Consider the following 64,098-nt stretch of genomic DNA (forward strand, 5'->3'; position numbering starts at 1 on the left):
TGTGTCGTCAGGGTGCGTTGTTAGGGTGTGTCAGGGTGGGTCGTTAGGGTGCGTCAGGGTGCGTCGTTAGGGTGCGTCAGGGTGCGTCGTTAGGGTTCATCAGGGTGCGTTGTGTCGTCAGGGTGCGTTGTTAGGGTGCGTCAGGGTGCGTCGTTAGGGTGTGTCAGGGTGCGTCGTTAGGGTGCGTTAGGGTGCGATAGGGTGCGTCGTTAGGGTGCGTCGTTAGGGTGCGATAGGTTGCGTCGTTAGGGTGCGTCGTTAGGGTTCGTCAGGGTGCGTTGTGTCGTCAGGGTGCGTTGTTAGGGTGCGTCATTAGGGTGCGCCGTTAGGGTGCGTTGTGTCGTCAGGGTGCGTTGTTAGGGTTCGTCAGGGTGCGTCGTTAGGGTGTGTCAGGGTGCGTCGTTATGGTGCGTCAGGGTGCGTCGTTAGGGTGCGGCAGGGTGCGTTGTGTCGTCAGGGTGCGTTGTTAGGGTGCGTCAGGGTGCGTCGTTAGGGTGCGTCAGGGTGCGTCGTTAAGGTTCGTCAGGGTGCGTCGTTAGGGTTCGTCAGGGTGCGTCGTTAGGGTGCGTCAGGGTGCGTCGTTAGGGTGCGTCAGGGTGCGTCGTTAGGGTTCGTCAGGGTGCGTTGTGTCGTCAGGGTGCGTTGTTAAGGTGTGTCAGGGTGCGTCGTTAGGGTGCGATAGGGTGCGTCGTTAGGGTTCGTCAGGGTGCGTTGTGTCGTCAGGGTGCGTTGTTAGGGTGAGTCAGGTTGCGTCGTTAGGGTGCGTCAGGGTGCGTCGTTAAGGTTCGTCAGGGTGCGTCGTTAGGGTTCGTCAGGGTGCGTCGTTAGGTTGCGTCAGGGTGCGTCAGGGTGCGTCGTTAGAGTGCGTCAGGGTGCGTCCTGTCGTTAGGGTGCGTCGTTAGGGTTCGTCAGAGTGCGTCGTTAGGGTGCGTCAGGGTGCGTCGTTAGGGTGCGTCAGGGTGCGTCGTTAGGGTTCGTCAGGGTGCGTTGTGTCGTCAGGGTGCGTCGTTAGGGTGCGTCAGGGTGCGTCCTGTCGTTAGGGTGCGTTGTTAGGGTGCGTCAGGGTGCGTCGTTAGGGTGCGTCAGGGTGCGTCCTGTCGTTAGGGTGCGTCGTTAGGGTTCGTCAGGGTGCGTCGTTAGGGTGCGTCAGGGTGCGTCGTTAGGGTGCGTCAGGGTGCGTCGTTAGGGTTCGTCAGGGTGCGTTGTGTCGTCAGGGTGCGTTGTTAGGGTGTGTCAGGGTGCGTCGTTAGGGTGCGTCAGGGTGCGTCGTTAGGGTGCGTCAGGGTGCGTCGTTAGGGTGCGTCAGGGTGCGTCGTTAGGGTTCGTCAGGGTGCGTTGTGTCGTCAGGGTGCGTTGTTAGGGTTCGTCAGGGTGCGTCGTTAGGGTGCGTCAGGGTGCGTCAGGGTGCGTCAGCGTGCGTCCTGTCGTTAGGGTGCGTTGTTAGGGTGCGTCAGGGTGCGTCGTTAGGGTGCGTCAGGGTGCGTCCTGTCGTTAGGGTGCGTCGTTAGGGTTCGTCAGAGTGCGTCGTTAGGGTGCGTCAGGGTGCGTCGTTAGGGTGCGTCAGGGTGCGTCGTTAGGGTTCGTCAGGGTGCGTTGTGTCGTCAGGGTGCGTTGTTAGGGTGTGTCAGGGTGCGTCGTTAGGGTGCGTCAGGGTGCGTCCTGTCGTTAGGGTGCGTTGTTAGGGCGCGTCAGGGTGCGTCGTTAGGGTGCGTCAGGGTGCGTCCTGTCGTTAGGGTGCGTCGTTAGGGTTCGTCAGGGTGCGTCGTTAGGGTGCGTCAGGGTGCGTCGTTAGGGTTCGTCAGGGTGAGTTGTGTCGTCAGGGTGCGTTGTTAGGGTGTGTCAGGGTGCGTCGTTAGGGTGCGTCAGGGTGCGTCGTTAGGGTGCGTCAGGGTGCGTTGTGTCGTCAGGGTGCGTTGTTAGGGTGCGTCAGGGTGCGTCGTTAGGGTGTGTCAGGGTGCGTCGTTAGGGTGCGTTAGGGTGCGATAGGGTGCGTCGTTAGGGTGCGTCAGGGTGCGTCGTTAGGGTTCGTCAGGGTGCGTCGTTAGGGTGCGTCAGGGTGCGTCGTTAGGGTGCGTCAGGGTGCGTCGTTAGGGTTCGTCAGGGTGCGTTGTGTCGTCAGGGTGCGTTGTTAGGGTGCGTCAGGGTGCGTCGTTAGGGTTCGTCAGGGTGCGTCGTTAGGGTTCGTCAGGGTGCGTCGTTAGGGTGCGTCAGGGTGCGTCGTTAGGGTGCGTCAGGGTGCGTCGTTAGGGTGCGTCAGGGTGCGTTGTGTCGTTAGGGTGCGTTGTTAGGGTGCGTCAGGGTGCGTCGTTAGAGTGCGTCAGGGTGCGTCCTGTCGTTAGGGTGCGTCGTTAGGGTTCGTCCGAGTGCGTCGTTAGGGTGCGTCAGGGTGCGTCGTTAGGGTGCGTCAGGGTGCGTCGTTAGGTTTCGTCAGGGTGCGTTGTGTCGTCAGGGTGCGTTGTTAGGGTGTGTCAGGGTGCGTCGTTAGGGTGCGTCAGGGTGCGTCCTGTCGTTAGGGTAAGTTGTTAGGGTGCGTCAGGGTGCGTCGTTAGGGTGCGTCAGGGTGCGTCCTGTCGTTAGGGTGTGTCGTTAGGGTTCGTCAGGGTGCGTCGTTAGGGTGCGTCAGGGTGCGTCGTTAGGGTGCGTCAGGGTGCGTCGTTAGGGTTCGTCAGGGTGCGTTGTGTCGTCAGGGTGCGTTGTTAGGGTGTGTCAGGGTGGGTCGTTAGGGTGCGTCAGGGTGCGTCGTTAGGGTGCGTCAGGGTGCGTCGTTAGGGTTCATCAGGGTGCGTTGTGTCGTCAGGGTGCGTTGTTAGGGTGCGTCAGGGTGCGTCGTTAGGGTGTGTCAGGGTGCGTCGTTAGGGTGCGTTAGGGTGCGATAGGGTGCGTCGTTAGGGTGCGTCGTTAGGGTGCGATAGGCTGCGTCGTTAGGGTGCGTCGTTAGGGTTCGTCAGGGTGCGTTGTGTCGTCAGGGTGCGTTGTTAGGGTGCGTCATTAGGGTGCGCCGTTAGGGTGCGTTGTGTCGTCAGGGTGCGTTGTTAGGGTTCGTCAGGGTGCGTCGTTAGGGTGTGTCAGGGTGCGTCGTTATGGTGCGTCAGGGTGCGTCGTTAGGGTGCGGCAGGGTGCGTTGTGTCGTCAGGGTGCGTTGTTAGGGTGCGTCAGGGTGCGTCGTTAGGGTGCGTCAGGGTGCGTCGTTAAGGTTCGTCAGGGTGCGTCGTTAGGGTTCGTCAGGGTGCGTCGTTAGGGTGCGTCAGGGTGCGTCGTTAGGGTTCGTCAGGGTGCGTTGTGTCGTCAGGGTGCGTTGTTACGGTGTGTCAGGGTGCGTCGTTAGGGTGCGATAGGGTGCGTCGTTAGGGTTCGTCAGGGTGCGTTGTGTCGTCAGGGTGCGTTGTTAGGGTGAGTCAGGTTGCGTCGTTAGGGTGCGTCAGGGTGCGTCGTTAAGGTTCGTCAGGGTGCGTCGTTAGGGTTCGTCAGGGTGCGTCGTTAGGTTGCGTCAGGGTGCGTCATGGTGCGTCAGGGTGCGTCCTGTCGATAGGGTGCGTTGTTAGGGTGCGTCAGGGTGCGTCGTTAGGGTGCGTCAGGGTGCGTCCTGTCGTTAGGGTGCGTCGTTAGGGTTCGTCAGAGTGCGTCGTTAGGGTGCGTCAGGGTGCGTCGTTAGGGTGCGTCAGGGTGCGTCGTTAGGGTTCGTCAGGGTGCGTTGTGTCGTCAGGGTGCGTCGTTAGGGTGCGTCAGGGTGCGTCCTGTCGTTAGGGTGCGTTGTTAGGGTGCGTCAGGGTGCGTCGTTAGGGTGCGTCAGGGTGCGTCCTGTCGTTAGGGTGCGTCGTTAGGGTTCGTCAGGGTGCGTCGTTAGGGTGCGTCAGGGTGCGTCGTTAGGGTGCGTCAGGGTGCGTCGTTAGGGTTCGTCAGGGTGCGTTGTGTCGTCAGGGTGCGTTGTTAGGGTGTGTCAGGGTGCGTCGTTAGGGTGCGTCAGGGTGCGTCGTTAGGGTGCGTCAGGGTGCGTCGTTAGGGTGCGTCAGGGTGCGTCGTTAGGGTTCGTCAGGGTGCGTTGTGTCGTCAGGGTGCGTTGTTAGGGTTCGTCAGGGTGCGTCGTTAGGGTGCGTCAGGGTGCGTCAGGGTGCGTCAGCGTGCGTCCTGTCGTTAGGGTGCGTTGTTAGGGTGCGTCAGGGTGCGTCGTTAGGGTGCGTCAGGGTGCGTCCTGTCGTTAGGGTGCGTCGTTAGGGTTCGTCAGGGTGCGTCGTTAGGGTGCGTCAGGGTGCGTCGTTAGGGTGCGTCAGGGTGCGTCGTTAGGGTTCGTCAGGGTGCGTTGTGTCGTCAGGGTGCGTTGTTAGGGTGTGTCAGGGTGCGTCGTTAGGGTGCGTCAGGGTGCGTCGTTAGGGTGCGTCAGGGTGCGTCGTTAGGGTGCGTCAGGGTGCGTCGTTAGGGTTCGTCAGGGTGCGTTGTGTCGTCAGGGTGCGTTGTTAGGGTTCGTCAGGGTGCGTCGTTAGGGTGCGTCAGGGTGCGTTGTGTCGTCAGGGTGCGTTGTTAGGGTGCGTCAGGGTGCGTCGTTAGGGTGTGTCAGGGTGCGTCGTTAGGGTGCGTTAGGGTGCGATAGGGTGCGTCGTTAGGGTGCGTCAGGGTGCGTCGTTAGGGTTCGTCAGGGTGCGTCGTTAGGGTGCGTCAGGGTGCGTCGTTAGGGTGCGTCAGGGTGCGTCGTTAGGGTTCGTCAGGGTGCGTCGTTAGGGTTCGTCAGGGTGCGTCGTTAGGGTGCGTCAGGGTGCGTCGTTAGGGTGCGTCAGGGTGCGTCGTTAGGGTGCGTCAGGGTGCGTTGTGTCGTTAGGGTGCGTTGTTAGGGTGCGTCAGGGTGCGTCGTTAGAGTGCGTCAGGGTGCATCCTGTCGTTAGGGTGCGTCGTTAGGGTTCGTCCGAGTGCGTCGTTAGGGTGCGTCAGGGTGCGTCGTTAGGGTGCGTCAGGGTGCGTCGTTAGGTTTCGTCAGGGTGCGTTGTGTCGTCAGGGTGCGTTGTTAGGGTGTGTCAGGGTGCGTCGTTAGGGTGCGTCAGGGTGCGTCCTGTCGTTAGGGTAAGTTGTTAGGGTGCGTCAGGGTGCGTCGTTAGGGTGCGTCAGGGTGCGTCCTGTCGTTAGGGTGTGTCGTTAGGGTTCGTCAGGGTGCGTCGTTAGGGTGCGTCAGGGTGCGTCGTTAGGGTGCGTCAGGGTGCGTCAGTTGCGGGTGTCGTCAGGGTGCGTCGTTAGGGTTCGTCAGGGTGCGTCGTTAGGGTTCGTCAGGGTGCGTCGTTAGGGTGCGTCAGGGTGCGTCGTTAGGGTGCGTCAGGGTGCGTCGTTAGGGTGCGTCAGGGTGCGTCCTGTCGTTAGGGTGCGTTGTTAGGGTGCGTCAGGGTGCGTCGTTAGAGTGCGTCAGGGTGCGTCAGGGTTAGGGTTCGTCCGAGTGCGTCGTTAGGGTGCGTCAGGGTGCGTCGTTAGGGTGCGTCAGGGTGCGTCGTTAGGTTTCGTCAGGGTGCGTTGTGTCGTCAGGGTGCGTTGTTAGGGTGTGTCAGGGTGCGTCGTTAGGGTGCGTCAGGGTGCGTCCTGTCGTTAGGGTAAGTTGTTAGGGTGCGTCAGGGTGCGTCGTTAGGGTGCGTCAGGGTGCGTCCTGTCGTTAGGGTGTGTCGTTAGGGTTCGTCAGGGTGCGTCGTTAGGGTGCGTCAGGGTGCGTCGTTAGGGTGCGTCGTTAGGGTTCGTCAGAGTGCGTCGTTAGGGTGCGTCAGGGTGCGTCGTTAGGGTGCGTCAGGGTGCGTCGTTAGGGTTCGTCAGGGTGCGTTGTGTCGTCAGGGTGCGTCGTTAGGGTGCGTCAGGGTGCGTCCTGTCGTTAGGGTGCGTTGTTAGGGTGCGTCAGGGTGCGTCGTTAGGGTGCGTCAGGGTGCGTCCTGTCGTTAGGGTGCGTCGTTAGGGTTCGTCAGGGTGCGTCGTTAGGGTGCGTCAGGGTGCGTCGTTAGGGTGCGTCAGGGTGCGTCGTTAGGGTTCGTCAGGGTGCGTTGTGTCTTCAGGGTGCGTTGTTAGGGTGCGTCAGGGTGCGTCGTTAGGATGCGTCAGGGTGCGTCGTTAGGGTGCGTCAGGGTGCGTCGTTAGGGTTCGTCAGGGTGCGTTGTGTCGTCAGGGTGCGTTGTTAGGGTTCGTCAGGGTGCGTCGTTAGGGTGCGTCAGGGTGCGTCGTTAGGGTGCGTCAGGGTGCGTCGTTAGGGTGCGTCAGGGTGCGTTGTGTCGTTAGGGTGCGTTGTTAGGGTGCGTCAGGGTGCGTCAGGGTGCGTCAGGGTGCGTCAGCGTGCGTCCTGTCGTTAGGGTGCGTTGTTAGGGTGCGTCAGGGTGCGTCGTTAGGGTGCGTCAGGGTGCGTCCTGTCGTTAGGGTGCGTCGTTAGGGTTCGTCAGAGTGCGTCGTTAGGGTGCGTCAGGGTGCGTCGTTAGGGTGCGTCAGGGTGCGTCGTTAGGGTTCGTCAGGGTGCGTTGTGTCGTCAGGGTGCGTTGTTAGGGTGCGTCAGGGTGCGTCGTTAGGGTGCGTCAGGGTGCGTCGTTAGGGTGCGTCAGGGTGCGTCGTTAGGGTTCATCAGGGTGCGTTGTGTCGTCAGGGTGCGTTGTTAGGGTGCGTCAGGGTGCGTCGTTAGGGTGTGTCAGGGTGCGTCGTTAGGGGGCGTTAGGGTGCGATAGGGTGCGTCGTTAGGGTGCGTCGTTAGGGTGCGATAGGCTGCGTCGTTAGGGTGCGTCGTTAGGGTTCGTCAGGGTGCGTTGTGTCGTCAGGGTGCGTTGTTAGGGTGCGTCATTAGGGTGCGCCGTTAGGGTGCGTTGTGTCGTCAGGGTGCGTTGTTAGGGTTCGTCAGGGTGCGTCGTTAGGGTGTGTCAGGTTGCGTCGTTATGGTGCGTCAGGGTGCGTCGTTAGGGTGCGGCAGGGTGCGTTGTGTCGTCAGGGTGCGTTGTTAGGGTGCGTCAGGGTGCGTCGTTAGGGTGCGTCAGGGTGCGTCGTTAAGGTTCGTCAGGGTGCGTCGTTAGGGTTCGTCAGGCTACGTCGTTAGGGTGCGTCAGGGTGCGTCGTTAGGGTGCGTCAGGGTGCGTCGTTAGGGTGCGTCAGGGTGCGTCGTTAGGGTTCGTCAGGGTGCGTTGTGTCGTCAGGGTGCGTTGTTAAGGTGTGTCAGGGTGCGTCGTTAGGGTGCGATAGGGTGCGTCGTTAGGGTTCGTCAGGGTGCGTTGTGTCGTCAGGGTGCGTTGTTAGGGTGAGTCAGGTTGCGTCGTTAGGGTGCGTCAGGGTGCGTCGTTAAGGTTCGTCAGGGTGCGTCGTTAGGGTTCGTCAGGGTGCGTCGTTAGGTTGCGTCAGGGTGCGTCATGGTGCGTCAGGGTGCGTCCTGTCGATAGGGTGCGTTGTTAGGGTGCGTCAGGGTGCGTCGTTAGGGTGCGTCAGGGTGCGTCGTTAGGGTTCGTCAGGGTGTCAGAGTGCGTCGTTAGGGTGCGTCAGGGTGCGTCGTTAGGGTGCGTCAGGGTGCGTCGTTAGGGTTCGTCAGGGTGCGTTGTGTCGTCAGGGTGCGTCGTTAGGGTGCGTCAGGGTGCGTCCTGTCGTTAGGGTGCGTTGTTAGGGTGCGTCAGGGTGCGTCGTTAGGGTGCGTCAGGGTGCGTCCTGTCGTTAGGGTGCGTCGTTAGGGTTCGTCAGGGTGCGTCGTTAGGGTGCGTCAGGGTGCGTCGTTAGGGAGCGTCAGGGTGCGTCGTTAGGGTTCGTCAGGGTGCGTTGTGTCGTCAGGGTGCGTTGTTAGGGTGTGTCAGGGTGCGTCGTTAGGGTGCGTCAGGGTGCGTCGTTAGGGTGCGTCAGGGTGCGTCGTTAGGGTGCGTCAGGGTGCGTCGTTAGGGTTCGTCAGGGTGCGTTGTGTCGTCAGGGTGCGTTGTTAGGGTTCGTCAGGGTGCGTCGTTAGGGTGCGTCAGGGTGCGTCGTTAGGGTGCGTCAGGGTGCGTCGTTAGGGTGCGTCAGGGTGCGTTGTGTCGATAGGGTGCGTTGTTAGGGTGCGTCAGGGTGCGTCAGGGTGCGTCAGCGTGCGTCCTGTCGTTAGGGTGCGTTGTTAGGGTGCGTCAGGGTGCGTCGTTAGGGTGCGTCAGGGTGCGTCCTGTCGTTAGGGTGCGTCGTTAGGGTTCGTCAGAGTGCGTCGTTAGGGTGCGTCAGGGTGCGTCGTTAGGGTGCGTCAGGGTGCGTCGTTAGGTTTCGTCAGGGTGCGTTGTGTCGTCAGGGTGCGTTGTTAGGGTGTGTCAGGGTGCGTCGGGTAGTCAGGGTGCGTCCTGTCGTTAGGGTAAGTTGTTAGGGTGCGTCAGGGTGCGTCGTTAGGGTGCGTCAGGGTGCGTCCTGTCGTTAGGGTGTGTCGTTAGGGTTCGTCAGGGTGCGTCGTTAGGGTGCGTCAGGGTGCGTCGTTAGGGTGCGTCAGGGTGCGCCGTTAGGGTTCGTCAGGGTGCGTTGTGTCGTCAGGGTGCGTTGTTAGGGTGTGTCAGGGTGGGTCGTTAGGGTGCGTCAGGGTGCGTCGTTAGGGTGCGTCAGGGTGCGTCGTTAGGGTTCATCAGGGTGCGTTGTGTCGTCAGGGTGCGTTGTTAGGGTGCGTCAGGGTGCGTCGTTAGGGTGTGTCAGGGTGCGTCGTTAGGGTGCGTTAGGGTGCGATAGGGTGCGTCGTTAGGGTGCGTCGTTAGGGTGCGATAGGCTGCGTCGTTAGGGTGCGTCGTTAGAGTTCGTCAGGGTGCGTTGTGTCGTCAGGGTGCGTTGTTAGGGTGCGTCATTAGGGTGTGCCGTTAGGGTGCGTTGTGTCGTCAGGGTGCGTTGTTAGGGTTCGTCAGGGTGCGTCGTTAGGGTGTGTCAGGGTGCGTCGTTATGGTGCGTCAGGGTGCGTCGTTAGGGTGCGGCAGGGTGCGTTGTCAGGGTGCGTTGTTAGGGTGCGTCAGGGTGCGTCGTTAGGGTGCGTCAGGGTGCGTCGTTAGGGTTCGTCAGGGTGCGTCGTTAGGGTTCGTCAGGGTACGTCGTTAGGGTGCGTCAGGGTGCGTCGTTAGGGTGCGTCAGGGTGCGTCATTAGGGTGCGTCAGGGTGCGTCGTTAGGGTTCGTCAGGGTGCGTTGTGTCGTCAGGGTGCGTTGTTAAGGTGTGTCAGGGTGCGTCGTTAGGGTGCGATAGGGTGCGTCGTTAGGGTTCGTCAGGGTGCGTTGTGTCGTCAGGGTGCGTTGTTAGGGTGAGTCAGGTTGCGTCGTTAGGGTGCGTCAGGGTGCGTCGTTAAAGTTCGTCAGGGTGCGTCGTTAGGGTTCGTCAGGGTGCGTCGTTAGGTTGCGTCAGGGTGAGTCATGGTGCGTCAGGGTGCGTCCTGTCGATAGGGTGCGTTGTTAGGGTGCGTCAGGGTGCGTCGTTAGGGTGCGTCAGGGTGCGTCGTTAGGGTGCGGCAGGGTGCGTTGTGTCGTCAGGGTGCGTTGTTAGGGTGCGTCAGGGTGCGTCGTTAGGGTGCGTCAGGGTGCGTCGTTAGGGTTCGTCAGGGTGCGTCGTTAGGGTTCGTCAGGGTACGTCGTTAGGGTGCGTCAGGGTGCGTCGTTAGGGTGCGTCAGGGTGCGTCATTAGGGTGCGTCAGGGTGCGTCGTTAGGGTTCGTCAGGGTGCGTTGTGTCGTCAGGGTGCGTTGTTAAGGTGTGTCAGGGTGCGTCGTTAGGGTGCGATAGGGTGCGTCGTTAGGGTTCGTCAGGGTGCGTTGTGTCGTCAGGGTGCGTTGTTAGGGTGCGTCAGGGTGCGTCGTTAGGGTGCGTCAGGGTGCGTCGTTAAAGTTCGTCAGGGTGCGTCGTTAGGGTTCGTCAGGGTGCGTCGTTAGGTTGCGTCAGGGTGCGTCATGGTGCGTCAGGGTGCGTCCTGTCGAGGGTGCGTCAGGGTGCGTCGTTAGGGTGCGTCAGGGTGCGTCCTGTCGTTAGGGTGCGTCGTTAGGGTTCGTCAGAGTGCGTCGTTAGGGTGCGTCAGGGTGCGTCGTTAGGGTGCGTCAGGGTGCGTCGTTAGGGTTCGTCAGGGTGCGTTGTGTCGTCAGGGTGCGTCGTTAGGGTGCGTCAGGGTGCGTCCTGTCGTTAGGGTGCGTTGTTAGGGTGCGTCAGGGTGCGTCGTTAGGGTGCGTCAGGGTGCGTCCTGTCGTTAGGGTGCGTCGTTAGGGTTCGTCAGGGTGCGTCGTTAGGGTGCGTCAGGGTGCGTCGTTAGGGTGCGTCAGGGTGCGTCGTTAGGGTTCGTCAGGGTGCGTTGTGTCATCAGGGTGCGTTGTTAGGGTGTGTCAGGGTGCGTCGTTAGGGTGCGTCAGGGTGCGTCGTTAGGGTGCGTCAGGGTGCGTCGTTAGGGTGCGTCAGGGTGCGTCGTTAGGGTTCGTCAGGGTGCGTTGTGTCGTCAGGGTGCGTTGTTAGGGTTCGTCAGGGTGCGTCGTTAGGGTGCGTCAGGGTGCGTCGTTAGGGTGCGTCAGGGTGCGTCGTTAGGGTGCGTCAGGGTGCGTTGTGTCGTTAGGGTGCGTTGTTAGTGTGAGTCAGGGTGCGTCAGGGTGCGTCAGGGTGCGTCAGCGTGCGTCCTGTCGTTAGGGTGCGTTGTTAGGGTGCGTCAGGGTGCGTCGTTAGGGTGCGTCAGGGTGCGTCCTGTCGTTAGGGTGCGTCGTTAGGGTTCGTCAGAGTGCGTCGTTAGGGTGCGTCAGGGTGCGTCGTTAGGGTGCGTCAGGGTGCGTCGTTAGGGTTCGTCAGGGTGCGTTGTGTCGTCAGGGTGCGTTGTTAGGGTGTGTCAGGGTGCGTCGTTAGGGTGCGTCAGGGTGCGTCGTTAGGGTGCGTCAGGGTGCGTCCTGTCGTTAGGGTGCGTCGTTAGGGTTCGTCAGGGTGCGTCGTTAGGGTGCGTCAGGGTGCGTCGTTAGGGTGCGTCAGGGTGCGTCGTTAGGGTTCGTCAGGGTGCGTTGTGTCATCAGGGTGCGTTGTTAGGGTGTGTCAGGGTGCGTCGTTAGGGTGCATCAGGGTGCGTCGTTAGGGTGCGTCAGGGTGCGTCGTTAGGGTGCGTCAGGGTGCGTCGTTAGGGTTCGTCAGGGTGCGTTGTGTCGTCAGGGTGCGTTGTTAGGGTGCGTCAGGGTGCGTCGTTAGGGTGTGTCAGGGTGCGTCGTTAGGGTGCGTTAGGGTGCGATAGGGTGCGTCGTTAGGGTGCGTCGTTAGGGTGCGATAGGTTGCGTCGTTAGGGTGCGTCGTTAGGGTTCGTCAGGGTGCGTTGTGTCGTCAGGGTGCGTTGTTAGGGTGCGTCAGGGTGCGTCGTTAGGGTGTGTCAGGGTGCGTCGTTAGGGTGCGTTAGGGTGCGATAGGGTGCGTCGTTAGGGTGCGTCGTTAGGGTGCGATAGGTTGCGTCGTTAGGGTGCGTTGTTAGGGTGCGTCGTTAGGGTGCGTTGTGTCGTCAGGGTGCGTTGTTAGGGTTCGTCAGGGTGCGTCGTTAGGGTGTGTCAGGGTGCGTCGTTATGGTGCGTCAGGGTGCGTCGTTAGGGTGCGGCAGGGTGCGTTGTGTCGTCAGGGTGCGTTGTTAGGGTGCGTCAGGGTGCGTCGTTAGGGTGCGTCAGGGTGCGTCCTGTCGTTAGGGTGCGTCGTTAGGGTTCGTCAGAGTGTGTCGTTAGGGTGCGTTGTTAGGGTGCGTCAGGGTGCGTCAGGGTGCGTCCTGTCGTTAGGGTGCGTTGTTAGGGTGCGTCAGGGTGCGTCGTTAGGGTGCGTCAGGGTGCGTCCTGTCGTTAGGGTGCGTCGTTAGGGTTCGTCAGAGTGCGTCGTTAGGGTGCGTCAGGGTGCGTCAGGGTGCGTCGTTAGGGTGCGTCAGGGTGCGTTGTGTCGTCAGGGTGCGTTGTTAGGGTGTGTCAGGGTGCGTCGTTAGGGTGCGTCAGGGTGCGTCCTGTCGTTAGGGTGCGTTGTTAGGGTGCGATAGGGTGCGTCGTTAGGGTGCGTCGTTAGGGTGCGATAGGGTGCGTCGTTAGGGTTCGTCAGGGTGCCTCGTTAGGTTGCTTTAGGGTGCGTCGTTAGGGTGCGTCAGGGTGCGTCGTTAGGGTGCGTCAGGGTTCGTCGTTAGGGTTCGTCAGGGTGCGTCGTTAGGGTGCGTCAGGGTGCGTCGTTAGGGTGCGTCAGGGTGCGTCGTTATGGTTCGTCAGGGTGCGTTGTGTCGTCAGGGTGCGTTGTTAGGGTGCGTCAGGGTGCGTCGTTAGGGTTCGTCAGGGTGCGTCGTTAGGGTTCGTCAGGGTGCGTCGTTAGGGTGTGTCAGGGTGCGTCATTAGGGTGCGTCAGGGTGCGTCGTTAGGGTGCGTCAGGGTGCGTTGTGTCGTTAGGGTGCGTTGTTAGGGTGCGTCAGGGTGCGTCAGGGTGCGTCATGTCGTTAGGGTGCGTTGTTAGGGTGCGTCAGGGTGCGTCGTTAGGGTGCGTCAGGGTGCGTCCTGTCGTTAGGGTGCGTCGTTAGGGTTCGTCAGGGTGCGTCGTTAGGGTGCGTCAGGGTGCGTCGTTAGGGTGCGTCAGGGTGCGTTGTGTCGTCAGGGTGCGTTGTTAGGGTGCGATAGGTTGCGTCGTTAGGGTGCGTCGTTAGGGTTCGTCAGGGTGCGTTGTGTCGTCAGGGTGCGTTGTTAGGGTGCGTCGTTAGGGTGCGTTGTGTCGTCAGGGTGCGTTGTTAGGGTTCGTCAGGGTGCGTCGTTAGGGTGTGTCAGGGTGCGTCGTTATGGTGCGTCAGGGTGCGTCGTTAGGGTGCGGCAGGGTGCGTTGTGTCGTCAGGGTGCATTGTTAGGGTGCTTCAGGGTGCGTCGTTAGGGTGCGTCAGGGTGCGTCCTGTCGTTAGGGTGCGTCGTTAGGGTTCGTCAGAGTGCGTCGTTAGGGTGCGTTGTTAGGGTGCGTCAGGGTGCGTCAGGGTGCGTCCTGTCGTTAGGGTGCGTTGTTAGGGTGCGTCAGGGTGCGTCGTTAGGGTGCGTCAGGGTGCGTCCTGTCGTTAGGTTGCGTCGTTAGGGTTCGTCAGAGTGCGTCGTTAGGGTGCGTCAGGGTGCGTTGTTAGGGTGCGTCAGGGTGCGTCGTTAGGGTGCGTCAGGGTGCGTCCTGTCGTTAGGGTGCGTTGTTAGGGTGCGATAGGGTGCGTCGTTAGGGTGCGTCGTTAGGGTGCGTCAGGGTGCGTCGTTAGGGTTCGTCAGGGTGCGTCGTTAGGTTGCGTCAGGGTGCGTCGTTAGGGTGCGTCAGGGTGCGTCGTTAGGGTGCGTCAGGGTTCGTCGTTAGGGTTCGTCAGGGTGCGTCGTTAGGGTGCGTCAGGGTGCGTCGTTAGGGTGCGTCAGGGTGCGTCGTTATGGTTCGTCAGTGTGCGTTGTGTCGTCAGGGTGCGTTGTTAGGGTGCGTCAGGGTGCGTCGTTAGGGTTCGTCAGGGTGCGTCGTTAGAGTTCGTCAGGGTGCGTCGTTAGGGTGTGTCAGGGTGTGTCATTAGGGTGCGTCAGGGTGCGTCGTTAGGGTGCGTCAGGGTGCGTTGTGTCGTTAGGGTGCGTTGTTAGGGTGCGTCAGGGTGCGTCAGGGTGCGTCCTGTCGTTAGGGTGCGTTGTTAGGGTGCGTCAGGGTGCGTCGTTAGGGTGCGTCAGGGTGCGTCCTGTCGTTAGGGTGCGTCGTTAGGGTTCGTCAGGGTGCGTCGTTAGGGTGCGTCAGGGTGCGTCAGGGTGCGTCGTTAGGGTGCGTCAGGGTGCGTTGTGTCGTCAGGGTGCGTTGTTAGGGTGCGTCAGGGTGCGTCGTTAGGGTGCGTCAGGGTGCGTCCTGTCGTTAGGGTGCGTTGTTAGGGTGCGTCAGGGTGCGTCGTTAGGGTGCGTCAGGGTGCGTCGTTAGGGTGCGTCAGGGTGCGTCGTTAGGGTGCGTCAGGGTGCGTCGTTAGGGTTCGTCAGGGTGCGTCGTTAGGGTGCGTCAGGGAGCGTCGTTAGGGTTCGTCAGGGTGCGTCGTTAGGTTGCGTCAGGGTGCGTCGTCAGGGTGCGTCAGGGTGCGTCGTTAGGGTTCGTCAGGGTGCGTTGTGTCGTCAGGGTGCGTCGTTAGGTTGCGTCAGGGTGCGTCGTTAGGGTTCGTCAGGGTGCGTCGTTAGGGTGCGTCAGGGTGCGTCGTTAGGGTGCGTCAGGGTGCGTCGTTAGGGTTCGTCAGGGTGCGTTGTGTCGTCAGGGTGCGTTGTTAGGGTGCGTCAGGGGGCGTCGTTAGGGTTCGTCAGGGTGCGTCGTTAGGGTTCGTCAGGGTGCGTCGTTAGGGTGTGTCAGGGTGCGTCATTAGGGTGCGTCAGGGTGCGTCGTTAGGGTGCGTCAGGGTGCGTTGTGTCGTTAGGGTGCGTTGTTAGGGTGCGTCAGGGTGCGTCAGGGTGCGTCCTGTCGTTAGGGTGCGTTGTTAGGGTGCGTCAGGGTGCGTCGTTAGGGTGCGTCAGGGTGCGTCCTGTCGTTAGTGTGCGTTGTTAGGGTGCGTCAGGGTGCGTCGTTAGGGTGCGTCAGGGTGCGTCGTTAGGGTGCGTCAGGGTGCGTCGTTAGGGTGCGTCAGGGTGCGTCGTTAGGGTTCGTCAGGGTGCGTCGTTAGGGTTCGTCAGGGTGCGTTGTGTCGTCAGGGTGCGTTGTTAGGGTGCGTCAGGGTGCGTCGTTAGGGTTCGTCAGGGTGCGTCGTTAGGATTCGTCAGGGTGCGTCGTTAGGGTGTGTCAGGGTGCGTCATTAGGGTGCGTCAGGGTGCGTCGTTAGGGTGCGTCAGGGTGCGTTGTGTCGTTAGGGTGCGTTGTTAGGGTGTCGTCAGGGTGGGTCCTGTCGTTAGGGTGCGTCGTTAGGGTTCGTCAGAGTGCGTCGTTAGGGTGCGTCAGGGTGCGTCGTTAGGGTGCGTCAGGGTGCGTCGTTAGGGTTCGTCAGGGTGCGTTGTGTCGTCAGGGTGCGTCGTTAGGGTGCGTCAGGGTGCGTCCTGTCGTTAGGGTGCGTTGTTAGGGTGCGTCAGGGTGCGTCGTTAGGGTGCGTCAGGGTGCGTCCTGTCGTTAGGGTGCGTCGTTAGGGTTCGTCAGGGTGCGTCGTTAGGGTGCGTCAGGGTGCGTCGTTAGGGTGCGTCAGGGTGCGTCGTTAGGGTTCGTCAGGGTGCGTTGTGTCATCAGGGTGCGTTGTTAGGGTGTGTCAGGGTGCGTCGTTAGTGCGTCGTTAGGGTTCGTCAGGGTGCGTCGTTAGGGTTCGTCAGGGTGCGTCGTTAGGGTTCGTCAGGGTGCGTTGTGTCGTCAGGGTGCGTTGTTAGGGTTCGTCAGGGTGCGTCGTTAGGGTGCGTCAGGGTGCGTCGTTAGGGTGCGTCAGGGTGCGTCGTTAGGGTGCGTCAGGGTGCGTTGTGTCGTTAGGGTGCGTTGTTAGTGTGAGTCAGGGTGCGTCAGGGTGCGTCAGGGTGCGTCAGCGTGCGTCCTGTCGTTAGGGTGCGTTGTTAGGGTGCGTCAGGGTGCGTCGTTAGGGTGCGTCAGGGTGCGTCCTGTCGTTAGGGTGCGTCGTTAGGGTTCGTCAGAGTGCGTCGTTAGGGTGCGTCAGGGTGCGTCGTTAGGGTGCGTCAGGGTGCGTCGTTAGGGTTCGTCAGGGTGCGTTGTGTCGTCAGGGTGCGTTGTTAGGGTGTGTCAGGGTGCGTCGTTAGGGTGCGTCAGGGTGCGTCGTTAGGGTGCGTCAGGGTGCGTCCTGTCGTTAGGGTGCGTCGTTAGGGTTCGTCAGGGTGCGTCGTTAGGGTGCGTCAGGGTGCGTCGTTAGGGTGCGTCAGGGTGCGTCGTTAGGGTTCGTCAGGGTGCGTTGTGTCATCAGGGTGCGTTGTTAGGGTGTGTCAGGGTGCGTCGTTAGGGTGCATCAGGGTGCGTCGTTAGGGTGCGTCAGGGTGCGTCGTTAGGGTGCGTCAGGGTGCGTCGTTAGGGTTCGTCAGGGTGCGTTGTGTCGTCAGGGTGCGTTGTTAGGGTGCGTCAGGGTGCGTCGTTAGGGTGTGTCAGGGTGCGTCGTTAGGGTGCGTTAGGGTGCGATAGGGTGCGTCGTTAGGGTGCGTCGTTAGGGTGCGATAGGTTGCGTCGTTAGGGTGCGTCGTTAGGGTTCGTCAGGGTGCGTTGTGTCGTCAGGGTGCGTTGTTAGGGTGCGTCGTTAGGGTGCTTCGTTAGGGTGCGTTGTTAGGGTGCGTCAGGGTGCGTTGTGTCGTCAGGGTGCGTTGTTAGGGTGCGTCAGGGTGCGTCGTTAGGGTGTGTCAGGGTGCGTCGTTAGGGTGCGTTAGGGTGCGATAGGGTGCGTCGTTAGGGTGCGTCGTTAGGGTGCGATAGGTTGCGTCGTTAGGGTGCGTTGTTAGGGTGCGTCGTTAGGGTGCGTTGTGTCGTCAGGGTGCGTTGTTAGGGTTCGTCAGGGTGCGTCGTTAGGGTGTGTCAGGGTGCGTCGTTATGGTGCGTCAGGGTGCGTCGTTAGGGTGCGGCAGGGTGCGTTGTGTCGTCAGGGTGCGTTGTTAGGGTGCGTCAGGGTGCGTCGTTAGGGTGCGTCAGGGTGCGTCCTGTCGTTAGGGTGCGTCGTTAGGGTTCGTCAGAGTGTGTCGTTAGGGTGCGTTGTTAGGGTGCGTCAGGGTGCGTCAGGGTGCGTCCTGTCGTTAGGGTGCGTTGTTAGGGTGCGTCAGGGTGCGTCGTTAGGGTGCGTCAGGGTGCGTCCTGTCGTTAGGGTGCGTCGTTAGGGTTCGTCAGAGTGCGTCGTTAGGGTGCGTCAGGGTGCGTCAGGGTGCGTCGTTAGGGTGCGTCAGGGTGCGTTGTGTCGTCAGGGTGCGTTGTTAGGGTGTGTCAGGGTGCGTCGTTAGGGTGCGTCAGGGTGCGTCCTGTCGTTAGGGTGCGTTGTTAGGGTGCGATAGGGTGCGTCGTTAGGGTGCGTCGTTAGGGTGCGATAGGGTGCGTCGTTAGGGTTCGTCAGGGTGCCTCGTTAGGTTGCTTTAGGGTGCGTCGTTAGGGTGCGTCAGGGTGCGTCGTTAGGGTGCGTCAGGGTTCGTCGTTAGGGTTCGTCAGGGTGCGTCGTTAGGGTGCGTCAGGGTGCGTCGTTAGGGTGCGTCAGGGTGCGTCGTTATGGTTCGTCAGGGTGCGTTGTGTCGTCAGGGTGCGTTGTTAGGGTGCGTCAGGGTGCGTCGTTAGGGTTCGTCAGGGTGCGTCGTTAGGGTTCGTCAGGGTGCGTCGTTAGGGTGTGTCAGGGTGCGTCATTAGGGTGCGTCAGGGTGCGTCGTTAGGGTGCGTCAGGGTGCGTTGTGTCGTTAGGGTGCGTTGTTAGGGTGCGTCAGGGTGCGTCAGGGTGCGTCATGTCGTTAGGGTGCGTTGTTAGGGTGCGTCAGGGTGCGTCGTTAGGGTGCGTCAGGGTGCGTCCTGTCGTTAGGGTGCGTCGTTAGGGTTCGTCAGGGTGCGTCGTTAGGGTGCGTCAGGGTGCGTCGTTAGGGTGCGTCAGGGTGCGTTGTGTCGTCAGGGTGCGTTGTTAGGGTGCGATAGGTTGCGTCGTTAGGGTGCGTCGTTAGGGTTCGTCAGGGTGCGTTGTGTCGTCAGGGTGCGTTGTTAGGGTGCGTCGTTAGGGTGCGTTGTGTCGTCAGGGTGCGTTGTTAGGGTTCGTCAGGGTGCGTCGTTAGGGTGTGTCAGGGTGCGTCGTTATGGTGCGTCAGGGTGCGTCGTTAGGGTGCGGCAGGGTGCGTTGTGTCGTCAGGGTGCATTGTTAGGGTGCTTCAGGGTGCGTCGTTAGGGTGCGTCAGGGTGCGTCCTGTCGTTAGGGTGCGTCGTTAGGGTTCGTCAGAGTGCGTCGTTAGGGTGCGTTGTTAGGGTGCGTCAGGGTGCGTCAGGGTGCGTCCTGTCGTTAGGGTGCGTTGTTAGGGTGCGTCAGGGTGCGTCGTTAGGGTGCGTCAGGGTGCGTCCTGTCGTTAGGTTGCGTCGTTAGGGTTCGTCAGAGTGCGTCGTTAGGGTGCGTCAGGGTGCGTTGTGTCGTCAGGGTGCGTTGTTAGGGTGTGTCAGGGTGCGTCGTTAGGGTGCGTCAGGGTGCGTCCTGTCGTTAGGGTGCGTTGTTAGGGTGCGATAGGGTGCGTCGTTAGGGTGCGTCGTTAGGGTGCGATAGGGTGCGTCGTTAGGGTTCGTCAGGGTGCCTCGTTAGGTTGCGTCAGGGTGCGTCGTTAGGGTGCGTCAGGGTGCGTCGTTAGGGTGCGTCAGGGTTCGTCGTTAGGGTTCGTCAGGGTGCGTCGTTAGGGTGCGTCAGGGTGCGTCGTTAGGGTGCGTCAGGGTGCGTCGTTATGGTTCGTCAGGGTGCGTTGTGTCGTCAGGGTGCGTTGTTAGGGTGCGTCAGGGTGCGTCGTTAGGGTTCGTCAGGGTGCGTCGTTAGAGTTCGTCAGGGTGCGTCGTTAGGGTGTGTCAGGGTGTGTCATTAGGGTGCGTCAGGGTGCGTCGTTAGGGTGCGTCAGGGTGCGTTGTGTCGTTAGGGTGCGTTGTTAGGGTGCGTCAGGGTGCGTCAGGGTGCGTCCTGTCGTTAGGGTGCGTTGTTAGGGTGCGTCAGGGTGCGTCGTTAGGGTGCGTCAGGGTGCGTCCTGTCGTTAGGGTGCGTCGTTAGGGTTCGTCAGGGTGCGTCGTTAGGGTGCGTCAGGGTGCGTCAGGGTGCGTCGTTAGGGTGCGTCAGGGTGCGTTGTGTCGTCAGGGTGCGTTGTTAGGGTGCGTCAGGGTGCGTCGTTAGGGTGCGTCAGGGTGCGTCCTGTCGTTAGGGTGCGTTGTTAGGGTGCGTCAGGGTGCGTCGTTAGGGTGCGTCAGGGTGCGTCGTTAGGGTGCGTCAGGGTGCGTCGTTAGGGTGCGTCAGGGTGCGTCGTTAGGGTTCGTCAGGGTGCGTCGTTAGGGTGCGTCAGGGAGCGTCGTTAGGGTTCGTCAGGGTGCGTCGTTAGGTTGCGTCAGGGTGCGTCGTCAGGGTGCGTCAGGGTGCGTCGTTAGGGTTCGTCAGGGTGCGTTGTGTCGTCAGGGTGCGTCGTTAGGTTGCGTCAGGGTGCGTCGTTAGGGTTCGTCAGGGTGCGTCGTTAGGGTGCGTCAGGGTGCGTCGTTAGGGTGCGTCAGGGTGCGTCGTTAGGGTTCGTCAGGGTGCGTTGTGTCGTCAGGGTGCGTTGTTAGGGTGCGTCAGGGGGCGTCGTTAGGGTTCGTCAGGGTGCGTCGTTAGGGTTCGTCAGGGTGCGTCGTTAGGGTGTGTCAGGGTGCGTCATTAGGGTGCGTCAGGGTGCGTCGTTAGGGTGCGTCAGGGTGCGTTGTGTCGTTAGGGTGCGTTGTTAGGGTGCGTCAGGGTGCGTCAGGGTGCGTCCTGTTGTTAGGGTGCGTTGTTAGGGTGCGTCAGGGTGCGTCGTTAGGGTGCGTCAGGGTGCGTCCTGTCGTTAGTGTGCGTTGTTAGGGTGCGTCAGGGTGCGTCGTTAGGGTGCGTCAGGGTGCGTCGTTAGGGTGCGTCAGGGTGCGTCGTTAGGGTGCGTCAGGGTGCGTCGTTAGGGTTCGTCAGGGTGCGTCGTTAGGGTTCGTCAGGGTGCGTTGTGTCGTCAGGGTGCGTTGTTAGGGTGCGTCAGGGTGCGTCGTTAGGGTTCGTCAGGGTGCGTCGTTAGGATTCGTCAGGGTGCGTCGTTAGGGTGTGTCAGGGTGCGTCATTAGGGTGCGTCAGGGTGCGTCGTTAGGGTGCGTCAGGGTGCGTTGTGTCGTTAGGGTGCGTTGTTAGGGTGCGTCAGGGTGCGTCAGGGTGCGTCCTGTCGTTAGGGTGCGTTGTTAGGGTGCGTCAGGGTGCGTCGTTAGGGTGCGTCAGGGTGCGTCCTGTCGTTAGGGTGCGTCGTTAGGGTTCGTCAGGGTGCGTCGTTAGGGTGCGTCAGGGTGCGTCAGGGTGCGTCGTTAGGGTGCGTCAGGGTGCGTTGTGTCGTCAGGGTGCGTTGTTAGGGTGTGTCAGGGTGCGTCGTTAGGGTGCGTCAGGGTGCGTCCTGTCGTTAGGGTGCGTTGTTAGGGTGCGATAGGGTGCGTCGTTAGGGTGCGTCGTTAGGGTGCGATAGGGTGCGTCGTTAGAGTTCGTCAGGGTGCCTCGTTAGGTTGCGTCAGGGTGCGTCGTTAGGGTGTGTCAGGGTGCGTCGTTATGGTGCGTCGTTAGGGTGCGGCAGGGTGCGTTGTGTCGTCAGGGTGCATTGTTAGGGTGCTTCAGGGTGCGTCGTTAGGGTGCGTCAGGGTGCGTCCTGTCGTTAGGGTGCGTCGTTAGGGTTCGTCAGAGTGCGTCGTTAGGGTGCGTTGTTAGGGTGCGTCAGGGTGCGTCAGGGTGCGTCCTGTCGTTAGGGTGCGTTGTTAGGGTGCGTCAGGGTGCGTCGTTAGGGTGCGTCAGGGTGCGTCCTGTCGTTAGGTTGCGTCGTTAGGGTTCGTCAGAGTGCGTCGTTAGGGTGCGTCAGGGTGCGTTGTGTCGTCAGGGTGCGTTGTTAGGGTGTGTCAGGGTGCGTCGTTAGGGTGCGTCAGGGTGCGTCCTGTCGTTAGGGTGCGTTGTTAGGGTGCGATAGGGTGCGTCGTTAGGGTGCGTCGTTAGGGTGCGATAGGGTGCGTCGTTAAGGTTCGTCAGGGTGCCTCGTTAGGTTGCGTCAGGGTGCGTCGTTAGGGTGCGTCAGGGTGCGTCGTTAGGGTGCGTCAGGGTTCGTCGTTAGGGTTCGTCAGGGTGCGTCGTTAGGGTGCGTCAGGGTGCGTCGTTAGGGTGCGTCAGGGTGCGTCGTTATGGTTCGTCAGGGTGCGTTGTGTCGTCAGGGTGCGTTGTTAGGGTGCGTCAGGGTGCGTCGTTAGGGTTCGTCAGGGTGCGTCGTTAGAGTTCGTCAGGGTGCGTCGTTAGGGTGTGTCAGGGTGCGTCATTAGGGTGCGTCAGGGTGCGTCGTTAGGGTGCGTCAGGGTGCGTTGTGTCGTTAGGGTGCGTTGTTAGGGTGCGTCAGGGTGCGTCAGGGTGCGTCCTGTCGTTAGGGTGCGTTGTTAGGGTGCGTCAGGGTGCGTCGTTAGGGTGCGTCAGGGTGCGTCGTTAGGGTGCGTCGTTAGGGTTCGTCAGGGTGCGTCGTTAGGGTGAGTCAGGGTGCGTCAGGGTGCGTCGTTAGGGTGCGTCAGGGTGCGTTGTGTCGTTAGGGTGCGTTGTTAGGGTGCGTCAGGGTGCGTCGTTAGGGTGCGTCAGGGTGCGTCATGTCGTTAGGGTGCGTTGTTAGGGTGCGTCAGGGTGCGTCGTTAGGGTGCGTCAGGGTGCGTCGTTAGGGTGCGTCAGGGTGCGTCGTTAGGGTGCGTCAGGGTGCGTCGTTAGGGTTCGTCAGGGTGCGTCGTTAGGGTGCGTCAGGGAGCGTCGTTAGGGTTCGTCAGGTCAGGGTGCGTCGTTAGGTTGCGTCAGGGTGCGTCGTTAGGGTGCGTCAGGGTGCGTCGTTAGGGTCGTCAGGGTGCGTTGTTAGGGTGCGTCGTTAGGGTGTGTCAGGGTGCGTTAGGGTTCGTCAGGGTGCGTCGTTAGGGTGCGTCAGGGTGCGTCGTTAGGGTGCGTCAGGGTGCGTCGTTAGGGTTCGTCAGGGTGCGTTGTGTCGTCAGGGTGCGTTGTTAGGGTGCGTCAGGGGGCGTCGTTAGGGTTCGTCAGGGTGCGTCGTTAGGGTTCGTCAGGGTGCGTCGTTAGGGTGTGTCAGGGTGCGTCATTAGGGTGCGTCAGGGTGCGTCGTTAGGGTGCGTCAGGGTGCGTTGTGTCGTTAGGGTGCGTTGTTAGGGTGCGTCAGGGTGCGTCAGGGTGCGTCCTGTCGTTAGGGTGCGTTGTTAGGGTGCGTCAGGGTGCGTCGTTAGGGTGCGTCAGGGTGCGTCCTGTCGTTAGTGTGCGTTGTTAGGGTGCGTCAGGGTGCGTCGTTAGGGTGCGTCAGGGTGCGTCGTTAGGGTGCGTCAGGGTGCGTCGTTAGGGTGCGTCAGGGTGCGTCGTTAGGGTTCGTCAGGGTGCGTCGTTAGGGTGCGTCAGGGAGCGTCGTTAGGGTTCGTCAGGGTGCGTCGTTAGGGTGCGTCAGGGTGCGTCGTTAGGGTGCGTCAGGGTGCGTCGTTAGGGTTCATCAGGGTGCGTTGTGTCGTCAGGGTGCGTTGTTAGGGTGCGTCAGGGTGCGTCGTTAGGGTTCGTCAGGGTGCGTCGTTAGGGTTCGTCAGGGTGCGTCGTTAGGGTGCGTCAGGGTGCGTCGTTAGGGTGCGTCAGGGTGCGTCGTTAGGGTTCGTCAGGGTGCGTTGTGTCGTCAGGGTGCGTTGTTAGGGTGCGTCAGGGTGCGTCGTTAGGGTTCGTCAGGGTGCGTCGTTAGGATTCGTCAGGGTGCGTCGTTAGGGTGTGTCAGGGTGCGTCATTAGGGTGCGTCAGGGTGCGTCGTTAGGGTGCGTCAGGGTGCGTTGTGTCGTTAGGGTGCGTTGTTAGGGTGCGTCAGGGTGCGTCAGGGTGCGTCCTGTCGTTAGGGTGCGTTGTTAGGGTGCGTCAGGGTGCGTCGTTAGGGTGCGTCAGGGTGCGTCCTGTCGTTAGGGTGCGTCGTTAGGGTTCGTCAGGGTGCGTCGTTAGGGTGCGTCAGGGTGCGTCGTTAGGGTGCGTCAGGGTGCGTCCTGTCGTTAGGGTGCGTTGTTAGGGTGCGATAGGGTGCGTCGTTAGGGTGCGTCGTTAGGGTGCGATAGGGTGCGTCGTTAGGGTTCGTCAGGGTGCCTCGTTAGGTTGCGTCAGGGTGCGTCGTTAGGGTGCGTCAGGGTGCGTCGTTAGGGTGCGTCAGGGTTCGTCGTTAGGGTTCGTCAGGGTGCGTCGTTAGGGTGCGTCAGGGTGCGTCGTTAGGGTGCGTCAGGGTTCGTCGTTAGGGTTCGTCAGGGTGCGTTGTGTCGTCAGGGTGCGTTGTTAGGGTGTGTCAGGGTGCGTCGTTAGGGTTCGTCAGGGTGCGTCGTTAGGGTTCGTCAGGGTGCGTCGTTAGGGTGTGTCAGGGTGCGTCATTAGGGTGTGTCAGGGTGCGTCGTTAGGGTGCGTCAGGGTGCGTTGTGTCGTTAGGGTGCGTTGTTAGGGTGCGTCAGGGTGCGTCAGGGTGCGTCCTGTCGTTAGGGTGCGTTGTTAGGGTGCGTCAGGGTGAGTCGTTAGGGTGCGTCAGGGTGCGTCCTGTCATTAGGGTGCGTCGTTAGGGTTCGTCAGGGTGCGTCGTTAGGGTGCGTCAGGGTGCGTCAGGGTGCGTCGTTAGGGTGCGTCAGGGTGCGTTGTGTCGTCAGGGTGCGTTGTTAGGGTGCGTCAGGGTGCGTCGTTAGGGTGCGTCAGGGTGCGTCCTGTCGTTAGGGTGCGTTGTTAGGGTGCGTCAGGGTGCGTCGTTAGGGTGCGTCAGGGTGCGTCGTTAGGGTGCGTCAGGGTGCGTCGTTAGGGTGCGTCAGGGAGCGTCGTTAGGGTGCGTCAGGGTGCGTCCTGTCGTTAGGGTGCGTTGTTAGGGTGCGTCAGGGTGCGTCGTTAGGGTGCGTCAGGGTGCGTCGTTAGGGTGCGTCAGGGTGCGTCGTTAGGGTGCGTCGTTAGGGTGCGATAGGGTGCGTCGTTAGGGTTCGTCAGGGTGCCTCGTTAGTTTGCGTCAGGGTGCGTCGTTAGGGTGCGTCAGGGTGCGTCGTTAGGGTGCGTCAGGGTGCGTCGTTAGGGTGCGTCAGGGTGCGTCGTTAGGGTTCGTCAGGGTGCGTTGTGTCGTCAGGGTGCGTTGTTAGGGTGCGTCAGGGTGCGTCGTTAGGGTTCGTCAGGGTGCGTCGTTAGGGTTCGTCAGGGTGCGTCGTTAGGGTGTGTCAGGGTGCGTCATTAGGGTGCGTCAGGGTGCGTCGTTAGGGTGCGTCAGGGTGCGTTGTGTCGTTAGGGTGCGTCAGGGTGCGTCAGGGTGCGTCCTGTCGTTAGGGTGCGTTGTTAGGGTGCGTCAGGGTGAGTCGTTAGGGTGCGTCAGGGTGCGTCCTGTCGTTAGGGTGCGTCGTTAGGGTTCGTCAGGGTGCGTCGTTAGGGTGCGTCAGGGTGCGTCGTTAGGGTGCGTCAGGGTGCGTTGTGTCGTTAGGGTGCGTTGTTAGGGTGCGTCAGGGTGCGTCGTTAGGGTGCGTCAGGGTGCGTCCTGTCGTTAGGGTGCGTTGTTAGGGTGCGTCAGGGTGCGTCGTTAGGGTGCGTCAGGGTGCGTCGTTAGGGTGCGTCAGGGTGCGTCGTTAGGGTGCGTCAGGGTGCGTCGTTAGGGTTCGTCAGGGTGCGTCGTTAGGGTGCGTCAGGGTGCGTCGTTAGGGTTCGTCAGGGTGCGTCGTTAGGTTGCGTCAGGGTGCGTCGTTAGGGTGCGTCAGGGTGCGTCGTTAGGGTTCGTCAGGGTGCGTTGTGTCGTCAGGGTGCGTCGTTAGGTTGCGTCAGGGTGCGTCGTTAGGGTGCGTCAGGGTGCGTCGTTAGGGTGCGTCAGGGTGCGTCGTTAGGGTGCGTCAGGGTGCGTCGTTAGGGTTCGTCAGGGTGCGTTGTGTCGTCAGGGTGCGTTGTTAGGGTGCGTCAGGGGGCGTCGTTAGGGTTCGTCAGGGTGCGTCGTTAGGATTCGTCAGGGTGCGTCGTTAGGGTGTGTCAGGGTGCGTCATTAGTGTGCGTCAGGGTGCGTCGTTAGGGTGCGTCAGGGTGCGTTGTGTCGTTAGGGTGCGTTGTTAGGGTGCGTCAGGGTGCGTCAGGGTGCGTCCTGTCGTTAGGGTGCGTTGTTAGGGTGCGTCAGGGTGCGTCGTTAGGGTGCGTCAGGGTGCGTCCTGTCGTTAGTGTGCGTTGTTAGGGTGCGTCAGGGTGCGTCGTTAGGGTGCGTCAGGGTGCGTCGTTAGGGTGCGTCAGGGTGCGTCGTTAGGGTGCGTCAGGGTGCGTCGTTAGGGTTCGTCAGGGTGCGTCGTTAGGGTGCGTCAGGGAGCGTCGTTAGGGTTCGTCAGGGTGCGTCGTTAGGTTGCGTCAGGGTGCGTCGTTAGGGTGCGTCAGGGTGCGTCATTAGGGTTCGTCAGGGTGCGTTGTGTCGTCAGGGTGCATCGTTAGGGTGCGTCAGGGTGCGTCGTTAGGGTTCGTCAGGGTGCGTCGTTAGGGTTCGTCAGGGTGCGTCGTTAGGGTGCGTCAGGGTGCGTCGTTAGGGTGCGTCAGGGTGCGTCGTTAGGGTTCGTCAGGGTGCGTTGTGTCGTCAGGGTGCGTTGTTAGGGTGCGTCAGGGTGCGTCGTTAGGGTTCGTCAGGGTGCGTCGTTAGGATTCGTCAGGGTGCGTCGTTAGGGTGTGTCAGGGTGCGTCATTAGGGTGCGTCAGGGTGCGTCGTTAGGGTGCGTCAGGGTGCGTTGTGTCGTTAGGGTGCGTTGTTAGGGTGCGTCAGGGTGCGTCAGGGTGCGTCCTGTCGTTAGGGTGCGTTGTTAGGGTGCGTCAGGGTGCGTCGTTAGGGTGCGTCAGGGTGCGTCCTGTCGTTAGGGTGCGTCGTTAGGGTTCGTCAGGGTGCGTCGTTAGGGTGCGTCAGGGTGCGTCAGGGTGCGTCGTTAGGGTGCGTCAGGGTGCGTTGTGTCGTCAGGGTGCGTTGTTAGGGTGTGTCAGGGTGCGTCGTTAGGGTGCGTCAGGGTGCGTCCTGTCGTTAGGGTGCGTTGTTAGGGTGCGATAGGGTGCGTCGTTAGGGTGCGTCGTTAGGGTGCGATAGGGTGCGTCGTTAGGGTTCGTCAGGGTGCCTCGTTAGGTTGCGTCAGGGTGCGTCGTTAGGGTGTGTCAGGGTGCGTCGTTATGGTGCGTCGTTAGGGTGCGGCAGGGTGCGTTGTGTCGTCAGGGTGCATTGTTAGGGTGCTTCAGGGTGCGTCGTTAGGGTGCGTCAGGGTGCGTCCTGTCGTTAGGGTGCGTCGTTAGGGTTCGTCAGAGTGCGTCGTTAGGGTGCGTTGTTAGGGTGCGTCAGGGTGCGTCAGGGTGCGTCCTGTCGTTAGGGTGCGTTGTTAGGGTGCGTCAGGGTGCGTCGTTAGGGTGCGTCAGGGTGCGTCCTGTCGTTAGGTTGCGTCGTTAGGGTTCGTCAGAGTGCGTCGTTAGGGTGCGTCAGGGTGCGTTGTGTCGTCAGGGTGCGTTGTTAGGGTGTGTCAGGGTGCGTCGTTAGGGTGCGTCAGGGTGCGTCCTGTCGTTAGGGTGCGTTGTTAGGGTGCGATAGGGTGCGTCGTTAGGGTGCGTCGTTAGGGTGCGATAGGGTGCGTCGTTAAGGTTCGTCAGGGTGCCTCGTTAGGTTGCGTCAGGGTGCGTCGTTAGGGTGCGTCAGGGTGCGTCGTTAGGGTGCGTCAGGGTTCGTCGTTAGGGTTCGTCAGGGTGCGTCGTTAGGGTGCGTCAGGGTGCGTCGTTAGGGTGCGTCAGGGTGCGTCGTTATGGTTCGTCAGGGTGCGTTGTGTCGTCAGGGTGCGTTGTTAGGGTGCGTCAGGGTGCGTCGTTAGGGTTCGTCAGGGTGCGTCGTTAGAGTTCGTCAGGGTGCGTCGTTAGGGTGTGTCAGGGTGCGTCATTAGGGTGCGTCAGGGTGCGTCGTTAGGGTGCGTCAGGGTGCGTTGTGTCGTTAGGGTGCGTTGTTAGGGTGCGTCAGGGTGCGTCAGGGTGCGTCCTGTCGTTAGGGTGCGTTGTTAGGGTGCGTCAGGGTGCGTCGTTAGGGTGCGTCAGGGTGCGTCCTGTCGTTAGGGTGCGTCGTTAGGGTTCGTCAGGGTGCGTCGTTAGGGTGCGTCAGGGTGCGTCAGGGTGCGTCGTTAGGGTGCGTCAGGGTGCGTTGTGTCGTCAGGGTGCGTTGTTAGGGTGCGTCAGGGTGCGTCGTTAGGGTGCGTCAGGGTGCGTCCTGTCGTTAGGGTGCGTTGTTAGGGTGCGTCAGGGTGCGTCGTTAGGGTGCGTCAGGGTGCGTCGTTAGGGTGCGTCAGGGTGCGTCGTTAGGGTGCGTCAGGGTGCGTCGTTAGGGTTCGTCAGGGTGCGTCGTTAGGGTGCGTCAGGGAGCGTCGTTAGGGTTCGTCAGGGTGCGTCGTTAGGTTGCGTCAGGGTGCGTCGTTAGGGTGCGTCAGGGTGCGTCGTTAGGGTTCGTCAGGGTGCGTTGTGTCGTCAGGGTGCGTCGTTAGGTTGCGTCAGGGTGCGTCGTTAGGGTTCGTCAGGGTGCGTCGTTAGGGTGCGTCAGGGTGCGTCGTTAGGGTGCGTCAGGGTGCGTCGTTAGGGTTCGTCAGGGTGCGTTGTGTCGTCAGGGTGCGTTGTTAGGGTGCGTCAGGGGGCGTCGTTAGGGTTCGTCAGGGTGCGTCGTTAGGATTCGTCAGGGTGCGTCGTTAGGGTGTGTCAGGGTGCGTCATTAGGGTGCGTCAGGGTGCGTCGTTAGGGTGCGTCAGGGTGCGTTGTGTCGTTAGGGTGCGTTGTTAGGGTGCGTCAGGGTGCGTTGTGTCGTCAGGGTGCGTTGTTAGGGTGCGTCAGGGTGCGTCGTTAGGGTGCGTCAGGGTGCGTCCTGTCGTTAGGGTGCGTTGTTAGGGTGCGTCAGGGTGCGTCGTTAGGGTGCGTCAGGGTGCGTCGTTAGGGTGCGTCAGGGTGCGTCGTTAGGGTGCGTCAGGGTGCGTCGTTAGGGTTCGTCAGGGTGCGTCGTTAGGGTGCGTCAGGGAGCGTCGTTAGGGTTCGTCAGGGTGCGTCGTTAGGTTGCGTCAGGGTGCGTCGTTAGGGTGCGTCAGGGTGCGTCGTTAGGGTTCGTCAGGGTGCGTTGTGTCGTCAGGGTGCGTCGTTAGGTTGCGTCAGGGTGCGTCGTTAGGGTTCGTCAGGGTGCGTCGTTAGGGTGCGTCAGGGTGCGTCGTTAGGGTGCGTCAGGGTGCGTCGTTAGGGTTCGTCAGGGTGCGTTGTGTCGTCAGGGTGCGTTGTTAGGGTGCGTCAGGGGGCGTCGTTAGGGTTCGTCAGGGTGCGTCGTTAGGATTCGTCAGGGTGCGTCGTTAGGGTGTGTCAGGGTGCGTCATTAGGGTGCGTCAGGGTGCGTCGTTAGGGTGCGTCAGGGTGCGTTGTGTCGTTAGGGTGCGTTGTTAGGGTGCGTCAGGGTGCGTCAGGGTGCGTCCTGTCGTTAGGGTGCGTTGTTAGGGTGCGTCAGGGTGCGTCGTTAGGGTGCGTCAGGGTGCGTCCTGTCGTTAGTGTGCGTTGTTAGGGTGCGTCAGGGTGCGTCGTTAGGGTGCGTCAGGGTGCGTCGTTAGGGTGCGTCAGGGTGCGTCGTTAGGGTGCGTCAGGGTGCGTCGTTAGGGTTCGTCAGGGTGCGTCGTTAGGGTGCGACAGGGAGCGTCGTTAGGGTTCGTCAGGGTGCGTCGTTAGGTTGCGTCAGGGTGCGTCGTTAGGGTGCGTCAGGGTGCGTCGTTAGGGTTCGTCAGGGTGCGTTGTGTCGTCAGGGTGCATCGTTAGGGTGCGTCAGGGTGCGTCGTTAGGGTTCGTCAGGGTGCGTCGTTAGGGTTCGTCAGGGTGCGTCGTTAGGGTGCGTCAGGGTGCGTCGTTAGGGTGCGTCAGGGTGCGTCGTTAGGGTTCGTCAGGGTGCGTTGTGTCGTCAGGGTGCGTTGTTAGGGTGCGTCAGGGTGCGTCGTTAGGGTTCGTCAGGGTGCGTCGTTAGGATTCGTCAGGGTGCGTCGTTAGGGTGCGTCATTAGGGTGCGTCAGGGTGCGTCGTTAGGGTGCGTCAGGGTGCGTTGTGTCGTTAGGGTGCGTTGTTAGGGTGCGTCAGGGTGCGTCAGGGTGCGTCCTGTCGTTAGGGTGCGTTGTTAGGGTGCGTCAGGGTGCGTCGTTAGGGTGCGTCAGGGTGCGTCCTGTCGTTAGGGTGCGTCGTTAGGGTTCGTCAGGGTGCGTCGTTAGGGTGCGTCAGGGTGCGTCAGGGTGCGTCGTTAGGGTGCGTCAGGGTGCGTCCTGTCGTTAGGGTGCGTTGTTAGGTTGCGATAGGGTGCGTCGTTAGGGTGCGTCGTTAGGGTGCGATAGGGTGCGTCGTTAGGGTGCGTCAGGGTGCGTCGTTAGGGTGCGTCAGGGTTCGTCGTTAGGGTTCGTCAGGGTGCGTCGTTAGGGTGCGTCAGGGTGCGTCGTTAGGGTGCGTCAGGGTGCGTCGTTAGGGTTCGTCAGGGTGCGTTGTGTCGTCAGGGTGCGTTGTTAGGGTGCGTCAGGGTGCGTCGTTAGGGTTCGTCAGGGTGCGTCGTTAGGGTTCGTCAGGGTGCGTCGTTAGGGTGTGTCAGGGTGCGTCATTAGGGTGTGTCAGGGTGCGTCGTTAGGGTGCGTCAGGGTGCGTTGTGTCGTTAGGGTGCGTTGTTAGGGTGCGTCAGGGTGCGTCAGGGTGCGTCCTGTCGTTAGGGTGCGTTGTTAGGGTGCGTCAGGGTGAGTCGTTAGGGTGCGTCAGGGTGCGTCCTGTCATTAGGGTGCGTCGTTAGGGTTCGTCAGGGTGCGTCGTTAGGGTGCGTTGTGTCGTTAGGGTGCGTTGTTAGGGTGCGTCAGGGTGCGTCAGGGTGCGTCCTGTCGTTAGGGTGTTAGGGTGCGTCAGGGTGCGTCGTTAGGGTGCGTCAGGGTGCGTCCTGTCGTTAGGGTGCGTCGTTAGGGTTCGTCAGGGTGCGTCGTTAGGGTGCGTCAGGGTGCGTCAGGGTGCGTCGTTAGGGTGCGTCAGGGTGCGTTGTGTCGTCAGGGTGCGTTGTTAGGGTGCGTCAGGGTGCGTCGTTAGGGTGCGTCAGGGTGCGTCCTGTCGTTAGGGTGCGTTGTTAGGGTGCGGTAGGGTGTGTCGTTAGGGTGCGTAGGGTGCGTCGTTAGGGTTCGTCAGGGTGCCTCGTTAGGTTGCGTCAGGGTGCGTCGTTAGGGTGTGTCAGGGTGCGTCGTTATGGTGCGTCGTTAGGGTGCGGCAGGGTGCGTTGTGTCGTCAGGGTGCATTGTTAGGGTGCTTCAGGGTGCGTCGTTAGGGTGCGTCAGGGTGCGTCCTGTCGTTAGGGTGCGTCGTTAGGGTTCGTCAGAGTGCGTCGTTAGGGTGCGTTGTTAGGGTGCGTCAGGGTGCGTCAGGGTGCGTCCTGTCGTTAGGGTGCGTTGTTAGGGTGCGTCAGGGTGCGTCGTTAGGGTGCGTCAGGGTGCGTCCTGTCGTTAGGTTGCGTCGTTAGGGTTCGTCAGAGTGCGTCGTTAGGGTGCGTCAGGGTGCGTTGTGTCGTCAGGGTGCGTTGTTAGGGTGTGTCAGGGTGCGTCGTTAGGGTGCGTCAGGGTGCGTCCTGTCGTTAGGGTGCGTTGTTAGGGTGCGATAGGGTGCGTCGTTAGGGTGCGTCGTTAGGGTGCGATAGGGTGCGTCGTTAAGGTTCGTCAGGGTGCCTCGTTAGGTTGCGTCAGGGTGCGTCGTTAGGGTGCGTCAGGGTGCGTCGTTAGGGTGCGTCAGGGTTCGTCGTTAGGGTTCGTCAGGGTGCGTCGTTAGGGTGCGTCAGGGTGCGTCGTTAGGGTGCGTCAGGGTGCGTCGTTATGGTTCGTCAGGGTGCGTTGTGTCGTCAGGGTGCGTTGTTAGGGTGCGTCAGGGTGCGTCGTTAGGGTTCGTCAGGGTGCGTCGTTAGAGTTCGTCAGGGTGCGTCGTTAGGGTGTGTCAGGGTGCGTCATTAGGGTGCGTCAGGGTGCGTCGTTAGGGTGCGTCAGGGTGCGTTGTGTCGTTAGGGTGCGTTGTTAGGGTGCGTCAGGGTGCGTCAGGGTGCGTCCTGTCGTTAGGGTGCGTTGTTAGGGTGCGTCAGGGTGCGTCGTTAGGGTGCGTCAGGGTGCGTCCTGTCGTTAGGGTGCGTCGTTAGGGTTCGTCAGGGTGCGTCGTTAGGGTGCGTCAGGGTGCGTCAGGGTGCGTCGTTAGGGTGCGTCAGGGTGCGTTGTGTCGTCAGGGTGCGTTGTTAGGGTGCGTCAGGGTGCGTCGTTAGGGTGCGTCAGGGTGCGTCCTGTCGTTAGGGTGCGTTGTTAGGGTGCGTCAGGGTGCGTCGTTAGGGTGCGTCAGGGTGCGTCGTTAGGGTGCGTCAGGGTGCGTCGTTAGGGTGCGTCAGGGTGCGTCGTTAGGGTTCGTCAGGGTGCGTCGTTAGGGTGCGTCAGGGAGCGTCGTTAGGGTTCGTCAGGGTGCGTCGTTAGGTTGCGTCAGGGTGCGTCGTTAGGGTGCGTCAGGGTGCGTCGTTAGGGTTCGTCAGGGTGCGTTGTGTCGTCAGGGTGCGTCGTTAGGTTGCGTCAGGGTGCGTCGTTAGGGTTCGTCAGGGTGCGTCGTTAGGGTGCGTCAGGGTGCGTCGTTAGGGTGCGTCAGGGTGCGTCGTTAGGGTTCGTCAGGGTGCGTTGTGTCGTCAGGGTGCGTTGTTAGGGTGCGTCAGGGGGCGTCGTTAGGGTTCGTCAGGGTGCGTCGTTAGGATTCGTCAGGGTGCGTCGTTAGGGTGTGTCAGGGTGCGTCATTAGGGTGCGTCAGGGTGCGTCGTTAGGGTGCGTCAGGGTGCGTTGTGTCGTTAGGGTGCGTTGTTAGGGTGCGTCAGGGTGCGTTGTGTCGTCAGGGTGCGTTGTTAGGGTGCGTCAGGGTGCGTCGTTAGGGTGCGTCAGGGTGCGTCCTGTCGTTAGGGTGCGTTGTTAGGGTGCGTCAGGGTGCGTCGTTAGGGTGCGTCAGGGTGCGTCGTTAGGGTGCGTCAGGGTGCGTCGTTAGGGTGCGTCAGGGTGCGTCGTTAGGGTTCGTCAGGGTGCGTCGTTAGGGTGCGTCAGGGAGCGTCGTTAGGGTTCGTCAGGGTGCGTCGTTAGGTTGCGTCAGGGTGCGTCGTTAGGGTGCGTCAGGGTGCGTCGTTAGGGTTCGTCAGGGTGCGTTGTGTCGTCAGGGTGCGTCGTTAGGTTGCGTCAGGGTGCGTCGTTAGGGTTCGTCAGGGTGCGTCGTTAGGGTGCGTCAGGGTGCGTCGTTAGGGTGCGTCAGGGTGCGTCGTTAGGGTTCGTCAGGGTGCGTTGTGTCGTCAGGGTGCGTTGTTAGGGTGCGTCAGGGGGCGTCGTTAGGGTTCGTCAGGGTGCGTCGTTAGGATTCGTCAGGGTGCGTCGTTAGGGTGTGTCAGGGTGCGTCATTAGGGTGCGTCAGGGTGCGTCGTTAGGGTGCGTCAGGGTGCGTTGTGTCGTTAGGGTGCGTTGTTAGGGTGCGTCAGGGTGCGTCAGGGTGCGTCCTGTCGTTAGGGTGCGTTGTTAGGGTGCGTCAGGGTGCGTCGTTAGGGTGCGTCAGGGTGCGTCCTGTCGTTAGTGTGCGTTGTTAGGGTGCGTCAGGGTGCGTCGTTAGGGTGCGTCAGGGTGCGTCGTTAGGGTGCGTCAGGGTGCGTCGTTAGGGTGCGTCAGGGTGCGTCGTTAGGGTTCGTCAGGGTGCGTCGTTAGGGTGCGTCAGGGAGCGTCGTTAGGGTTCGTCAGGGTGCGTCGTTAGGTTGCGTCAGGGTGCGTCGTTAGGGTGCGTCAGGGTGCGTCGTTAGGGTTCGTCAGGGTAAGTTGTGTCGTCAGGGTGCATCGTTAGGGTGCGTCAGGGTGCGTCGTTAGGGTTCGTCAGGGTGCGTCGTTAGGGTGCGTCAGGGTGCGTCGTTAGGGTGCGTCAGGGTGCGTCGTTAGGGTGCGTCAGGGTGCGTCGTTAGGGTTCGTCAGGGTGCGTTGTGTCGTCAGGGTGCGTTGTTAGGGTGCGTCAGGGTGCGTCGTTAGGGTTCGTCAGGGTGCGTCGTTAGGATTCGTCAGGGTGCGTCGTTAGGGTGTGTCAGGGTGCGTCATTAGGGTGCGTCAGGGTGCGTCGTTAGGGTGCGTCAGGGTGCGTTGTGTCGTTAGGGTGCGTTGTTAGGGTGCGTCAGGGTGCGTCAGGGTGCGTCCTGTCGTTAGGGTGCGTTGTTAGGGTGCGTCAGGGTGCGTCGTTAGGGTGCGTCAGGGTGCGTCCTGTCGTTAGGGTGCGTCGTTAGGGTTCGTCAGGGTGCGTCGTTAGGGTGCGTCAGGGTGCGTCAGGGTGCGTCGTTAGGGTGCGTCAGGGTGCGTCCTGTCGTTAGGGTGCGTTGTTAGGGTGCGATAGGGTGCGTCGTTAGGGTGCGTCGTTAGGGTGCGATAGGGTGCGTCGTTAGGGTTCGTCAGGGTGCCTCGTTAGGTTGCGTCAGGGTGCGTCGTTAGGGTGCGTCAGGGTGCGTCGTTAGGGTGCGTCAGGGTTCGTCGTTAGGGTTCGTCAGGGTGCGTCGTTAGGGTGCGTCAGGGTGCGTCGTTAGGGTGCGTCAGGGTGCGTCGTTAGGGTTCGTCAGGGTGCGTTGTGTCGTCAGGGTGCGTTGTTAGGGTGCGTCAGGGTGCGTCGTTAGGGTTCGTCAGGGTGCGTCGTTAGGGTTCGTCAGGGTGCGTCGTTAGGGTGTGTCAGGGTGCGTCATTAGGGTGTGTCAGGGTGCGTCGTTAGGGTGCGTCAGGGTGCGTTGTGTCGTTAGGGTGCGTTGTTAGGGTGCGTCAGGGTGCGTCAGGGTGCGTCCTGTCGTTAGGGTGCGTTGTTAGGGTGAGTCAGGGTGAGTCGTTAGGGTGCGTCAGGGTGCGTCCTGTCATTAGGGTGCGTCGTTAGGGTTCGTCAGGGTGCGTCGTTAGGGTGCGTCAGGGTGCGTCAGGGTGCGTCGTTAGGGTGCGTCAGGGTGCGTTGTGTCGTCAGGGTGCGTTGTTAGGGTGCGTCAGGGTGCGTCGTTAGGGTGCGTCAGGGTGCGTCCTGTCGTAAGGGTGCGTTGTTAGGGTGCGTCAGGGTGCGTCGTTAGGGTGCGTCAGGGTGCGTCGTTAGGGTGCGTCAGGGTGCGTCGTTAGGGTGCGTCAGGGAGCGTCGTTAGGGTGCGTCAGGGTGCGTCCTGTCGTTAGGGTGCGTTGTTAGGGTGCGTCAGGGTGCGTCGTTAGGGTGCGTCAGGGTGCGTCGTTAGGGTGCGTCAGGGTGCGTCGTTAGGGTGCGTCGTTAGGGTGCGATAGGGTGCGTCGTTAGGGTTCGTCAGGGTGCCTCGTTAGTTTGCGTCAGGGTGCGTCGTTAGGGTGCGTCAGGGTGCGTCGTTAGGGTGCGTCAGGGTGCGTCGTTAGGGTGCGTCAGGGTGCGTCGTTAGGGTTCGTCAGGGTGCGTTGTGTCGTCAGTGTGCGTTGTTAGGGTGCGTCAGGGTGCGTCGTTAGGGTTCGTCAGGGTGCGTCGTTAGGGTTCGTCAGGGTGCGTCGTTAGGGTGTGTCAGGGTGCGTCATTAGGGTGCGTCAGGGTGCGTCGTTAGGGTGCGTCAGGGTGCGTTGTGTCGTTAGGGTGCGTTGTTAGGGTGCGTCAGGGTGCGTCAGGGTGCGTCCTGTCGTTAGGGTGCGTTGTTAGGGTGCGTCAGGGTGAGTCGTTAGGGTGCGTCAGGGTGCGTCCTGTTGTTAGGGTGCGTCGTTAGGGTTCGTCAGGGTGCGTCGTTAGGGTGCGTCAGGGTGCGTCAGGGTGCGTCGTTAGGGTGCGTCAGGGTGCGTTGTGTCGTCAGGGTGCGTTGTTAGGGTGCGTCAGGGTGCGTCGTTAGGGTGCGTCAGGGTGCGTCCTGTCGTTAGGGTGCGTTGTTAGGGTGCGTCAGGGTGCGTCGTTAGGGTGCGTCAGGGTGCGTCGTTAGGGTGCGTCAGGGTGCGTCGTTAGGGTTTGTCAGGGAGCGTCGTTAGGGTGCGTCAGGGTGCGTCCTGTCGTTAGGGTGCGTTGTTAGGGTGCGTCAGGGTGCGTCGTTAGGGTGCGTCAGGGTGCGTCGTTAGGGTGCGTCAGGGTGCGTCGTTAGGGTGCGTCAGGGAGCGTCGTTAGGGTGCGTCAGGGTGCGTCCTGTCGTTAGGGTGCGTTGTTAGGGTGCGTCAGGGTGCGTCGTTAGGGTGCGTCAGGGTGCGTCGTTAGGGTGCGTCAGGGTGCGTCGTTAGGGTGCGTCGTTAGGGTGCGATAGGGTGCGTCGTTAGGGTTCGTCAGGGTGCCTCGTTAGGTTGCGTCAGGGTGCGTCGTTAGGGTGCGTCAGGGTGCGTCGTTAGGGTGCGTCAGGGTTCGTCGTTAGGGTTCGTCAGGGTGCGTCGTTAGGGTGCGTCAGGGTGCGTCGTTAGGGTGCGTCAGGGTGCGTCGTTAGGGTTCGTCAGGGTGCGTTGTGTCGTCAGGGTGCGTTGTTAGGGTGCGTCAGGGTGCGTCGTTAGGGTTCGTCAGGGTGCGTCGTTAGGGTTCGTCAGGGTGCGTCGTTAGGGTGTGTCAGGGTGCGTCATTAGGGTGCGTCAGGGTGCGTCGTTAGGGTGCGTCAGGGTGCGTTGTGTCGTTAGGGTGCGTCAGGGTGCGTCAGGGTGCGTCGTTAGGGTGCGTCAGGGTGCGTCCTGTCGTTAGGGTGCGTTGTTAGGGTGCGATAGGGTGCGTCGTTAGGGTGCGTCGTTAGGGTGCGATAGGGTGCGTCGTTAGGGTTCGTCAGGGTGCCTCGTTAGGTTGCGTCAGGGTGCGTCGTTAGGGTGCGTCAGGGTGCGTCGTTAGGGTGCGTCAGGGTTCGTCGTTAGGGTTCGTCAGGGTGCGTCGTTAGGGTGCGTCAGGGTGCGTCGTTAGGGTGCGTCAGGGTGCGTCGTTAGGGTTCGTCAGGGTGCGTTGTGTCGTCAGGGTGCGTTGTTAGGGTGCGTCAGGGTGCGTCGTTAGGGTTCGTCAGGGTGCGTCGTTAGGGTTCGTCAGGGTGCGTCGTTAGGGTGTGTCAGGGTGCGTCATTAGGGTGTGTCAGGGTGCGTCGTTAGGGTGCGTCAGGGTGCGTTGTGTCGTTAGGGTGCGTTGTTAGGGTGCGTCAGGGTGCGTCAGGGTGCGTCCTGTCGTTAGGGTGCGTTGTTAGGGTGAGTCAGGGTGAGTCGTTAGGGTGCGTCAGGGTGCGTCCTGTCATTAGGGTGCGTCGTTAGGGTTCGTCAGGGTGCGTCGTTAGGGTGCGTCAGGGTGCGTCAGGGTGCGTCGTTAGGGTGCGTCAGGGTGCGTTGTGTCGTCAGGGTGCGTTGTTAGGGTGCGTCAGGGTGCGTCGTTAGGGTGCGTCAGGGTGCGTCCTGTCGTAAGGGTGCGTTGTTAGGGTGCGTCAGGGTGCGTCGTTAGGGTGCGTCAGGGTGCGTCGTTAGGGTGCGTCAGGGTGCGTCGTTAGGGTGCGTCAGGGAGCGTCGTTAGGGTGCGTCAGGGTGCGTCCTGTCGTTAGGGTGCGTTGTTAGGGTGCGTCAGGGTGCGTCGTTAGGGTGCGTCAGGGTGCGTCGTTAGGGTGCGTCAGGGTGCGTCGTTAGGGTGCGTCGTTAGGGTGCGATAGGGTGCGTCGTTAGGGTTCGTCAGGGTGCCTCGTTAGTTTGCGTCAGGGTGCGTCGTTAGGGTGCGTCAGGGTGCGTCGTTAGGGTGCGTCAGGGTGCGTCGTTAGGGTGCGTCAGGGTGCGTCGTTAGGGTTCGTCAGGGTGCGTTGTGTCGTCAGTGTGCGTTGTTAGGGTGCGTCAGGGTGCGTCGTTAGGGTTCGTCAGGGTGCGTCGTTAGGGTTCGTCAGGGTGCGTCGTTAGGGTGTGTCAGGGTGCGTCATTAGGGTGCGTCAGGGTGCGTCGTTAGGGTGCGTCAGGGTGCGTTGTGTCGTTAGGGTGCGTTGTTAGGGTGCGTCAGGGTGCGTCAGGGTGCGTCCTGTCGTTAGGGTGCGTTGTTAGGGTGCGTCAGGGTGAGTCGTTAGGGTGCGTCAGGGTGCGTCCTGTTGTTAGGGTGCGTCGTTAGGGTTCGTCAGGGTGCGTCGTTAGGGTGCGTCAGGGTGCGTCAGGGTGCGTCGTTAGGGTGCGTCAGGGTGCGTTGTGTCGTCAGGGTGCGTTGTTAGGGTGCGTCAGGGTGCGTCGTTAGGGTGCGTCAGGGTGCGTCCTGTCGTTAGGGTGCGTTGTTAGGGTGCGTCAGGGTGCGTCGTTAGGGTGCGTCAGGGTGCGTCGTTAGGGTGCGTCAGGGTGCGTCGTTAGGGTTTGTCAGGGAGCGTCGTTAGGGTGCGTCAGGGTGCGTCCTGTCGTTAGGGTGCGTTGTTAGGGTGCGTCAGGGTGCGTCGTTAGGGTGCGTCAGGGTGCGTCGTTAGGGTGCGTCAGGGTGCGTCGTTAGGGTGCGTCAGGGAGCGTCGTTAGGGTGCGTCAGGGTGCGTCCTGTCGTTAGGGTGCGTTGTTAGGGTGCGTCAGGGTGCGTCGTTAGGGTGCGTCAGGGTGCGTCGTTAGGGTGCGTCAGGGTGCGTCGTTAGGGTGCGTCGTTAGGGTGCGATAGGGTGCGTCGTTAGGGTTCGTCAGGGTGCCTCGTTAGGTTGCGTCAGGGTGCGTCGTTAGGGTGCGTCAGGGTGCGTCGTTAGGGTGCGTCAGGGTTCGTCGTTAGGGTTCGTCAGGGTGCGTCGTTAGGGTGCGTCAGGGTGCGTCGTTAGGGTGCGTCAGGGTGCGTCGTTAGGGTTCGTCAGGGTGCGTTGTGTCGTCAGGGTGCGTTGTTAGGGTGCGTCAGGGTGCGTCGTTAGGGTTCGTCAGGGTGCGTCGTTAGGGTTCGTCAGGGTGCGTCGTTAGGGTGTGTCAGGGTGCGTCATTAGGGTGCGTCAGGGTGCGTCGTTAGGGTGCGTCAGGGTGCGTTGTGTCGTTAGGGTGCGTTGTTAGGGTGCGTCAGGGTGCGTCAGGGTGCGTCCTGTCGTTAGGGTGCGTTGTTAGGGTGCGTCAGGGTGAGTCGTTAGGGTGCGTCAGGGTGCGTCCTGTCGTTAGGGTGCGTCGTTAGGGTTCGTCAGGGTGCGTCGTTAGGGTGCGTCAGGGTGCGTCAGGGTGCGTCGTTAGGGTGCGTCAGGGTGCGTTGTGTCGTCAGGGTGCGTTGTTAGGGTGCGTCAGGGTGCGTCGTTAGGGTGCGTCAGGGTGCGTCCTGTCGTTAGGGTGCGTTGTTAGGGTGCGTCAGGGTGCGTCGTTAGGGTGCGTCAGGGTGCGTCGTTAGGGTGCGTCAGGGTGCGTCGTTAGGGTGCGTCAGGGAGCGTCGTTAGGGTGCGTCAGGGTGCGTTGTTAGGGTGCGTTGCTAGGGTGCGTCAGGGTGCGTCGTTAGGGTGCGTCAGGGTGCGTCGTTAGGGTGCGTCAGGGTGCGTCGTTAGGGTGCGTCGTTAGGGTGCGTCGTTAGGGTGCGATAGGGTGCGTCGTTAGGGTTCGTCAGGGTGCCTCGTTAGTTTGCGTCAGGGTGCGTCGTTAGGGTGCGTCAGGGTGCGTCGTTAGGGTGCGTCAGGGTGCGTCGTTAGGGTGCGTCAGGGTGCGTCGTTAGGGTTCGTCAGGGTGCGTTGTGTCGTCAGGGTGCGTTGTTAGGGTGCGTCAGGGTGCGTCGTTAGGGTTCGTCAGGGTGCGTCGTTAGGGTTCGTCAGGGTGCGTCGTTAGGGTGTGTCAGGGTGCGTCATTAGGGTGCGTCAGGGTGCGTCGTTAGGGTGCGTCAGGGTGCGTTGTGTCATTAGGGTGCGTTGTTAGGGTGCGTCAGGGTGCGTCAGGGTGCGTCCTGTCGTTAGGGTGCGTTGTTAGGGTGCGTCAGGGTGAGTCGTTAGGGTGCGTCAGGGTGCGTCCTGTCGTTAGGGTGCGTCGTTAGGGTTCGTCAGGGTGCGTCGTTAGGGTGCGTCAGGGTGCGTCAGGGTGCGTCGTTAGGGTGCGTCAGGGTGCGTTGTGTCGTCAGGGTGCGTTGTTAGGGTGCGTCAGGGTGCGTCGTTAGGGTGCGTCAGGGTGCGTCCTGTCGTTAGGGTGCGTTGTTAGGGTGCGTCAGGGTGCGTCGTTAGGGTGCGTCAGGGTGCGTCGTTAGGGTGCGTCAGGGTGCGTCGTTAGGGTTTGTCAGGGAGCGTCGTTAGGGTGCGTCAGGGTGCGTCCTGTCGTTACGGTGCGTTGTTAGGGTGCGTCAGGGTGCGTCGTTAGGGTGCGTCAGGGTGCGTCGTTAGGGTGCGTCAGGGTGCGTCGTTAGGGTGCGTCAGGGTGCGTCGTTAGGGTGCGTCAGGGTGCGTCGTTAGGGTGTGTCTTCAGGGTGCGTTGTGTCGTTAGGGTGCGTCAGGGTGCGTCAGGGTGCGTCGTTAAGGTGCGTCATGGTGCGTCGTTAGGGTGCGTCAGGGTGCGTCGTTAGGGTGCGTCAGGGTGCGTCGTTAGGGTTCGTCAGGGTGCGTTGTGTCGTCAGGGTGCGTTGTTAGGGTGCGTCAGGGTGCGTCGTTAGGGTGCGTCAGGGTGCGTTGTGTCGTTAGGGTGCGTTGTTAGGGTGCGTCAGGGTGCGTCAGGGTGCGTCCTGTCGTTAGGGTGCGTTGTTAGGGTGCGTCAGGGTGAGTCGTTAGGGTGCGTCAGGGTGCGTCCTGTCGTTAGGGTGCGTCGTTAGGGTGCGTCAGGGTGCGTCGTTAGGGTGCGTCAGGGTGCGTCGTTAGGGTGCGTCAGGGTGCGTCGTTAGGGTGCGTCAGGGTGCGTCGTTAGGGTTCGTCAGGGTGCGTCGTTAGGGTGTGTCAGGGTGCGTCATTAGGGTGCGTCAGGGTGCGTCGTTAGGGTGCGTCAGGGTGCGTTGTGTCGTTAGGGTGCGTTGTTAGGGTGCGTCAGGGTGCGTCAGGGTGCGTCCTGTCGTTAGGGTGCGTTGTTAGGGTGCGTCAGGGTGAGTCGTTAGGGTGCGTCAGGGTGCGTCCTGTCGTTAGGGTGCGTTGTTAGGGTTCGTCAGGGTGCGTCGTTAGGGTGCGTCAGGGTGCGTCAGGGTGCGTCGTTAGGGTGCGTCAGGGTGCGTTGTGTCGTCAGGGTGCGTTGTTAGGGTGCGTCAGGGTGCGTCGTTAGGGTGCGTCAGGGTGCGTCCTGTCGTTAGGGTGCGTTGTTAGGGTGCGTCAGGGTGCGTCGTTAGGGTGCGTCAGGGTGCGTCGTTAGGGTGCGTCAGGGTGCGTCGTTAGGGTTTGTCAGGGAGCGTCGTTAGGGTGCGTCAGGGTGCGTCCTGTCGTTAGGGTGCGTTGTTAGGGTGCGTCAGGGTGCGTCGTTAGGGTGCGTCAGGGTGCGTCGTTAGGGTGCGTCAGGGTGCGTCGTTAGGGTGCGTCAGGGTGCGTCGTTAGGGTGCGTCAGGGTGCGTCGTTAGGGTGCTTCAGGGTGCGTTGTGTCGTTAGGGTGCGTTGTTAGGTTTCGTCAGGGTGCGTCAGGGTGCGTCGTTAAGGTGCGTCATGGTGCGTCGTTAGGGTGCGTCAGGGTGCGTCGTTAGGGTGCGTCAGGGTGCGTTGTGTCGTCAGGGTGCGTTGTTAGGGTGCGTCAGGGTGCGTCCTGGGTCGTCAGGGTGCGTTGTTAGGGTGCGTCAGGGTGAGTCGTTAGGGTGCGTCAGGGTGCGTCCTGTCGTTAGGGTGCGTCGTTAGGGTTCGTCAGGGTGCGTCGTTAGGGTGTGCGTCAGGGTGCGTCAGGGTGCGTCGTTAGGGTGCGTCAGGGTGCGTTGTGTCGTCAGGGTGCGTTGTTAGGGTGCGTCAGGGTGCGTCGTTAGGGTGCGTCAGGGTGCGTCCTGTCGTTAGGGTGCGTTGTTAGGGTGCGTCAGGGTGCGTCGTTAGGGTGCGTCAGGGTGCGTCGTTAGGGTGCGTCAGGGTGCGTCGTTAGGGTTTGTCAGGGAGCGTCGTTAGGGTGCGTCAGGGTGCGTCCTGTCGTTAGGGTGCGTTGTTAGGGTGCGTCAGGGTGCGTCGTTAGGGTGCGTCAGGGTGCGTCGTTAGGGTGCGTCAGGGTGCGTCGTTAGGGTGCGTCAGGGTGCGTCGTTAGGGTGCGTCAGGGTGCGTCGTTAGGGTGCTTCAGGGTGCGTTGTGTCGTTAGGGTGCGTTGTTAGGTTTCGTCAGGGTTTGTCAGGGTGCGTCGTTAAGGTGCGTCATGGTGCGTCGTTAGGGTGCGTCAGGGTGCGTCGTTAGGGTGCGTCAGGGTGCGTCGTTAGGGTTCGTCAGGGTGCGTTGTGTCGTCAGGGTGCGTTGTTAGGGTGTGTCAGGGTGCGTCGTTAGGGTGCGTCAGGGTGCGTCCTGTCGTTAGGGTGCGTTGTTAGGGTGCGTCAGGGTGCGTCGTTAGGGTGCGTCAGGGTGCGTCCTGTCGTTAGGGTGCGTCGTTAGGGTTCGTCAGGGTGCGTCGTTAGGGTGCGTCAGGGTGCGTCGTTAGGGTGCGTCAGGGTGCGTCGTTAGGGTGCGTCAGGGAGCGTCGTTAGGGTGCGTCAGGGTGCGTCCTGTCGTTAGGGTGTTTCAGGGTGCGTCGTTAGGGTGCGATAGGGTGCGTCGTTAGGGTGCGTCGTTAGGGTGCGATAGGGTGCGTCGTTAGGGTTCGTCAGGCTGCCTCGTTATGGTGCGTCAGGGTGCGTCGTTAGGGTGCGTCAGGGTGCGTCCTGTCGTTAGGGTGCGTTGTTAGGGTGCGTCAGGGTGCATCGTTAGGGTGCGTCAGGGTGCGTCGTTAGGGTGCGTCAGGGTGCGTCGTTAGGGTGCGTCAGGGAGCGTCGTTAGGGTGCGTCAGGGTGCGTCCTGTCGTTAGGGTGCGTTGTTAGGGTGCGTCAGGGTGCGTCGTTAGGGTGCATCAGGGTGCGTCGTTAGGGTGCGTCAGGGTGCGTCGTTAGGGTGCGTCGTTAGGGTGCGATAGGGTGCGTCGTTATGGTTCGTCAGGGTGCCTCGTTAGGTTGCGTCAGGGTGCGTCGTTAGGGTGCGTCAGGGTGCGTCGTTAGGGTGCGTCAGGGTTCGTCGTTAGGGTTCGTCAGGGTGCGTCGTTAGGGTGCGTCAGGGTGCGTCGTTAGGGTGCGTCAGGGTGCGTCGTTAGGGTTCGTCAGGGTGCGTTGTGTCGTCAGGGTGCGTTGTTAGGGTGCGTCAGGGTGCGTCGTTAGGGTTCGTCAGGGTGCGTCGTTAGGGTTCGTCAGGGTGCGTCGTTAGGGTGTGTCAGGGTGCGTCATTAGGGTGCGTCAGGGTGCGTCGTTAGGGTGCGTCAGGGTGCGTTGTGTCGTTAGGGTGCGTTGTTAGGGTGCGTCAGGGTGCGTCAGGGTGCGTCCTGTCGTTAGGGTGCGTTGTTAGGGTGCGTCAGGGTGAGTCGTTAGGGTGCGTCAGGGTGCGTCCTGTCGTTAGGGTGCGTCGTTAGGGTTCGTCAGGGTGCGTCGTTAGGGTGCGTCAGGGTGCGTCAGGGTGCGTCGTTAGGGTGCGTCAGGGTGCGTTGTGTCGTCAGGGTGCGTTGTTAGGGTGCGTCAGGGTGCGTCGTTAGGGTGCGTCAGGGTGCGTCCTGTCGTTAGGGTGCGTTGTTAGGGTGCGTCAGGGTGCGTCGTTAGGGTGCGTCAGGGTGCGTCGTTAGGGTTTGTCAGGGAGCGTCGTTAGGGTGCGTCAGGGTGCGTCCTGTCGTTAGGGTGCGTTGTTAGGGTGCGTCAGGGTGCGTCGTTAGGGTGCGTCAGGGTGCGTCGTTAGGGTGCGTCAGGGTGCGTCGTTAGGGTGCGTCAGGGTGCATCGTTAGGGTGCGTCAGGGTGCGTCGTTAGGGTGCTTCAGGGTGCGTTGTGTCGTTAGGGTGCGTTGTTAGGTTTCGTCAGGGTGCGTCAGGGTGCGTCGTTAAGGTGCGTCATGGTGCGTCGTTAGGGTGCGTCAGGGTGCGTCGTTAGGGTGCGTCAGGGTGCGTTGTGTCGTTAGGGTGCGTTGTTAGGGTGCGTCAGGGTGCGTCAGGGTGCGTCCTGTCGTTAGGGTGCGTTGTTAGGGTGCGTCAGGGTGAGTCGTTAGGGTGCGTCAGGGTGCGTCCTGTCGTTAGGGTGCGTCGTTAGGGTTCGTCAGGGTGCGTCGTTAGGGTGCGTCAGGGTGCGTCAGGGTGCGTCGTTAGGGTGCGTCAGGGTGCGTTGTGTCGTCAGGGTGCGTTGTTAGGGTGCGTCAGGGTGCGTCGTTAGGGTGCGTCAGGGTGCGTCCTGTCGTTAGGGTGCGTTGTTAGGGTGCGTCAGGGTGCGTCGTTAGGGTGCGTCAGGGTGCGTCGTTAGGGTGCGTCAGGGTGCGTCGTTAGGGTTTGTCAGGGAGCGTCGTTAGGGTGCGTCAGGGTGCGTCCTGTCGTTAGGGTGCGTTGTTAGGGTGCGTCAGGGTGCGTCGTTAGGGTGCGTCAGGGTGCGTCGTTAGGGTGCGTCAGGGTGCGTCGTTAGGGTGCGTCAGGGTGCGTCGTTAGGGTGCGTCAGGGTGCGTCGTTAGGGTGCTTCAGGGTGCGTTGTGTCGTTAGGGTGCGTTGTTAGGTTTCGTCAGGGTGCGTCAGGGTGCGTCGTTAAGGTGCGTCATGGTGCGTCGTTAGGGTGCGTCAGGGTGCGTCGTTAGGGTGCGTCAGGGTGCGTCGTTAGGGTTCGTCAGGGTGCGTTGTGTCGTCAGGGTGCGTTGTTAGGGTGCGTCAGGGTGCGTCCTGTCGTTAGGGTGCGTTGTTAGGGTGCGTCAGGGTGAGTCGTTAGGGTGTGTCAGGGTGCGTCCTGTCGTTAGGGTGCGTCGTTAGGGTTCGTCAGGGTGCGTCGTTAGGGTGCGTTAGGGTGCGTCAGGGTGCGTCAGGGTGCGTCGTTAGGGTGCGTCAGGGTGCGTTGTGTCGTCAGGGTGCGTTGTTAGGGTGCGTCAGGGTGCGTCGTTAGGGTGCGTCAGGGTGCGTCCTGTCGTTAGGGTGCGTTGTTAGGGTGCGTCAGGGTGCGTCGTTAGGGTGCGTCAGGGTGCGTCGTTAGGGTGCGTCAGGGTGCGTCGTTAGGGTTTGTCAGGGAGCGTCGTTAGGGTGCGTCAGGGTGCGTCCTGTCGTTAGGGTGCGTTGTTAGGGTGCGTCAGGGTGCGTCGTTAGGGTGCGTCAGGGTGCGTCGTTAGGGTGCGTCAGGGTGCGTCGTTAGGGTGCGTCAGGGTGCGTCGTTAGGGTGCGTCAGGGTGCGTCGTTAGGGTGCTTCAGGGTGCGTTGTGTCGTTAGGGTGCGTTGTTAGGTTTCGTCAGGGTGCGTCAGGGTGCGTCGTTAAGGTGCGTCATGGTGCGTCGTTAGGGTGCGTCAGGGTGCGTCGTTAGGGTGCGTCAGGGTGCGTTGTGTCGTTAGGGTGCGTTGTTAGGGTGCGTCAGGGTGCGTCAGGGTGCGTCCTGTCGTTAGGGTGCGTTGTTAGGGTGCGTCAGGGTGAGTCGTTAGGGTGCGTCAGGGTGCGTCCTGTCGTTAGGGTGCGTCGTTAGGGTTCGTCAGGGTGCGTCGTTAGGGTGCGTCAGGGTGCGTCAGGGTGCGTCGTTAGGGTGCGTCAGGGTGCGTTGTGTCGTCAGGGTGCGTTGTTAGGGTGCGTCAGGGTGCGTCGTTAGGGTGCGTCAGGGTGCGTCCTGTCGTTAGGGTGCGTTGTTAGGGTGCGTCAGGGTGCGTCGTTAGGGTGCGTCAGGGTGCGTCGTTAGGGTGCGTCAGGGTGCGTCGTTAGGGTTTGTCAGGGAGCGTCGTTAGGGTGCGTCAGGGTGCGTCCTGTCGTTAGGGTGCGTTGTTAGGGTGCGTCAGGGTGCGTCGTTAGGGTGCGTCAGGGTGCGTCGTTAGGGTGCGTCAGGGTGCGTCGTTAGGGTGCGTCAGGGTGCGTCGTTAGGGTGCGTCAGGGTGCGTCGTTAGGGTGCTTCAGGGTGCGTTGTGTCGTTAGGGTGCGTTGTTAGGTTTCGTCAGGGTGCGTCAGGGTGCGTCGTTAAGGTGCGTCATGGTGCGTCGTTAGGGTGCGTCAGGGTGCGTCGTTAGGGTGCGTCAGGGTGCGTCGTTAGGGTTCGTCAGGGTGCGTTGTGTCGTCAGGGTGCGTTGTTAGGGTGTGTCAGGGTGCGTCGTTAGGGTGCGTCAGGGTGCGTCCTGTCGTTAGGGTGCGTTGTTAGGGTGCGTCAGGGTGCGTCGTTAGGGTGCGTCAGGGTGCGTCCTGTCGTTAGGGTGCGTCGTTAGGGTTCGTCAGGGTGCGTCGTTAGGGTGCGTCAGGGTGCGTCGTTAGGGTGCGTCAGGGTGCGTCGTTAGGGTGCGTCAGGGAGCGTCGTTAGGGTGCGTCAGGGTGCGTCCTGTCGTTAGGGTGTTTCAGGGTGCGTCGTTAGGGTGCGATAGGGTGCGTCGTTAGGGTGCGTCGTTAGGGTGCGATAGGGTGCGTCGTTAGGGTTCGTCAGGCTGCCTCGTTATGGTGCGTCAGGGTGCGTCGTTAGGGTGCGTCAGGGTGCGTCCTGTCGTTAGGGTGCGTTGTTAGGGTGCGTCAGGGTGCATCGTTAGGGTGCGTCAGGGTGCGTCGTTAGGGTGCGTCAGGGTGCGTCGTTAGGGTGCGTCAGGGAGCGTCGTTAGGGTGCGTCAGGGTGCGTCCTGTCGTTAGGGTGCGTTGTTAGGGTGCGTCAGGGTGCGTCGTTAGGGTGCATCAGGGTGCGTCGTTAGGGTGCGTCAGGGTGCGTCGTTAGGGTGCGTCGTTAGGGTGCGATAGGGTGCGTCGTTATGGTTCGTCAGGGTGCCTCGTTAGGTTGCGTCAGGGTGCGTCGTTAGGGTGCGTCAGGGTGCGTCGTTAGGGTGCGTCAGGGTTCGTCGTTAGGGTTCGTCAGGGTGCGTCGTTAGGGTGCGTCAGGGTGCGTCGTTAGGGTGCGTCAGGGTGCGTCGTTAGGGTTCGTCAGGGTGCGTTGTGTCGTCAGGGTGCGTTGTTAGGGTGCGTCAGGGTGCGTCGTTAGGGTTCGTCAGGGTGCGTCGTTAGGGTTCGTCAGGGTGCGTCGTTAGGGTGTGTCAGGGTGCGTCATTAGGGTGCGTCAGGGTGCGTCGTTAGGGTGCGTCAGGGTGCGTTGTGTCGTTAGGGTGCGTTGTTAGGGTGCGTCAGGGTGCGTCAGGGTGCGTCCTGTCGTTAGGGTGCGTTGTTAGGGTGCGTCAGGGTGAGTCGTTAGGGTGCGTCAGGGTGCGTCCTGTCGTTAGGGTGCGTCGTTAGGGTTCGTCAGGGTGCGTCGTTAGGGTGCGTCAGGGTGCGTCAGGGTGCGTCGTTAGGGTGCGTCAGGGTGCGTTGTGTCGTCAGGGTGCGTTGTTAGGGTGCGTCAGGGTGCGTCGTTAGGGTGCGTCAGGGTGCGTCCTGTCGTTAGGGTGCGTTGTTAGGGTGCGTCAGGGTGCGTCGTTAGGGTGCGTCAGGGTGCGTCGTTAGGGTTTGTCAGGGAGCGTCGTTAGGGTGCGTCAGGGTGCGTCCTGTCGTTAGGGTGCGTTGTTAGGGTGCGTCAGGGTGCGTCGTTAGGGTGCGTCAGGGTGCGTCGTTAGGGTGCGTCAGGGTGCGTCGTTAGGGTGCGTCAGGGTGCGTCGTTAGGGTGCGTCAGGGTGCGTCGTTAGGGTGCTTCAGGGTGCGTTGTGTCGTTAGGGTGCGTTGTTAGGTTTCGTCAGGGTGCGTCAGGGTGCGTCGTTAAGGTGCGTCATGGTGCGTCGTTAGGGTGCGTCAGGGTGCGTCGTTAGGGTGCGTCAGGGTGCGTTGTGTCGTTAGGGTGCGTTGTTAGGGTGCGTCAGGGTGCGTCAGGGTGCGTCCTGTCGTTAGGGTGCGTTGTTAGGGTGCGTCAGGGTGAGTCGTTAGGGTGCGTCAGGGTGCGTCCTGTCGTTAGGGTGCGTCGTTAGGGTTCGTCAGGGTGCGTCGTTAGGGTGCGTCAGGGTGCGTCAGGGTGCGTCGTTAGGGTGCGTCAGGGTGCGTTGTGTCGTCAGGGTGCGTTGTTAGGGTGCGTCAGGGTGCGTCGTTAGGGTGCGTCAGGGTGCGTCCTGTCGTTAGGGTGCGTTGTTAGGGTGCGTCAGGGTGCGTCGTTAGGGTGCGTCAGGGTGCGTCGTTAGGGTGCGTCAGGGTGCGTCGTTAGGGTTTGTCAGGGAGCGTCGTTAGGGTGCGTCAGGGTGCGTCCTGTCGTTAGGGTGCGTTGTTAGGGTGCGTCAGGGTGCGTCGTTAGGGTGCGTCAGGGTGCGTCGTTAGGGTGCGTCAGGGTGCGTCGTTAGGGTGCGTCAGGGTGCGTCGTTAGGGTGCGTCAGGGTGCGTCGTTAGGGTGCTTCAGGGTGCGTTGTGTCGTTAGGGTGCGTTGTTAGGTTTCGTCAGGGTGCGTCAGGGTGCGTCGTTAAGGTGCGTCATGGTGCGTCGTTAGGGTGCGTCAGGGTGCGTCGTTAGGGTGCGTCAGGGTGCGTCGTTAGGGTTCGTCAGGGTGCGTTGTGTCGTCAGGGTGCGTTGTTAGGGTGCGTCAGGGTGCGTCCTGTCGTTAGGGTGCGTTGTTAGGGTGCGTCAGGGTGAGTCGTTAGGGTGTGTCAGGGTGCGTCCTGTCGTTAGGGTGCGTCGTTAGGGTTCGTCAGGGTGCGTCGTTAGGGTGCGTTAGGGTGCGTCAGGGTGCGTCAGGGTGCGTCGTTAGGGTGCGTCAGGGTGCGTTGTGTCGTCAGGGTGCGTTGTTAGGGTGCGTCAGGGTGCGTCGTTAGGGTGCGTCAGGGTGCGTCCTGTCGTTAGGGTGCGTTGTTAGGGTGCGTCAGGGTGCGTCGTTAGGGTGCGTCAGGGTGCGTCGTTAGGGTGCGTCAGGGTGCGTCGTTAGGGTTTGTCAGGGAGCGTCGTTAGGGTGCGTCAGGGTGCGTCCTGTCGTTAGGGTGCGTTGTTAGGGTGCGTCAGGGTGCGTCGTTAGGGTGCGTCAGGGTGCGTCGTTAGGGTGCGTCGGGGTGCGTCGTTAGGGTGCGTCAGGGTGCGTCGTTAGGGTGCGTCAGGGTGCGTCGTTAGGGTGCGTCAGGGTGCGTTGTGTCGTCAGGGTGCGTTGTTAGGGTGCGTCAGGGTGCGTCGTTAGGGTGCGTCAGGGTGCGTCCTGTCGTTAGGGTGCGTTGTTAGGGTGCGTCAGGGTGCGTCGTTAGGGTGCGTCAGGGTGCGTCGTTAGGGTGCGTCAGGGTGCGTCGTTAGGGTTTGTCAGGGAGCGTCGTTAGGGTGCGTCAGGGTGCGTCCTGTCGTTAGGGTGCGTTGTTAGGGTGCGTCAGGGTGCGTCGTTAGGGTGCGTCAGGGTGCGTCGTTAGGGTGCGTCAGGGTGCGTCGTTAGGGTGCGTCAGGGTGCGTCGTTAGGGTGCGTCAGGGTGCGTCGTTAGGGTGCTTCAGGGTGCGTTGTGTCGTTAGGGTGCGTTGTTAGGTTTCGTCAGGGTGCGTCAGGGTGCGTCGTTAAGGTGCGTCATGGTGCGTCGTTAGGGTGCGTCAGGGTGCGTCGTTAGGGTGCGTCAGGGTGCGTCGTTAGGGTTCGTCAGGGTGCGTTGTGTCGTCAGGGTGCGTTGTTAGGGTGTGTCAGGGTGCGTCGTTAGGGTGCGTCAGGGTGCGTCCTGTCGTTAGGGTGCGTTGTTAGGGTGCGTCAGGGTGCGTCGTTAGGGTGCGTCAGGGTGCGTCCTGTCGTTAGGGTGCGTCGTTAGGGTTCGTCAGGGTGCGTCGTTAGGGTGCGTCAGGGTGCGTCGTTAGGGTGCGTCAGGGTGCGTCGTTAGGGTGCGTCAGGGAGCGTCGTTAGGGTGCGTCAGGGTGCGTCCTGTCGTTAGGGTGTTTCAGGGTGCGTCGTTAGGGTGCGATAGGGTGCGTCGTTAGGGTGCGTCGTTAGGGTGCGATAGGGTGCGTCGTTAGGGTTCGTCAGGCTGCCTCGTTATGGTGCGTCAGGGTGCGTCGTTAGGGTGCGTCAGGGTGCGTCCTGTCGTTAGGGTGCGTTGTTAGGGTGCGTCAGGGTGCATCGTTAGGGTGCGTCAGGGTGCGTCGTTAGGGTGCGTCAGGGTGCGTCGTTAGGGTGCGTCAGGGAGCGTCGTTAGGGTGCGTCAGGGTGCGTCCTGTCGTTAGGGTGCGTTGTTAGGGTGCGTCAGGGTGCGTCGTTAGGGTGCATCAGGGTGCGTCGTTAGGGTGCGTCAGGGTGCGTCGTTAGGGTGCGTCGTTAGGGTGCGATAGGGTGCGTCGTTATGGTTCGTCAGGGTGCCTCGTTAGGTTGCGTCAGGGTGCGTCGTTAGGGTGCGTCAGGGTGCGTCGTTAGGGTGCGTCAGGGTTCGTCGTTAGGGTTCGTCAGGGTGCGTCGTTAGGGTGCGTCAGGGTGCGTCGTTAGGGTGCGTCAGGGTGCGTCGTTAGGGTTCGTCAGGGTGCGTTGTGTCGTCAGGGTGCGTTGTTAGGGTGCGTCAGGGTGCGTCGTTAGGGTTCGTCAGGGTGCGTCGTTAGGGTTCGTCAGGGTGCGTCGTTAGGGTGTGTCAGGGTGCGTCATTAGGGTGCGTCAGGGTGCGTCGTTAGGGTGCGTCAGGGTGCGTTGTGTCGTTAGGGTGCGTTGTTAGGGTGCGTCAGGGTGCGTCAGGGTGCGTCCTGTCGTTAGGGTGCGTTGTTAGGGTGCGTCAGGGTGAGTCGTTAGGGTGCGTCAGGGTGCGTCCTGTCGTTAGGGTGCGTCGTTAGGGTTCGTCAGGGTGCGTCGTTAGGGTGCGTCAGGGTGCGTCAGGGTGCGTCGTTAGGGTGCGTCAGGGTGCGTTGTGTCGTCAGGGTGCGTTGTTAGGGTGCGTCAGGGTGCGTCGTTAGGGTGCGTCAGGGTGCGTCCTGTCGTTAGGGTGCGTTGTTAGGGTGCGTCAGGGTGCGTCGTTAGGGTGCGTCAGGGTGCGTCGTTAGGGTTTGTCAGGGAGCGTCGTTAGGGTGCGTCAGGGTGCGTCCTGTCGTTAGGGTGCGTTGTTAGGGTGCGTCAGGGTGCGTCGTTAGGGTGCGTCAGGGTGCGTCGTTAGGGTGCGTCAGGGTGCGTCGTTAGGGTGCGTCAGGGTGCGTCGTTAGGGTGCGTCAGGGTGCGTCGTTAGGGTGCTTCAGGGTGCGTTGTGTCGTTAGGGTGCGTTGTTAGGTTTCGTCAGGGTGCGTCAGGGTGCGTCGTTAAGGTGCGTCATGGTGCGTCGTTAGGGTGCGTCAGGGTGCGTCGTTAGGGTGCGTCAGGGTGCGTTGTGTCGTTAGGGTGCGTTGTTAGGGTGCGTCAGGGTGCGTCAGGGTGCGTCCTGTCGTTAGGGTGCGTTGTTAGGGTGCGTCAGGGTGAGTCGTTAGGGTGCGTCAGGGTGCGTCCTGTCGTTAGGGTGCGTCGTTAGGGTTCGTCAGGGTGCGTCGTTAGGGTGCGTCAGGGTGCGTCAGGGTGCGTCGTTAGGGTGCGTCAGGGTGCGTTGTGTCGTCAGGGTGCGTTGTTAGGGTGCGTCAGGGTGCGTCGTTAGGGTGCGTCAGGGTGCGTCCTGTCGTTAGGGTGCGTTGTTAGGGTGCGTCAGGGTGCGTCGTTAGGGTGCGTCAGGGTGCGTCGTTAGGGTGCGTCAGGGTGCGTCGTTAGGGTTTGTCAGGGAGCGTCGTTAGGGTGCGTCAGGGTGCGTCCTGTCGTTAGGGTGCGTTGTTAGGGTGCGTCAGGGTGCGTCGTTAGGGTGCGTCAGGGTGCGTCGTTAGGGTGCGTCAGGGTGCGTCGTTAGGGTGCGTCAGGGTGCGTCGTTAGGGTGCGTCAGGGTGCGTCGTTAGGGTGCTTCAGGGTGCGTTGTGTCGTTAGGGTGCGTTGTTAGGTTTCGTCAGGGTGCGTCAGGGTGCGTCGTTAAGGTGCGTCATGGTGCGTCGTTAGGGTGCGTCAGGGTGCGTCGTTAGGGTGCGTCAGGGTGCGTCGTTAGGGTTCGTCAGGGTGCGTTGTGTCGTCAGGGTGCGTTGTTAGGGTGCGTCAGGGTGCGTCCTGTCGTTAGGGTGCGTTGTTAGGGTGCGTCAGGGTGAGTCGTTAGGGTGTGTCAGGGTGCGTCCTGTCGTTAGGGTGCGTCGTTAGGGTTCGTCAGGGTGCGTCGTTAGGGTGCGTTAGGGTGCGTCAGGGTGCGTCAGGGTGCGTCGTTAGGGTGCGTCAGGGTGCGTTGTGTCGTCAGGGTGCGTTGTTAGGGTGCGTCAGGGTGCGTCGTTAGGGTGCGTCAGGGTGCGTCCTGTCGTTAGGGTGCGTTGTTAGGGTGCGTCAGGGTGCGTCGTTAGGGTGCGTCAGGGTGCGTCGTTAGGGTGCGTCAGGGTGCGTCGTTAGGGTTTGTCAGGGAGCGTCGTTAGGGTGCGTCAGGGTGCGTCCTGTCGTTAGGGTGCGTTGTTAGGGTGCGTCAGGGTGCGTCGTTAGGGTGCGTCAGGGTGCGTCGTTAGGGTGCGTCAGGGTGCGTCGTTAGGGTGCGTCAGGGTGCGTCGTTAGGGTGCGTCAGGGTGCGTCGTTAGGGTGCTTCAGGGTGCGTTGTGTCGTTAGGGTGCGTTGTTAGGTTTCGTCAGGGTGCGTCAGGGTGCGTCGTTAAGGTGCGTCATGGTGCGTCGTTAGGGTGCGTCAGGGTGCGTCGTTAGGGTGCGTCAGGGTGCGTTGTGTCGTTAGGGTGCGTTGTTAGGGTGCGTCAGGGTGCGTCAGGGTGCGTCCTGTCGTTAGGGTGCGTTGTTAGGGTGCGTCAGGGTGAGTCGTTAGGGTGCGTCAGGGTGCGTCCTGTCGTTAGGGTGCGTCGTTAGGGTTCGTCAGGGTGCGTCGTTAGGGTGCGTCAGGGTGCGTCAGGGTGCGTCGTTAGGGTGCGTCAGGGTGCGTTGTGTCGTCAGGGTGCGTTGTTAGGGTGCGTCAGGGTGCGTCGTTAGGGTGCGTCAGGGTGCGTCCTGTCGTTAGGGTGCGTTGTTAGGGTGCGTCAGGGTGCGTCGTTAGGGTGCGTCAGGGTGCGTCGTTAGGGTGCGTCAGGGTGCGTCGTTAGGGTTTGTCAGGGAGCGTCGTTAGGGTGCGTCAGGGTGCGTCCTGTCGTTAGGGTGCGTTGTTAGGGTGCGTCAGGGTGCGTCGTTAGGGTGCGTCAGGGTGCGTCGTTAGGGTGCGTCAGGGTGCGTCGTTAGGGTGCGTCAGGGTGCGTCGTTAGGGTGCGTCAGGGTGCGTCGTTAGGGTGCTTCAGGGTGCGTTGTGTCGTTAGGGTGCGTTGTTAGGTTTCGTCAGGGTGCGTCAGGGTGCGTCGTTAAGGTGCGTCATGGTGCGTCGTTAGGGTGCGTCAGGGTGCGTCGTTAGGGTTCGTCAGGGTGCGTCGTTAGGGTTCGTCAGGGTGCGTCCTGTCGTTAGGGTGCGTTGTTAGGGTGTGTCAGGGTGAGTCGTTAGGGTGCGTCAGGGTGCGTCCTGTCGTTAGGGTGCGTTGTTAGGGTGCGTCAGGGTGCGTCGTTAGGGTGCGTCAGGGTGCGTCCTGTCGTTAGGGTGCGTCGTTAGGGTTCGTCAGGGTGCGTCGTTAGGGTGCGTCAGGGTGCGTCGTTAGGGTGTTTCAGGGTGCGTCGTTAGGGTGCGATAGGGTGCGTCGTTAGGGTGCGTCGTTAGGGTGCGATAGGGTGCGTCGTTAGGGTTCGTCAGGGTGCCTCGTTAGGGTGCGTCAGGGTGCGTCGTTAGGGTGCTTCAGGGTGCGTCGTTAGGGTTCGTCAGGGTGCGTCGTTAGGGTGCGTCAGGGTGCGTCGTTAGGGTGCGTCAGGGTGCGTCGTTAGGGTGCGTCAGGGTGCGTCGTTAGGGTTCGTCAGGGTGCGTTGTTAGGGTGCGTCAGGGTGCGTCGTTAGGGTGCATCAGGGTGCGTCGTTAGGGTGCGTCAGGGTGCGTCGTTAGGGTGCGTCAGGGTGCGTCGTTAGGGTTCGTCAGGGTGTTTTGTGTCGTCAGGGTGCGTTGTTAGGGTGCGTCAGGGTGCGTCGTTAGGGTGCGTCAGGGTGCGTCCTGTCGTTAGGGTGCGTTGTTAGGGTGCGTCAGGGTGCGTCGTTAGGGTGCGTCAGGGTGCGTCCTGTCGTTAGGGTGCGTCGTTAGGGTTCGTCAGGGTGCGTCGTTAGGGTGCGTCAGGGTGCGTCGTTAGGGTGTTTCAGGGTGCGTCGTTAGGGTGCGATAGGGTGCGTCGTTAGGGTGCGTCGTTAGGGTGCGATAGGGTGCGTCGTTAGGGTTCGTCAGGGTGCCTCGTTAGGGTGCGTCAGGGTGCGTCGTTAGGGTGCTTCAGGGTGCGTCGTTAGGGTTCGTCAGGGTGCGTCGTTAGGGTGCGTCAGGGTGCGTCGTTAGGGTGCGTCAGGGTGCGTCGTTAGGGTGCGTCAGGGTGCGTCGTTAGGGTTCATCAGGGTGCGTTGTTAGGGTGCGTCAGGGTGCGTCGTTAGGGTGCGTCAGGGTGCGTCGTTAGGGTGCGTCAGGGTGCGTCGTTAGGGTGCTTCAGGGTGCGTTGTGTCGTTAGGGTGCGTTGTTAGGTTTCGTCAGGGTGCGTCAGGGTGCGTCGTTAAGGTGCGTCATGGTGCGTCGTTAGGGTGCGTCAGGGTGCGTCGTTAGGGTGCGTCAGGGTGCGTCGTTAGGGTTCGTCAGGGTGCGTTGTGTCGTCAGGGTGCGTTGTTAGGGTGTGTCAGGGTGCGTCGTTAGGGTGCGTCAGGGTGCGTCCTGTCGTTAGGGTGCGTTGTTAGGGTGCGTCAGGGTGCGTCGTTAGGGTGCGTCAGGGTGCGTCCTGTCGTTAGGGTGCGTCGTTAGGGTTCGTCAGGGTGCGTCGTTAGGGTGCGTCAGGGTGCGTCGTTAGGGTGTTTCAGGGTGCGTCGTTAGGGTGCGATAGGGTGCGTCGTTAGGGTGCGTCGTTAGGGTGCGATAGGGTGCGTCGTTAGGGTTCGTCAGGGTGCCTCGTTAGGGTGCGTCAGGGTGCGTCAGTGAGGGTGCTGTCAGGGTGCGTCGTTAGGGTGCGTCAGGGTGCGTCGTTAGGGTGCGTCAGGGTGCGTCGTTAGGGGGCGTCAGGGTGCGTCGTTAGGGTGCGTCAGGGTGCGTCGTTAGGGTTCGTCAGGGTGCGTTGTTAGGGTGCGTCAGGGTGCGTCGTTAGGGTGCGTCAGGGTGCGTCGTTAGGGTGCGTCAGGGTGCGTCGTTAGGGTGCGTCAGGGTGCGTCGTTAGGGTTCGTCAGGGTGTTTTGTGTCGTCAGGGTGCGTTGTTAGGGTGCGTCAGGGTGCGTCGTTAGGGTGCGTCAGGGTGCGTCCTGTCGTTAGGGTGCGTTGTTAGGGTGCGTCAGGGTGCGTCGTTAGGGTGCGTCAGGGTGCGTCCTGTCGTTAGGGTGCGTCGTTAGGGTTCGTCAGGGTGCGTCGTTAGGGTGCGTCAGGGTGCGTCGTTAGGGTGTTTCAGGGTGCGTCGTTAGGGTGCGATAGGGTGCGTCGTTAGGGTGCGTCGTTAGGGTGCGATAGGGTGCGTCGTTAGGGTTCGTCAGGGTGCCTCGTTAGGGTCAGGGTGCGTCAGGGTGCGTCCTGTCGTTAGGGTGCGTTGTTAGGGTGCGTCAGGGTGCGTCGTTAGGGTGCGTCAGGGTGCGTCCTGTCGTTAGTGTGCGTTGTTAGGGTGCGTCAGGGTGCGTCGTTAGGGTGCGTCAGGGTGCGTCGTTAGGGTGCGTCAGGGTGCGTCGTTAGGGTGCGTCAGGGTGCGTCGTTAGGGTTCGTCAGGGTGCGTCGTTAGGGTGCGTCAGGGAGCGTCGTTAGGGTTCGTCAGGGTGCGTCGTTAGGTTGCGTCAGGGTGCGTCGTTAGGGTGCGTCAGGGTGCGTCATTAGGGTTCGTCAGGGTGCGTTGTGTCGTCAGGGTGCGTCGTTAGGGTGCGTCAGGGTGCGTCGTTAGGGTGCGTCAGGGTGCGTCGTTAGGGTGCGTCAGGGTGCGTCGTTAGGGTGCGTCAGGGTGCGTCGTTAGGGTGCGTCAGGGTGCGTCGTTAGGGTGCTTCAGGGTGCGTTGTGTCGTTAGGGTGCGTTGTTAGGTTTCGTCAGGGTGCGTCAGGGTGCGTCGTTAGGGTGCGTCATGGTGCGTCGTTAGGGTGCGTCAGGGTGCGTCAGGGTTCGTCAGGGTGCGTTGTGTCGTCAGGGTGCGTTGTTAGGGTGCGTCAGGGTGCGTCGTTAGGGTGCGTCAGGGTGCGTCCTGTCGTTAGGGTGCGTTGTTAGGGTTCGTCAGGGTGCGTCGTTAGGGTGCGTCAGGGTGCGTCCTGTCGTTAGGGTGCGTCGTTAGGGTTCGTCAGGGTGCGTCGTTAGGGTGCGTCAGGGTGCGTCGTTAGGGTGTTTCAGGGTGCGTCGTTAGGGTGCGATAGGGTGCGTCGTTAGGGTGCGTCGTTAGGGTGCGATAGGGTGCGTCGTTAGGGTTCGTCAGGGTGCCTCGTTAGGGTGCGTCAGGGTGCGTCGTTAGGGTGCTTCAGGGTGCGTCGTTAGGGTTCGTCAGGGTGCGTCGTTAGGGTGCGTCAGGGTGCGTCGTTAGGGTGCGTCAGGGTGCGTCGTTAGGGTGCGTCAGGGTGCGTCGTTAGGGTTCATCAGGGTGCGTTGTTAGGGTGCGTCAGGGTGCGTCGTTAGGGTGCGTCAGGGTGCGTCGTTAGGGTGCGTCAGGGTGCGTCGTTAGGGTGCGTCAGGGTGCGTCGTTAGGGTTCGTCAGGGTGTTTTGTGTCGTCAGGGTGCGTTGTTAGGGTGCGTCAGGGTGCGTCGTTAGGGTGCGTCAGGGTGCGTCCTGTCGTTAGGGTGCGTTGTTAGGGTGCGTCAGGGTGCGTCGTTAGGGTGCGTCAGGGTGCGTCCTGTCGTTAGGGTGCGTCGTTAGGGTTCGTCAGGGTGCGTCGTTAGGGTGCGTCAGGGTGCGTCGTTAGGGTGTTTCAGGGTGCGTCGTTAGGGTGCGATAGGGTGCGTCGTTAGGGTGCGATAGGGTGCGTCGTTAGGGTTCGTGTCAGGGTGCCTCGTTAGGGTGCGTCAGGGTGCGTCGTTAGGGTGCTTCAGGGTGCGTCGTTAGGGTTCGTCAGGGTGCGTCGTTAGGGTGCGTCAGGGTGCGTCGTTAGGGTGCGTCAGGGTGCGTCGTTAGGGTGCGTCAGGGTGCGTCGTTAGGGTTCATCAGGGTGCGTCGTTAGGGTGCGTCAGGGTGCGTCGTTAGGGTGCGTCAGGGTGCGTCGTTAGGGTGCGTCAGGGTGCGTCGTTAGGGTGCGTCAGGGTGCGTCGTTAGGGTGTGTCAGGGTGCGTCGTTATGGTGCGTCGTTAGGGTGCGGCAGGGTGCGTTGTGTCGTCAGGGTGCATTGTTAGGGTGCTTCAGGGTGCGTCGTTAGGGTGCGTCAGGGTGCGTCCTGTCGTTAGGGTGCGTCGTTAGGGTTCGTCAGGGTGCGTCGTTAGGGTGCGTTGTTAGGGTGCGTCAGGGTGCGTCAGGGTGCGTCCTGTCGTTAGGGTGCGTTGTTAGGGTGCGTCAGGGTGCGTCGTTAGGGTGCGTCAGGGTGCGTCCTGTCGTTAGGTTGCGTCGTTAGGGTTCGTCAGGGTGCGTCGTTAGGGTGCGTCAGGGTGCGTTGTGTCGTCAGGGTGCGTTGTTAGGGTGTGTCAGGGTGCGTCGTTAGGGTGCGTCAGGGTGCGTCCTGTCGTTAGGGTGCGTTGTTAGGGTGCGATAGGGTGCGTCGTTAGGGTGCGTCGTTAGGGTGCGATAGGGTGCGTCGTTAAGGTTCGTCAGGGTGCCTCGTTAGGTTGCGTCAGGGTGCGTCGTTAGGGTGCGTCAGGGTGCGTCGATAGGGTGCGTCAGGGTGCGTCGTTAGGGTTCGTCAGGGTGCGTCGTTAGGGTGCGTCAGGGTGCGTCGTTAGGGTGCGTCAGGGTGCGTCGTTATGGTTCGTCAGGGTGCGTTGTGTCGTCAGGGTGCGTTGTTAGGGTGCGTCAGGGTGCGTCGTTAGGGTTCGTCAGGGTGCGTCGTTAGAGTTCGTCAGGGTGCGTCGTTAGGGTGTGTCAGGGTGCGTCATTAAGGTGCGTCAGGGTGCGTCGTTAGGGTGCGTCAGGGTGCGTTGTGTCGTTAGGGTGCGTTGTTAGGGTGCGTCAGGGTGCGTCAGGGTGCGTCCTGTCGTTAGGGTGCGTTGTTAGGGTGCGTCAGGGTGCGTCGTTAGGGTGCGTCAGGGTGCGTCCTGTCGTTAGGGTGCGTCGTTAGGGTTCGTCAGGGTGCGTCGTTAGGGTGCGTCAGGGTGCGTCAGGGTGCGTCGTTAGGGTGCGTCAGGGTGCGTTGTGTCGTCAGGGTGCGTTGTTAGGGTGCGTCAGGGTGCGTCGTTAGGGTGCGTCAGGGTGCGTCCTGTCGTTAGGGTGCGTTGTTAGGGTGCGTCAGGGTGCGTCGTTAGGGTGCGTCAGGGTGCGTCGTTAGGGTGCGTCAGGGTGCGTCGTTAGGGTGCGTCAGGGTGCGTCGTTAGGGTTCGTCAGGGTGCGTCGTTAGGGTGCGTCAGGGAGCGTCGTTAGGGTTCGTCAGGGTGCGTCGTTAGGTTGCGTCAGGGTGCGTCGTTAGGGTGCGTCAGGGTGCGTCGTTAGGGTTCGTCAGGGTGCGTTGTGTCGTCAGGGTGCGTCGTTAGGTTGCGTCAGGGTGCGTCGTTAGGGTTCGTCAGGGTGCGTCGTTAGGGTGCGTCAGGGTGCGTCGTTAGGGTGCGTCAGGGTGCGTCGTTAGGGTTCGTCAGGGTGCGTTGTGTCGTCAGGGTGCGTTGTTAGGGTGCGTCAGGGGGCGTCGTTAGGGTTCGTCAGGGTGCGTCGTTAGGATTCGTCAGGGTGCGTCGTTAGGGTGTGTCAGGGTGCGTCATTAGGGTGCGTCAGGGTGCGTCGTTAGGGTGCGTCAGGGTGCGTTGTGTCGTTAGGGTGCGTTGTTAGGGTGCGTCAGGGTGCGTCAGGGTGCGTCCTGTCGTTAGGGTGCGTTGTTAGGGTGCGTCAGGGTGCGTCGTTAGGGTGCGTCAGGGTGCGTCCTGTCGTTAGTGTGCGTTGTTAGGGTGCGTCAGGGTGCGTCGTTAGGGTGCGTCAGGGTGCGTCGTTAGGGTGCGTCAGGGTGCGTCGTTAGGGTGCGTCAGGGTGCGTCGTTAGGGTTCGTCAGGGTGCGTCGTTAGGGTGCGTCAGGGTGCGTCGTTAGGGTTCGTCAGGGTGCGTCGTTAGGTTGCGTCAGGGTGCGTCGTTAGGGTGCGTCAGGGTGCGTCGTTAGGGTTCGTCAGGGTGCGTTGTGTCGTCAGGGTGCGTCGTTAGGGTGCGTCAGGGTGCGTCGTTAGGGTTCGTCAGGATGCGTCGTTAGGGTTCGTCAGGGTGCGTCGTTAGGGTGCGTCAGGGTGCGTCGTTAGGGTGCGTCAGGGTGCGTCGTTAGGGTGCGTCAGGGTGCGTCGTTAGGGTGCGTCAGGGTGCGTCGTTAGGGTGCGTCAGGGTGCGTCGTTAGGGTGCGTCAGGGTGCGTCGTTAGTGTGCTTCAGGGTGCGTTGTGTCGTTAGGGTGCGTTGTTAGGTTTCGTCAGGGTGCGTCAGGGTGCGTCGTTAGGGTGCGTCATGGTGCGTCGTTAGGGTGCGTCAGGGTGCGTCGTTAGGGTGCGTCAGGGTGCGTTGTGTCGTTAGGGTGCGTTGTTAGGGTGCGTCAGGGTGCGTCAGGGTGCGTCCTGTCGTTAGGGTGCGTTGTTAGGGTGCGTCAGGGTGCGTCCTGTCGTTAGGGTGCGTCGTTAGGGTTCGTCAGGGTGCGTCGTTAGGGTGTGCGTCAGGGTGCGTCAGGGTGCATCGTTAGGGTGCGTCAGGGTGCGTTGTGTCGTCAGGGTGCGTTGTTAGGGTGCGTCAGGGTGCGTCGTTAGGGTGCGTCAGGGTGCGTCCTGTCGTTAGGGTGCGTTGTTAGGGTGCGTCAGGGTGCGTCGTTAGGGTGCGTCAGGGTGCGTCGTTAGGGTGCGTCAGGGTGCGTCGTTAGGGTTTGTCAGGGAGCGTCGTTAGGGTGCGTCAGGGTGCGTCCTGTCGTTAGGGTGCGTTGTTAGGGTGCGTCAGGGTGCGTCGTTAGGGTGCGTCAGGGTGCGTCGTTAGGGTGCGTCAGGGTGCGTCGTTAGGGTGCGTCAGGGTGCGTCGTTAGGGTGCGTCAGGGTGCGTCGTTAGGGTGCTTCAGGGTGCGTTGTGTCGTTAGGGTGCGTTGTTAGGTTTCGTCAGGGTGCGTCAGGGTGCGTCGTTAAGGTGCGTCATGGTGCGTCGTTAGGGTGCGTCAGGGTGCGTCGTTAGGGTGCGTCAGGGTGCGTCGTTAGGGTTCGTCAGGGTGCGTTGTGTCGTCAGGGTGCGTTGTTAGGGTGTGTCAGGGTGCGTCGTTAGGGTGCGTCAGGGTGCGTCCTGTCGTTAGGGTGCGTTGTTAGGGTGCGTCAGGGTGCGTCGTTAGGGTGCGTCAGGGTGCGTCCTGTCGTTAGGGTGCGTCGTTAGGGTTCGTCAGGGTGCGTCGTTAGGGTGCGTCAGGGTGCGTCGTTAGGGTGTTTCAGGGTGCGTCGTTAGGGTGCGATAGGGTGCGTCGTTAGGGTGCGTCGTTAGGGTGCGATAGGGTGCGTCGTTAGGGTTCGTCAGGGTGCCTCGTTATGGTGCGTCAGGGTGCGTCGTTAGGGTGCGTCAGGGTGCGTTGTTAGGGTGCGTCAGGGTGCGTCGTTAGGGTGCGTCAGGGTGCGTCGTTAGGGTTCGTCAGGGTGCGTTGTGTCGTCAGGGTGCGTTGTTAGGGTGCGTCAGGGTGCGCCGTTAGGGTTCGTCAGGGTGCGTCGTTAGGATTCGTCAGGGTGCGTCGTTAGGGTGCGTCAGGGTGCGTCATTAGGGTGCGTCAGGGTGCGTCGTTAGGGTGCGTCAGGGTGCGTTGTGTCGTTAGGGTGCGTTGTTAGGGTGCGTCAGGGTGCGTCAGGGTGCGTCCTGTCGTTAGGGTGCGTTGTTAGGGTGCGTCAGGGTGCGTCGTTAGGGTGCGTCAGGGTGCGTCCTGTCGTTAGGGTGCGTCGTTAGGGTTCGTCAGGGTGCGTCGTTAGGGTGCGTCAGGGTGCGTCAGGGTGCGTCGTTAGGGTGCGTCAGGGTGCGTTGTGTCGTCAGGGTGCGTTGTTAGGGTGTGTCAGGGTGCGTCGTTAGGGTGCGTCAGGGTGCGTCCTGTCGTTAGGGTGCGTTGTTAGGGTGCGATAGGGTGCGTCGTTAGGGTGCGTCGTTAGGGTGCGACAGGGTGCGTCCTGTCGTTAGGGTGCGTTGTTAGGGTGCGTCAGGGTGCGTCGTTAGGGTGCGTCAGGGTGCGTCCTGTCGTTAGTGTGCGTTGTTAGGGTGCGTCAGGGTGCGTCGTTAGGGTGCGTCAGGGTGCGTCGTTAGGGTGCGTCAGGGTGCGTCGTTAGGGTGCGTCAGGGTGCGTCGTTAGGGTTCGTCAGGGTGCGTCGTTAGGGTGCGTCAGGGAGCGTCGTTAGGGTTCGTCAGGGTGCGTCGTTAGGTTGCGTCAGGGTGCGTCGTTAGGGTGCGTCAGGGTGCGTCGTTAGGGTTCGTCAGGGTGCGTTGTGTCGTCAGGGTGCAGGGTGCGTCAGGGTGCGTCGTTAGGGTTCGTCAGGGTGCGTCGTTAGGGTTCGTCAGGGTGCGTTGTTAGGGTGCGTCAGGGTGCGTCGTTAGGGTGCGTCAGGGTGCGTCGTTAGGGTGCGTCAGGGTGCGTCGTTAGGGTGCGTCAGGGTGCGTCGTTAGGGTGCGTCAGGGTGCGTCGTTAGGGTGCGTCAGGGTGCGTCGTTAGGGTGCTTCAGGGTGCGTTGTGTCGTTAGGGTGCGTTGTTAGGTTTCGTCAGGGTGCGTCAGGGTGCGTCGTTAAGGTGCGTCATGGTGCGTCGTTAGGGTGCGTCAGGGTGCGTCGTTAGGGTGCGTCAGGGTGCGTTGTGTCGTTAGGGTGCGTTGTTAGGGTGCGTCAGGGTGCGTCAGGGTGCGTCAGGGTGCGTTGTTAGGGTGCGTCAGGGTGAGTCGTTAGGGTGCGTCAGGGTGCGTCCTGTCGTTAGGGTGCGTCGTTAGGGTTCGTCAGGGTGCGTCGTTAGGGTGTGCGTCAGGGTGCGTCAGGGTGCATCGTTAGGGTGCGTCAGGGTGCGTTGTGTCGTCAGGGTGCGTTGTTAGGGTGCGTCAGGGTGCGTCGTTAGGGTGCGTCAGGGTGCGTCCTGTCGTTAGGGTGCGTTGTTAGGGTGCGTCAGGGTGCGTCGTTAGGGTGCGTCAGGGTGCGTCGTTAGGGTGCGTCAGGGTGCGTCGTTAGGGTTTGTCAGGGAGCGTCGTTAGGGTGCGTCAGGGTGCGTCCTGTCGTTAGGGTGCGTTGTTAGGGTGCGTCAGGGTGCGTCGTTAGGGTGCGTCAGGGTGCGTCGTTAGGGTGCGTCAGGGTGCGTCGTTAGGGTGCGTCAGGGTGCGTCGTTAGGGTGCGTCAGGGTGCGTCGTTAGGGTGCTTCAGGGTGCGTTGTGTCGTTAGGGTGCGTTGTTAGGTTGCGTCAGGGTGCGTCAGGGTGCGTCGTTAAGGTGCGTCATGGTGCGTCGTTAGGGTGCGTCAGGGTGCGTCGTTAGGGTGCGTCAGGGTGCGTCGTTAGGGTTCGTCAGGGTGCGTTGTGTCGTCAGGGTGCGTTGTTAGGGTGTGTCAGGGTGCGTCGTTAGGGTGCGTCAGGGTGCGTCCTGTCGTTAGGGTGCGTTGTTAGGGTGCGTCAGGGTGCGTCGTTAGGGTGCGTCAGGGTGCGTCCTGTCGTTAGGGTGCGTCGTTAGGGTTCGTCAGGGTGCGTCGTAAGGGTGCGTCAGGGTGCGTCGTTAGGGTGTTTCAGGGTGCGTCGTTAGGGTGCGATAGGGTGCGTCGTTAGGGTGGGTCGTTAGGGTGCGATAGGGTGCGTCGTTAGGGTTCGTCAGGGTGCCTCGTTATGGTGCGTCAGGGTGCGTCGTTAGGGTGCGTCAGGGTGCGTCCTGTCGTTAGGGTGCGTCGTTAGGGTGCGTCAGGGTGCGTCGTTAGGGTGCGTCAGGGTGCGTCGTTAGGGTGCGTCAGGGAGCGTCGTTAGGGTGCGTCAGGGTGCGTCCTGTCGTTAGGGTGCGTTGTTAGGGTGCGTCAGGGTGCGTCGGTAGGGTGCGTCAGGGTGCGTCGTTAGGGTGCGTCAGGGTGCGTCGTTAGGGTGCGTCGTTAGGGTGCGATAGGGTGCGTCGTTAGGGTTCGTCAGGGTGCGTCGTTAGGTTGCGTCAGGGTGCGTCGTTAGGGTGCGTCAGGGTGCGTCGTTAGGGTGCGTCAGGGTTCGTCGTTAGGGTTCGTCAGGGTGCGTCGTTAGGGTGCGTCAGGGTGCGTCGTTAGGGTGCGTCAGGGTGCGTCGTTAGGGTTCGTCAGGGTGCGTTGTGTCGTCAGGGTGCGTTGTTAGGGTGCGTCAGGGTGCGTCGTTAGGGTTCGTCAGGGTGCGTCGTTAGGGTTCGTCAGGGTGCGTCGTTAGGGTGTGTCAGGGTGCGTCATTAGGGTGCGTCAGGGTGCGTCGTTAGGGTGCGTCAGGGTGCGTTGTGTCGTTAGGGTGCGTTGTTAGGGTGCGTCAGGGTGCGTCAGGGTGCGTCCTGTCGTTAGGGTGCGTTGTTAGGGTGCGTCAGGGTGAGTCGTTAGGGTGCGTCAGGGTGCGTCCTGTCGTTAGGGTGCGTCGTTAGGGTTCGTCAGGGTGCGTCGTTAGGGTGCGTCAGGGTGCGTCAGGGTGCGTCGTTAGGGTGCGTCAGGGTGCGTTGTGTCGTCAGGGTGCGTTGTTAGGGTGCGTCAGGGTGCGTCGTTAGGGTGCGTCAGGGTGCGTCCTGTCGTTAGGGTGCGTTGTTAGGGTGCGTCAGGGTGCGTCGTTAGGGTGCGTCAGGGTGCGTCGTTAGGGTTTGTCAGGGAGCGTCGTTAGGGTGCGTCAGGGTGCGTCCTGTCGTTAGGGTGCGTTGTTAGGGTGCGTCAGGGTGCGTCGTTAGGGTGCGTCAGGGTGCGTCGTTAGGGTGCGTCAGGGTGCGTCGTTAGGGTGCGTCAGGGTGCGTCGTTAGGGTGCGTCAGGGTGCGTCGTTAGGGTGCTTCAGGGTGCGTTGTGTCGTTAGGGTGCGTTGTTAGGTTTCGTCAGGGTGCGTCAGGGTGCGTCGTTAAGGTGCGTCATGGTGCGTCGTTAGGGTGCGTCAGGGTGCGTCGTTAGGGTGCGTCAGGGTGCGTTGTGTCGTTAGGGTGCGTTGTTAGGGTGCGTCAGGGTGCGTCAGGGTGCGTCCTGTCGTTAGGGTGCGTTGTTAGGGTGCGTCAGGGTGAGTCGTTAGGGTGCGTCAGGGTGCGTCCTGTCGTTAGGGTGCGTCGTTAGGGTTCGTCAGGGTGCGTCGTTAGGGTGCGTCAGGGTGCGTCAGGGTGCGTCGTTAGGGTACGTCAGGGTGCGTTGTGTCGTCAGGGTGCGTTGTTAGGGTGCGTCAGGGTGCGTCGTTAGGGTGCGTCAGGGTGCGTCCTGTCGTTAGGGTGCGTTGTTAGGGTGCGTCAGGGTGCGTCGTTAGGGTGCGTCAGGGTGCGTCGTTAGGGTGCGTCAGGGTGCGTCGTTAGGGTTTGTCAGGGAGCGTCGTTAGGGTGCGTCAGGGTGCGTCCTGTCGTTAGGGTGCGTTGTTAGGGTGCGTCAGGGTGCGTCGTTAGGGTGCGTCAGGGTGCGTCGTTAGGGTGCGTCAGGGTGCGTCGTTAGGGTGCGTCAGGGTGCGTCGTTAGGGTGCTTCAGGGTGCGTTGTGTCGTCAGGGTGCGTTGTTAGGGTGCGTCATGGTGCGTCGTTAGGGTGCGTCAGGGTGCGTCGTTAGGGTGCGTCAGGGTGCGTTGTGTCGTTAGGGTGCGTTGTTAGGGTGCGTCAGGGTGCGTCAGGGTGCGTCCTGTCGTTAGGGTGCGTTGTTAGGGTGCGTCAGGGTGAGTCGTTAGGGTGCGTCAGGGTGCGTCCTGTCGTTAGGGTGCGTCGTTAGGGTTCGTCAGGGTGCGTCGTTAGGGTGCGTCAGGGTGCGTCAGGGTGCGTCGTTAGGGTACGTCAGGGTGCGTTGTGTCGTCAGGGTGCGTTGTTAGGGTGCGTCAGGGTGCGTCGTTAGGGTGCGTCAGGGTGCGTCCTGTCGTTAGGGTGCGTTGTTAGGGTGCGTCAGGGTGCGTCGTTAGGGTGCGTCAGGGTGCGTCGTTAGGGTGCGTCAGGGTGCGTCGTTAGGGTTTGTCAGGGAGCGTCGTTAGGGTGCGTCAGGGTGCGTCCTGTCGTTAGGGTGCGTTGTTAGGGTGCGTCAGGGTGCGTCGTTAGGGTGCGTCAGGGTGCGTCGTTAGGGTGCGTCAGGGTGCGTCGTTAGGGTGCGTCAGGGTGCGTCGTTAGGGTGCGTCAGGGTGCGTCGTTAGGGTGCTTCAGGGTGCGTTGTGTCGTTAGGGTGCGTTGTTAGGTTTCGTCAGGGTGCGTCAGGGTGCGTCGTTAAGGTGCGTCATGGTGCGTCGTTAGGGTGCGTCAGGGTGCGTCGTTAGGGTGCGTCAGGGTGCGTCGTTAGGGTTCGTCAGGGTGCGTTGTGTCGTCAGGGTGCGTTGTTAGGGTGCGTCAGGGTGCGTCGTTAGGGTGCGTTGTTAGGGTGCGTCAGGGTGAGTCGTTAGGGTGCGTCAGGGTGCGTCCTGTCGTTAGGGTGCGTCGTTAGGGTTCGTCAGGGTGCGTCGTTAGGGTGCGTTAGGGTGCGTCAGGGTGCGTCAGGGTGCGTCGTTAGGGTGCGTCAGGGTGCGTTGTGTCGTCAGGGTGCGTTGTTAGGGTGCGTCAGGGTG

This window comes from Salvelinus alpinus, chromosome 36 (assembly GCF_045679555.1).
Source record: "Salvelinus alpinus chromosome 36, SLU_Salpinus.1, whole genome shotgun sequence".
In the NCBI taxonomy this organism is placed as follows: domain Eukaryota; kingdom Metazoa; phylum Chordata; class Actinopteri; order Salmoniformes; family Salmonidae; genus Salvelinus; species Salvelinus alpinus.